The 69,200-nt window shown below is 55.0% G+C and overlaps 2 protein-coding genes across 5 annotated transcripts; both read right to left on the reverse strand.

Moving 5' to 3' along the window:
* Nucleotides 1–11,742: 11,742 nt before the first annotated feature.
* Nucleotides 11,743–32,078, reverse strand: Mab21l3 (mab-21 like 3). 4 transcript variants are annotated; one of them, XM_042692312.1, is made up of 7 exons: nt 32,010–32,078; nt 20,108–20,259; nt 15,855–15,995; nt 14,722–15,013; nt 14,464–14,642; nt 13,851–14,045; nt 11,743–12,287 (listed from the first exon to the last, which is right to left on the reverse strand). In XM_042692312.1, the coding sequence occupies exons 2-7, from the start codon at nt 20,153–20,155 to the stop codon at nt 12,030–12,032; spliced, it is 1,113 nt and encodes a 370-aa protein (XP_042548246.1). In that variant the 5' UTR covers nt 20,156–20,259; nt 32,010–32,078; the 3' UTR covers nt 11,743–12,029. The 4 variants fall into 4 exon arrangements, with proteins under 4 accessions (XP_042548246.1, XP_042548247.1, XP_042548244.1 ...); XM_042692313.1 differs by having other exon boundaries at nt 20,108–20,255; nt 32,010–32,060; XM_042692310.1 differs by lacking the exon at nt 32,010–32,078 and adding an exon at nt 20,797–20,955 and having other exon boundaries at nt 20,108–20,255.
* Nucleotides 32,079–35,232: 3,154 nt separating this feature from the next.
* Nucleotides 35,233–56,559, reverse strand: Slc22a15 (solute carrier family 22 member 15). Its single transcript, XM_042692360.1, has 12 exons — nt 56,453–56,559; nt 50,563–50,769; nt 44,672–44,804; nt 43,730–43,894; nt 42,682–42,811; nt 41,559–41,774; nt 40,737–40,877; nt 39,559–39,644; nt 38,115–38,235; nt 37,091–37,163; nt 36,430–36,612; nt 35,233–35,569 (listed from the first exon to the last, which is right to left on the reverse strand). Exons 1-12 carry the CDS (start codon nt 56,537–56,539, stop codon nt 35,480–35,482), a joined length of 1,632 nt encoding a protein of 543 aa, XP_042548294.1. The 5' UTR covers nt 56,540–56,559; the 3' UTR covers nt 35,233–35,479.
* Nucleotides 56,560–69,200: the final 12,641 nt, after the last annotated feature.

Genomic DNA, 69,200 nt, shown 5'->3' on the forward strand with positions numbered 1-69,200 from the left:
TCTGTCCCGTTCCTTCCCCACCCCAGGCTCTTGGCAGCCCCAGGGCTTGAACTCAGGGCTTGCAACAGCAAGGCAAGTGCTCTGCGGCTTGAGCCACAGGCCCAGCTGCAGATCCTCTCGCTCTGGACAAGGGGACCCCCCTCCCAGCTGACCCTCTGATGTCCCCCTAGAAAGCTCCGTGAGCTGCGTGTGGGAGCCTCCGCCTGTAATCCAGCCACTCTCGAGACGGAGATCTGAAGATTTGTGGTTCAAAGCCAGCCAGGGTAGAAAAGCCCAGGAGACTCCCATCTCCAATTAACCAGCAGAAAGCTAGAAGTGGAGGGGTGGCTCAAGTGGTGGAGCACCAGCCTTGAGCCAAAAGAGCTGAGCAAGAATGCGAGGCCTTGAGGTCCAGCCCCAGTACCACCCAGTACCACCCTGTACCACCCAGTACCACCCAGTACTACCCAGTATGATCTAGTACCATGCATGTGTGCACACACAGAGCCCCCAGTGTCCCTGAGCACCCCAAGATGGAGCTGGGGACAAGATGCCAGCCAGGGAATCTTCTATCAACTCCTATCTCTTAAAGATTGGATTTGGGCAGGGAACAGCCAGAAACTGGACCTTAGATCAGAAACAGAAGGTTCAGGAACACGTTGGACAGCAGTGGTGTGACTGGTACCAGCTTAAAACAAGTCACGCCAAAAAGGTGACTTCCAAACCCCCTAGGTAGAAACGTTGGCAGATGGGTCATTACCTCCCTGCTGTGTCCCTGGTGGATGTGAAGAGCCAGCTGGGAGGGTTTGGTGGGAGGAAGCTCATCAACACCTGAATTCAAAATAGCAGTTCCATGCTGCTTGCAACCCAAGCCCAAAGCTGAGAAAATGGCCTGGGGTCACCAGGAGTGGAAAGTAGCAGTGGAATTCACAGTGGTAGATGTCCAGATAACTAAGCAATTATAACCGGTTTCCTTTCCTGGCTGTGAGCTGGGGGGAGTTAGACATTTTTTTAATAGCTATAGACTTAGAGTCTTTGTAGTCTACCAAAGCCTAAAACTCAGAGACAAATGTATATTTGTTATTGAACATCCAAATTCAGGTACAGCTAGGCACCTGTGGCTCGAATCTGTAATCCTAGCTACACAGGATGGAAGGAAGGAGGGAGGGAAGGGAGGGGAAGAAGGAAGGAAGGGTGGAAGGAGAGGAGGTACAAGAGAGGGAGGGAGGGAGGGAGGGAGGGAGGGAGGGAGGGAAGGAGAGAAGGAGGGAGGGAGGGAGGGAAGGAAGGAAGGAAGGAAGGGAAAGAAGTAGGGGAAGGAAAGGGAAGAGCTCAAGCATGCTGGGATTCCAGAGAGGTTTTTACGGACTTTATGGGTCTTTGAACACTGGGCCTTTCAGCCCTAAGCTGTCAAGTCATAAGTCTCTCCCTTTCTCTCCCTCCCTCTTCTCACGTGCACACACACGCACACACACATGCATGAGTGCACAGAAGAACCCTCGGTCTCGAGCGTGGTGTTTCCTGCCAGCGACCCCAGCGGGCTGTGTGATGGTGCAGCCCCGGCCCTCCTCCCTGCTGATGCATCCCTCCAGGGACCCCAGACAGCACACACAGCCCGCCCCGATTCCCGATCGCGAAACCAGGAACACGGGTGGCGCTCATGCGTGTGCATCTACTCAAGCCGTGTCCAGAACCCTGTGTCCACGGTCCAGCTCCCAGGCCGCACTGGCACTGGTGTTTAGCACCCAGTCCAAGGCTGGGTCTTTCTGGTCAAGCCGATGGGAGTGGTGGAGAAGGTTCTAGAAGGCATGGGGCTTACACAACCAGAGCTTTGTCAGCTCCCGATTCCTGAGGTGGGAATATTTATTCTGGGAGCGGATTTTATGTCCTCCCGTCGCCAGCTAATGTATACCTCCCCCAGCGCGGGGAAATTTTTAGTGCGGGTATAATAAGGAACTTTCCAGATCACAGCCTCTTTCTTTTCTTTTTCGGAATGTATTTCTTATGTAAATGCCGCATCAGAGAAATCTCTGCGCCCTCCTTCCGTCCCCCCCCCCAACCTGCAACACGGAAACTGGAGGGACACCTTGAAGCTCTCCGGGTCTGTCTTCTCCTCTCTTCCATTTTTATCTCGGCTCCCCACACTTTGGGGCTTTTTTAAAATCTTGATTCCTCAACTCAAGTGTATTTTAAACTCGGCCGTCAAACTGGAACGGCTGAGGAGACGCCGGTCTGGAGGTGCATTGAGTGTGCCAGGCCCTTGCCCTGGGCCCGAGTCCAGGGGTACAGGGCTGGAGAGGGGAGGGGACCACAGGGGGAGGGGAGGGGCACAGAAGGGGGAAGGGGCGGGACATTTTAAGAGGTCCCCCCAGACCCAGCACTTCTGGCTTGTTACTGGGTAGTTGGAGATGAGGATTGCTTGGATTTTGTTTTCTTTTTTTCCTGCCAGGGCTGATTTTGAACCGTGATCCTCAGATCTCTGCCTCCCCCGAGTAGCTAGGATCACAGGCTGTACCACCAGCCGGCGGGGGAGACCCCCCCCTCCCCGCAGGGTTTGAACTCAGGGTCATGTCTTGCTAAGCAGGTGTTTTACCTTTGAGTCACACCTTCAGGCCTTTTTCTAGTGGTTTTATTATTGTTATTTTGGTGATACTAGGGATTGAACCCAAGACCTTACACTCACCAGGCAGGAGCTCTACCACTTAAATCACTCCACCTGCCCCTTTTGGGGTTGATGATTCTCAAGACCAAGTCCCAGGTAAAGCCCAAGCCAGCCTGAGCTGTTCGATGTTCCTGCCTGTGCTTCCTCTCATTTTGCCAAGGATGACAGGTGTGTACTCTCATGCCCGCCACTGGTTGAGATGGGGTCTCTTGCAGTTGCTTTGCTTGGATTGTGCTCAAACCTCACACCCTGATCTCAGCTTCCTGAAGAGCTGGATGACAGGTTCCAGCTACTGTGAGTTACACTTTTTATTTTTTATTTAAAGAAAGACCCTGGGGCTGAGAAGGTGGCTCAGTGGTAGAGTGCTTGTCTAGCTTGCATGAAGCCCTGGATTCGATTCCTCAGTACCACATACACAGAAAAAGCCAGAAGTGGTGCTGTGGCTCAAGTGGTAGAGTGCTAGCCTTGAGCATAAAGAGGCTCAGGGACAGTGCCCATGCCCTGAGTTCAAGCTCCAGGATTGGCAGGCAGGCAGGCAGGCAAGGCAGGCAGGCAGGCAGGCAGGCAGGCAGGCAGGAAGGAAGGAAGGAAGGAAGGAGATGCTACATCCTTCCTGGGTTTAGGCCTGGGTGGTGATCAGCTGTTTCAGGGTTCCCAATTCAGCCAAGGTAACAGCCCAGGGCACTTTGTCCAGCTCTCAGTTCAGAAGGTTTAGCTTGGCTGGCCTCCAACTTGCATCCTCCCAACCCCTGTCTCCCAAGCAGTTCAGATTGCAGGTGTGACTTCAGGTGTCACACAGGCATGACTGCAGGTGTGACTTCAGGTGTGATGCAAGCGTGGCTTCCAGTGTGATGCAGGTGTGACTGTAGGTGTGACTGCAGGTGTGATGCAAGTGTGGCTTCCAGTGTGATGCAGGTGTGATGCAGGCGTGGCTTCCGGTGTGATGCAGGTGTGATGCAGGTGTGGCTTCCGGTGTGATGCAGGTGTGGCTTCCAGTGTGATGAAGGTGTGACTGCAGGTGTGACTGCAGGTGTGATGCAGGCGTGGCTTCCAGTGTGATGCAGGTGTGACTTCAGGTGTGACTGCAGGTGTGACTACAGGTGTGATGCAGGTGTGGCTTCCGGTGTGATGCAGGTGTGATGCAGGTGTGGCTTCCAGTGTGATGCAGGCGTGGCTTCCAGTGTGATGCAGGTGTGACTGCAGGTGTGATGCAGGCGTGGCTTCCAGTGTGATGCAGGTGTGACTTCAGGTGTGACTGCAGGTGTGACTGCAGGTGTGATGCAAGCGTGGCTTCCGGTGTGATGCAGGTATGACTTCAGGTGTGATGCAGGCGTGGCTTCCAGTGTGATGCAGGTGTGATGCAGGTGTGACTGCAAGTGTGACTTCAGGTGTGATGCAGGCTTGGCTTCCAGTGTGATGCAGGTGTGACTTCAGGTGTGATGCAGGCGTGGCTTCCAGTGTGATGCAGGTGTGACTGCAGGTGTGACTTCAGGTGTGATGCAGGCGTGGCTTCAGGTGTGATGCAGGTGTGACTTCAGGTGTGATGCAGGCGTGGCTTCCAGTGTGATGCAGGTGTGACTGTAGGTGTGACTGCAGGTGTGATGCAGGTGTGACTGTAGGTGTGACTTCAGGTGTGATGCAGGCGTGACTTCCGGTGTGATGCAGGTGTGACTTCAGGTGTGATGCAGGCGTGGCTTCCAGTGTGATGCAGGTGTGACTGCAGGTGTGACTTCAGGTGTGATGCAGGCGTGGCTTCCGGTGTGATGCAGGTGTGACTTCAGGTGTGATGCAGGCGTGGCTTCCAGTGTGATGCAGGTGTGATGCAGGCGTGGCTTCCGGTGTGATGCAGGTGTGACTGCAGGTGTGACTGCAGGTGTGATGCAGGCGTGGCTTCCAGTGTGATGCAGGTGTGATGCAGGTGTGACTGCAGGTGTGATGCAGGTGTGACTGCAGGTGTGATGCAAGCGTGGCTTCCGGTGTGACTGCAGGTGTGATACAGGTGTGACTTCAGGTGTGATGCAGGTGTGGCTTCCAGTGTGATGCAGGTGTGATGCAGGCATGGTTTCTGGTGTGATGCAGGTGTGACTGCAGGTGTGACTGCAGGTGTGACTGCAGGTGTGATACAGGTGTGACTTCAGGTGTGATGCAGGTGTGGCTTCCAGTGTGATGCAGGTGTGATGCAGGCATGGTTTCTGGTGTGATGCAGGTGTGACTGCAGGTGTGACTGCTGGTGTGATGCAGGCGTGGCTTCCGGTGTGGTGCAGGTGTGACTGCAGGTGTGATGCAGGCGTGGCTTCCAGTGTGATGCAGGTGTGATGCAGGTGTGACTGCAGGTGTGATGCAAGCGTGGCTTCCGGTGTGATGCAGGTGTGACTAGGTGTGGCTGCAGGCATGACTGCTGTTGTGACACAGGTGTGACTTCAGGTGTGGCTCACAGCACTTCTCGAGCCACATGTCCCCTGCGCCGCAGGCTGCTGTCCCAGCCGGGAGCTTGCCCCACTGCAGAGCCGAGCAGAGAGAGCACCAGGCCAGAAGGCTACCGTGTGCGGCTGGAGGATACGGGCACGGAGCCAGACTGACCGGGTTCAAACCCCTGCTCTGCCTAGTTCCTTCCCCCTAGGCCTCAGTTTCCATCCATGTGGGGTGAGAACAGGATCCTGCCCTAGGGCAGGGCGGGAGAGGGCTGGGAATGGCCACAGCCGCCATCTGCACCGGACCCCACGGCTGTGGAGGGAGAGGCACCGGGCAGGGCTGTTGGCACCCAGTTTCTGCCAGGGCACAGCGTGCTCTGCCAGGCCACTGCGCCTCGGGGAATGGTGATAATATCCACATAAGCTATCAAGCCTAATGGCTCTGCAGCAGCCAGCACTCTGCAAGCACAGAGGCGGTGTCCACAAGCTCTGGCCTGGCTGCTGCCACAGTGCCTGGGGCTGGAGCCTGGCCATGGGTGTCCTGGGGATGCCGGGAGGAGCTGGCGACCCCTCCCAGCCCCGTGCCCTTTTGTTATTTATTAATTGTTGTTTAACACTGATACTAGAGCTTGAACGCAGGGCCTCTATCCTTGCCTGGTCTTCCCTCTCTACCCCTTGAGCCACAGCTCCACATCCAGCTTTTTCTTGGCTTACTGGTGATAAGAGTCTCTTGGATTCCTCTGTTCCAGCTAGCTTCACATTGTGATCCTCAGCTCTCAGCCTCCTGAGTGGCTGGGACTACAGGGGTGAGCCCCCAGCGCCTGCCTTGACACCTTTCCTAGGCCACCAATGGCCAGGGAGTGGCAGGAGGCTTGGGGCTACCTCGGCACACCCTGACCCCCCATGCCCATTCACACTGGCGATGGGCTCCAACATGTGCATCTGGGAGCTCAGAGCAGCCCCACAGAGGGTCCTGGACTCAGCTCCTCTCTCCTGGCTCATCCCTGCCACCGAACTGCACTTCATTCCCTCAGGCAGCCAGTAACGAGGATGAAACTGTCCTCCCCCACTGTGCACACCAACCACGCAATCCAAACCCTTGAGGACACATTGTATGGGGGGGTGTACATGTGTGCATGTGTGTATAGTGTATGTGTTTGCTGTGTGTACACACACGTGTGTGAATGGAAAAGGGTGTCTGTGGCAAGGAAGGCTTGATCGCCGTTGCCCACCAGTGGCTCATAAGCCCAGGAAGCTCGTGAGACTCAGAGCTGAGGCTGGGCGGGGCACTGCCTCCAGGGACGCCTTTCCCCTCCATGAAGCTGGGCAGGGCCGTCCTGTGCAGCCTGTCTTTTCCTCGGAGTAGCCTGGTTAACGAAGACCCTTCCTGATCTCCAATGTCCCATACAAACACAACCCCCTTAGGGTAGCTTATATGAGATCTGGGTCTTCCTAAAAATTCCTTCTGCTTCAGAATCATCCCCTGTAGAGCAAAGTAGCTCTCTGAGTGAGCAAACAGACCCGCTCACTAGCATTTGGAGAGTGGATGCAAAGATTCCAAGATTAATTTTAATTTCCTAGCTTTATTTGGAAATTCAATGACAGAATTCTTTACTGTTTGTTTTTTTTTTTGACAGTACCAGAGCTTGAACTCAGGGCCTGGCATTTGCCAGGCCAGAGCTTAACCTTGGGAGCTGCACCTCAGTCAGCATTGCTTCAGTTACTTTCCAGATAGGCTCTTGAGCTTTTGACTAGGACTGGCCTTGGACGGTGATCCTCCTACTTCTGCTTTCCTATACAGTTGAGAGTAAAGGTATAAACTGTTACACTCAGCTTATTTATTTATTTATTGTTGGTTGTGGGGCTCGAACTCTGAGCCTGGGCACTGTCCCTCAGGTCTTCAGCTCAAGGCTACAGCTCTACCTCTTGAGCCATAGTGCCACTTCCTGTCTTCTGAGTGGTTCATTGGAGATAAGGGTCTCATGGACTTTTTTTTTTTGTCAGTCATGGGGCCTGAACTCTGGGCCTGGACGCTGTCCCTCAGCTCTTCAGCTGTAGACTAGTGTTCTACACTTGAGCCTCAGCCCCACTTCCAGCTTTTTCTGCTTATGTGGTGCTGAGAAATCGAACCGAGGGCCTCATGCATGCAAGCCCCTCTCATGTACTTTTCTTGCTTGGGCTGTCTTTGAACTTCCACCCTCAGATCTCAGCCTCCTGAGTGGCTAGGATTACAGGTATGAGCACCTGTGCGAGGCTAGAAGCTATTTAAAACTGGCACCTCCTTCTTAAATCACAACATATGCACAGCACTTATTCAGGAAAAACCAGATCAGGTGAGAACAGAATCAATGGGTGTCAAATGCGGGGTGGGGGGGTGGTGGTGGGAGGGAGGCGGGGAGGGGGGGGGAGGTGTCACTGGTGTCTCTAATACCTGCCCTGCGAGATGGTGGGAATTCAGCGATGGCATGTTGGTGGCTGCGTGTCAGGCCCGAGAGCTTCGTGGAATGCCACGTGGATGCGTCCAGCCAGTTGATCCTCAGGATGCCAGTGTGGTCCCCGATGCTTCTCATGGCTGAACCCTAAATAGTTTGGAGTCACGCTGGGGTCTCCTAGGGCTGACTGTGGACCACCAACTGCCCACCATGGTCCTTAAAGGCTGGAGCTCCTCCGCCATCTTCATGGGGAGGGAGGGGACAGGGCTGAGGGGGCGGGGCTGGATTCTTCCCTGAAGCCAATCAAACGGCTCCTATCCTGCCGGGCCTGGGCTGAAGCTCTCCACCAGAGGCCAGGGCAGAAAGCAGGCCTTCCACCCCGCTCAGTTCTTCTTGGCCCCAGGGGAGAATTATTCCCAATCCAAACTCCAGGACTTTGAAGAAAAGCAAACAAATCCAGAGCGAGACCCAGAGGCCATGGCCTGGGAGCGGGAATGATTAACGGGCTCTCAGGGCTTTTATAGGGGTCAAAGGTCTACCTAGAAAAACTGAGCTCAGGGCAGATTTGCAGAGGTCTGGCTCTCCTTTGAGCTCCACCCGTGTCAGTGCGGGGGGGTCAAGGGTGGGAGTGGCGGTACGTGTCCAGCCTGCCCGGGCTGCCCTCCCCATCCTGTGAGCCTGTCCCCGCTCCCCCACACTGAAGTTCCTCAAGATGATCGCTCTGCTCAGACCAGCCACTGACCTCGGGCTGCTTCCCCGTGACCGCCAAATGCCCACGGGTGAAACGGATCTGCGCAGAATCACTGGGGGAGCAGAGCACCTCATATGGGCCCAGCTAGGGGGGGTAAAGCACCCCAAGTGTGCCGGGCACCTGGCAGGTACCTGTCCACCTTGGCGTCTGTCCTGGGCGTTCTCTGTCCCCACCCTCTCTCCCATGGCTGGGCGGGGGCTGCCCACGCCCCGTGGACTTTAGCCAGGCTGTCCCCGGCCTCTGGCCCCGAGAAGGAGGCTGGCACCACACCCGGTCTAGGTGCCCAGCTGTGTGCACCCGGACTCAGTTCCCGCTCTACGGAGCAGAGGGGCGCCCCCAAGGGCAGGGACTGGGGCTCAGGAGCCTCTCTGGGATCTGGGGGGGGTGGACGTGAGGGTCCCCGGAAGGCCAGGCCGGGCGCTCCAGCTGTTCCCTGGCACTGGCCATGCCCCTGCTGCTAGCCCATGCGCAGTGCAGCCCCCTCACTCCCCCAGGCTGTGGTCAGACTCAGAAATGGCGGAGGAGCTCCAGCCTTCAAGGACCATGGTGGGCAGCTGGTGGTCCACGGTCAGCCCTAGGAGACCCTAGCACGGCCCCAAACTAGGGTTCAGCCATGAGAAGCACTGGCATCCTGAGGACCAACTGGCTGGATGCACCCACGTGGCATTCCACAAAGCCCTGTCGTCGGCTGGACACTGCCCCTGTGCTGGGAAGACCAGGACGGGCCAGAAGGGCTGGGCTGGAATTGCTTGGCTGTGCGTAACTCAGCACTCAGCACTGAATCCTCCCAGGAGATTCCCGAGGTGTGGAGTCTGAGGACCTAAGCTGGACGCTCACAGCAGGGGCCACCTGAGCTCAGTGCTCATGGGAGAAAATGACGGGGCAAGCCCTGTGGCAGGAAGGGAGGCATCGCCGGCGCCTTTCCACGCTGTTTTAAACAGCGTGTGACATGTCCACCCATGGCATGGGCCCCCTGTGCCGTGACACGCTTACCTGCACCGTGCCCAGTCCTGTAGCCACTGGGACCCATTGGGGCCGTGCTTGCTCGTGGGCTGTGGGCTGGGGAGCCCTGCTCCCCCTGCAGCGCGGGGAGCTCCTTCCTCCTCAGGATTCCTCAGCTCATTGAGACCCCCAGTTTTAAGCCGGGTACCAGTGCTCACACCCATCATCCCAGCTACTCAGGAGGCTGAAATCCAAGGATCACAGTTCCAAACCAGCTGGAGCAGGAAAGTCTAGGAGACTGATCTCCAATCAACTGTCATGAGCTGGAAGTGGAGCTGTGGCTCAGGTGGTAAGGCACCCGCCCGGAGAGGAAAGACTAAGGAAGATCACCAGGCCCCGACTTCAAGCCCAGTATCCTCACACGCAAACATTAATTCTCATTGGCTTGAAGGAGAAGATACTCTATTTTCTCTGTTTTGGAGGCTGCACGGGGGGGGGGGGGCGCGGGGGGGTAAGAGGGGGGTCAGCCCCTCCTCACCGGCCTCCAGGGTGACCATCCGCATTGTCTGCACTGTAGGTGCTGGCGTTAATGCAGGGCTGTGGACCAGCGCAAAGGGCCGCGGTGGGTAGCTGACCTGCAAACATGGCCTGGACGCCTGCAGGCCACGCAGAGAGGAGAGTGTGACTCCAGGCTGCCCCCGACCCCTGCCGGGCTCTGCTTCCGTGGCCACAGGCTGGGCCGCGGGTAAGGCCTGCTGAGCTCTGGGAAGGGAGCCGCATCTGGCTCTCTCCTGTGGGCACCGCCTGCCCTCTGCTGGCCAGAAAAGGGAACTGTGGGCAGCCACGCCACCGCCGCCGCCTCCTCCTCATCCTGTGTCCACAGCAGGATGGGGAGAACCCTCTAGAAGGCTGAGCAGGGCCGGCTGCTCCCTCAGCACACAGATCCTACATGGACTCTACCAGCTCTGTGTGCATGTGTGTACATGCTACCAGGGCTTGAACTCAGGACTTCCCACTCTCACTGGGCTTTTTCACACACGCCTGCCATTTGCGTACACCTGTGTGTCTGGCTTTTGCTGGTTCATTGGAGATGGGAGTCTCAGGGACTTCCCTGCCCAGGCTGGCTTTGAACCTCAGTCCTCAGACCTCAGCCTCCTGAGCAGCTGGGATGACAGGCGCAAGCGGCCAGCAGCGGCTGATTCTCGCCTGTTGCCACACGGTGCGGTGTAGCTGTGTTTACATCATAAACACCATCAGCATTCTCCTTCCTGATGGGTGAGTAGCGTTTGTGTGTGAGCGTCTCACTCATCTGTTGTGGCCTGTTCTCACACCTTGGCCGTGGTGACCAGTGTGTCCACGTCTCCACTGTGTGTGTGACAGTAATGCGTGGACAGGCGCCGAGGGCAGGCTGTGGGTCCGTGTTGGGGTCCACAGGCTTCCCATGCCTCCCCAGCAGCCCCACGGCCCCTGTGGTCTTGCTGTGAGTCAGCTGCGCTCCCCGGCGTGGCCGCTGCTCGCGGGTGGGACGGGTCCCCGCTGTCTGACCTGTGCCTCCTCCGTGGCCGTGGCCATGGGGAAGGGAGGCCGAGCGCCTCTCCATCCTCATTTCTTTTTCTGAAAAGGCTTTGTTTGGCTCACTTTCCCACTCAGCGCTTGGGCCGTGGGTTCTTTGGGGTTTAGTTTTGGTGCGTGTCTTCTCTCTCGTGGAAGCTCGAGCTGAAATGGGAACAGACCGTGGCCACGCACACCAGGCCCCACGCATGCGCACTGACAACAGGGCTGCTGTGTGTGTGTGGGGGGGGGGCAGGTGCCAGGAAGCAGCACGCGCTGAGCTCACGCCCGACACGCTGGAGCCCCCCATGCACAACTGAAAGGCAAGATTTTAAAAAAATGAAACAAAATAGAAAGCCCTGAACAAAATTAAAAAGCATATTTAAAAGAAAAAGACAACGCAAATGCAAAAAGACAAACAGCAAAATGCGCCGCGCCGACGACACGGTCTGGGAATGAGGATGATGCAGCAGGCGACGGCCGAGGACCGGGCTGCTCACTGAGCTTTGTCTTCAGCCACTTCCCAGGGCCACTAGGCCAATCCGGCCTTTCCATCCGGCACCCCGGAAGGAACGGCCATTCCAGCCCCGCTGTGAAGCTTCGAGAAACCATCAGTTCAGTCTTTAACACATGGCTTTGTGCTGGATGCCAGCAGCTCACGCCTGTCATCCCAGCTCCTCCAGAGGCTGAGTCTGAAGGTCAAGGTTCGAAGCCAGCCTGGACAGCAAAGTCCCTGAGACTCTTATCTCCACTAAACTACTCTGGAAAAGCTGGAAGCGGCTCTGTGGCTCAAGTGGTAGAGCACCAGCCCTGAGGAAAAGAAACTCAGTGCCCAAGCCCTGAGTTCAAGCCCCAGGATTGGCACTCTCTATCTCTCTGATGTGTTCCCCATTTCCTGTCCTCCTTCCAGTGGGGGGTCTCACCCTGTCCATCTTGGCTGGATGCCCAGTGTCTCCTGAGCATCAGCGAATGAATGAATAAATGAACAATCGAGGAAGGAAGGCACAATGAGTGAGCAGCACCAAGATCATTTCACACAAGGTCATAGCAAGGAGCTTTGGGTGTTCAGGTTCTTTGCCAACACCAGGGCTTGAACCCAGGACCTTGAGTTTGCTTTGTTCCCTTGTGTGCTCTGAAGGAGCTCTACCATGTGAGCCACACCTCCACCCTTGCTTCTTGCTGCTTACTTCGGATATGAAGCTCAAGGACTTGGCCCAGGTCCAGGGGGCCAGACAGAGAAACAGAGTCAGAACGGCCCCCGGGCTGGCCGGGGGTCCCCCAGGCCCCGCGTGGCAGTGCGGTCAGGTGGGGGGCGGCTGGTCGCCCCCGGGCAGGCGGAGGTCGGGGTTCTTCAGGAAGAACGCCAGCTTCTGGGCCACGCCGTGGAGCTCGTGGGGGCGGGTGGACTGCAGGAGGTTGCTGTGGGGCACGAAGTAGTGCCTGAGGAGGCGCTGGCTCACGCACTTGTGCAGCTTCCGTACCAGGCGCAGGAGCGCCGGCCCCGGCTCCCGCCAGGCCCTGGGCTGCGGGTGCTTCTCACAGGTCCAGAGGAGCACGGTCTGCGGAGGGAGGAGGGAGGAGGGGGCGAGGGGAGGAGAAGGGGAGTGGAGAGGAAGGGGAGGACGGAGAGTAGGGAAGGGGGGAGGAGGAGGTGAGGGGAAAGGAAGGGGAGAAGGGGAGGAGGAAGGAGAGGAAGGGGAGGAGGGGAGCAGAAGGGGAGGAGAGGAGAAGGGGAGGAGGGGGAGGAAGGAGAGGAAGGGTATAGGGGGAGGAGGGGAAGAGGGAGAGGAGGGGTGTCACCTTGGCACCCCCCCCCCCAGCATCAGGCTGGCAGAGGCTCAGCTCCCCTCCCTCCTCCCCTCCCCGAGTCCACAGGGCCCCGCTTCCAAGGACTCTGTGAGGTGCAGCCACCTCTCCCTCCACGCCCCCCCCCCCCCAAGAGCTTTTATTTTTTTGTGCTGGTCAAGGGGCCTGAACTCTGGGCCTGGGTGCTGTCCCTCAGCTCTTCAGCTCAAGGCAAGTGCTCTACCACTTGAGCCACAGCGCCACTTCCGGTTTTCTGGTGGTTTATTGTAGATGAGGGTCTCAGGGCCTTTCCTGCCCAGGCTGGCTTTGAACCGCGATCCTCAGCTCTCAGCCTCCTGAGTAGTTGGGATGACAGGCGTGAGCCACCAGATTCCCCCCCATCCTCTTCCTTTGGGCCACTGGCTTGGGAACAGCCCCCCAACCCCCAGCGGGCCCCAGCTTTTTCCCAGTGCTGCCTGCAGCCCCTTCCCCCACCTGTTGATCTCTGGAGTTTTCTGGATGTTCTCACTCTGTGGCCATCCCCAGCGCAAGGTCCTCATTCTCACCGCCAAGCCTGCCCTCCACCCACCTCACCTCCCCTGACCTGCACTGTCCGCTTAACATGTCTGGGCCTCTCCCCACAAACCGCCCTGTGTCTGTCAACCTCCCCTCCACCCCCCCCCCCCCCACTGCTTCCCCGTGGGCCGGCCACAGCCCGTCCCGCCCCACAGCGGCCCTTCCCTAAAGATCAATCTCCTTTCCTGCCTGCCCAAGCCCCTTCCAGTCCATTCACTAGAGATCCACGGACTGTGAGCTCTGCTCCCTGCGTCCCTTTCCAGTTGCCAGCAAAGTTCTGGAATCTGCTACGTGCCACCAGCTGAGGATCGGATAGAGAAAAGCTGGCCCAGGTACACGGTGGAATACTACTCAGCAGTCAAGAAGAATGAAAGCAGGCTGGGAAGGTGGCTCAGTGGTAGAGGGCTTGCCTCGCATGCATGAGGCCCTGGGTTCGATTCCTCAGCACCACATACGCAGAAAAGGCTGGAAGAAGAATGAAAAAGCCTGCCACATGCGCAGGTACAGGTGGAACTAGAAGACTTGAGTTGAGAGAGAAGCCAGGCAAGGAGACAGTGCGGTTACTGGCTGAGATCTCAAAGCGCACATAACAGAGGCTCAATTAAACACGGCAGACTCACGACACCCCTGAAACGGTGCCCAGGGCCAGGCACAGAGCGCAGCATGGTGGTCTCTGCTGTGACCCAGGCCCTGGGCGGCCTAGTGCACCCGCAGCACGGCCCACCCCGCCTCCCCGAGGCCCGGCCTCCCCGCGCGGTCACCTCCAGGTGCTGGGCGGTGATGAGTGGCCTCGGCCCAGGACACCACACGTCCTCTGTCAGCTGCTTCAGCAGCCGCAGGCAGCGGCGACGGCAGCCCCCGTCCTCGTCCATCTGCACCAGCAGCGCCCGCTCGGCCTGCACGAAGCTCAGCTGCCAGTGGTAGCTGCCGCCGGCCACCAAGCTGAACCCAAACGACTGCGGGGACCAAGGTGACAAGACTGTGGGGTGGGGTGGGGCAGCTAGCTGGACACGGGGGCGGGGGGAGACAGAGGAGGCCGGGAACAGGGGACCATGGGCCGGGGCAGCTAGCTGGACATGGCGGGAAGGGGGGAGGGAGAGGAACAGAGGAGGCCAGGGACAGGAGACCGTGGGCCGGGGTAGCTAGCTGGACACGGGGTGGTGGCGGGGAGACAGAGGAGGCCAGGAACAGGGGACCGTGGGCTGGGGCAGCTAGTTGGGACATATGGGGGATGGAGGAGGCCTGGGGACTGGACAGCTCTCTTCTCTGGGCCTTGGCCTGTGGGGTCCCCAAGGGAAGGTTTGGGGAGGCAGGCCATCATTCGGATGACCTCTGGGCTGGTCCCCCTCTTTGAGTGACCCCTCTTCACGGTACCTTCACGCACTGCACCGTCTCCGGGGGCGGCCAGCGCCTCAGACACCGGGGCCACCGCGCCTTCCCCGGCCAGGTGCCAGGCACGTCCACGGTGGGGGCCAGCTCCACGTCCACCGGGCCCGAGCCTGTCTCCACCACCACCCAGATGGTGGTGCGGTCCTCCAGGAGGCTGGCCTGGCCTGCAGGCAGGGCATGGTGAGAGGGGCGGCCACGGGGCTGCGGGACAGCCCTGGGCTTGGGGACACCCCGCTCCCTCACCGGCCAGGCCGCAGGCGGCGATGGCGCGCTCCAGCAGCGTCCGGAACACCTGCAGGACCTTGGCGGGCACCAGGTCACCCTCGGTGCTCACGTCTGGCCCGTGCCACAGCCCCAGAGGCCTGGTGAACTGCTCCAGCTCCAGCCACTGCGCCAGGCCCTCGGGCGCCCGCAGCGGGCAGCGCAGCCGTGTGCCCTGCAGCGAGTAGTAGCGCCAGCGCTGCGCCCGCGCTTCCCGGTAGCCGGCCAGGCCTCGCATCGGCACGGTGACCAGGAGCTGGCGGGGTGCCAGGACCTGGGGCAGGAGAAGAGAGGGAGGTGGCCGCGCCTGGCCAGTGGAGGCCGTACAGGCCCGGGGGTGGCCGATCGTCCCACAGGGCGGCGGAACTGACCACACAGCTCAGCCGGGCTGAGTGGACAGAAAAGCGCCCTTTGGCTGCAGGATAATGGGGTCACTGCAGTGAATCACTCGCTGAGGTCTGGGGTTTGTGAACCCAGAGGTGAAATGAGTGGAAGGAATTTGAATCTCTGGACAAGGATGTAGGTTTGGGGGAGCCGGGGCGGGGAGCCAGGTGCTGGGGGCGCCACCTGCCATCCCAGCTACTCAGGAGGCTGAGATCTGAGGATCGCAATTCAAAGCCAGCCCGGGCAGGAAAGTCCAACAACTATGCAGCAAATAGCTGGAAGTGGCGCTATGGCTCAAGTGGTAGAGCACCGGCTTTGAGCGAAATAGCTCCAGGACAGCACCCAGGTCCTGAGTTCAAGCTCCAGGACCAGCACACAAAAAAACACGTGCAGAAAGATGACCCTGGCTTCCTTCTCTGCCTGACACCCACGAATCCCCTGCCACTCACTTCCCCATGGAGCTCCAGGCCCTGGCCTGTCCGTGACCTGCTCAGTCAGTGCAGAGCGGAGGGCATGCATGTCCCTCTGCCAGGGTTTGAACTCAGGCCGGCTTGCTTGCTTACAGGGCGCTGACGGGGCTGGCCCTCTTGCCCTTGGGCCGGGCCTCCAGTGTCCTGATAGGGGGTGCCTGCCACTCGCGGGGTCCCCCTGAGGTGTCGGGTGATAGGGGGTGCCTGCCACTCGCGGGGTCCCCCTGAGGTGTCGGGGCATGGGAGGAGGCGCGGGCTGACCTTGATGTGTCCGTGGTACGTGTCTGAGCATGGCACGGCTTGGAACCGGGCGTCCTGGTGGCTGATTTCTGTGGTCAGACAGTGGACGACCTTCTGCACCTCTTCTACCGTCTGGGAGATGAGCTGGCGCCTCAGCTCCACCTAGGGATGGGGGGCCGAGCCGTGCAGTCATTGCTGTGTGAGCCCAAGGCCTGACCGCGGGGTGCCTGACCCAGACTCAGAGCGAAATCCACCCTATCTGACTGTGGCTGGATGGTTTTTGTTCTGTGTTTTGGGCTGGTCCTGGGGCTTGAACCCAGGCTCTCAAGTTCTTGCTTGTGTTTGTTTTGCTCAAAGCTGGCCACGCCTCCACTTCTGGCTTTTTGCTGGTTAACTGGAGAATAAGAGTTTCTTCCCAGGCTGGCTTTGTCCCACCGTCCTCAGCTCTCAGCCCCCTGAGCAGCTGGGATTGCAGGCGTGCTGTATACTGATGGTTAGTGATTCAATACTGGGTCACAGGACCCCAGTAAACAAGACTGAGATCCTGCTCCTTCCCTGGGAAATGCGAGGCGTGTGTGTGTGTGTGTGTGTGTGTGTGTGTGTGTAACACCTGCTTTGATGAAGGTTAATACATTTGAACAACTGTAATGGCTAGCGGAGTGAGGGCCCCTGTGGACGTGTGTGCTGACCGCACCAGGGTCCCCAGGGCGGCCCCTGCAGCGGGAGCCTGAGGGAGAGGAAGGAAGGGCAGGCAGAATTATCTAGAAAGGAAGGAGAGCAGCTGGTCAGCGGTCAGCATGGTTCTGCGGACCCTGACACCAGGAGGTGCGAGGGGGGCCAAGCCCACGCTGGCTGCCCTTTGAGACACCTGGGAACGCCCCAACTCGGCGCGAGTCAAGTCAAGCCCAAGTCAAACATGCCCTGCTTCTTCCCAGGCGCCGGTGGCTCACGCCCGTCATCCCAGCTACTCAGGAGGCTGAGATCTGAGGACTGTGGTTCAAAGCCAGCCTGGGAAGAAAAGTCTAGGAGACTCTTAACCTCCAGTGAACCATCAGAAAGCCAGAAGTAGGGCTGTGGCTCAAGTGAGGAAAGAAGCTAAGAGTCAGCACCTGGGCCCTGAGTTCAAGCCCCAGTACCGGTGTGCATGTGTGCACGCTCACACACACACACACACACACACACACACACACACACACAGTTTGGCAAATATAATCAAACCACAAGGTTCCAGCAGACTCTTGCGAAATGCCCCGTGGACCTGGTCTAGACCGCAAGAGCTCAGAGGGCCTTCCCAGGCAGGCAGAGTCCTGCAAGGGCAGACAGCAAGCAGGACTTCCCGGCAGGCAGAGTCGTGCAAGGACCGAAGCCTGGGCCAGAAACTTTCAGGAGTGCGCCAGAGATAGGAAAGAAAAGCAGGGTGCAGGTATAGGGTGCAGGGAAGGGATGGGGTATGGGTCACAGAGGTATCCTGCTGGTTTTGGGGGGCAACTGTTGGGTTAGCTCCCCAAGGCACTGTGGCACAGTGGGAAGGCCCTATACAGGGACCCATGAGGCTGGAGGACCCACAGGGCTCAGTTCTGGAACATTCTCCAGCATCTCTCTGGCCTCTGGGTAGGAGCCGGGCTCTGAGGCAGCTCTGCAGGGGAGGGTAGGCCATTTCCTGGCTGGTTGCATTTTCCATCCTGACAGGAGCACTGAAGTCTGAGCAGGTTTAAGGCCTGGGCTTCTGACTGGGTATAACGGGAGCAGAGTGAGCTGGTGGGGAGATGTGGGATGGGGGATCGGGATGGGAGATGGGGGATAGGGTGGGGATGGGTAGGTGAGGGGATGGTGTGGGAGATGGGGAGGTGGAAGATGGGGGATGGGTTGATGAGGGGATAGGAGATGGGGGATGGAGTGATGAGGGGATGGGGGATGGGGGGTGGGGTGATGAGGGGATGGGGGCTGGGATGGGGGATGGGGGAGATGGCTGCTCTACCACAAGCAGAGCCCCTCCATGCCAGTCTCTGAGTCTCTTCATTGTCGGTCAAAGCCCGGGACCATGACAGAAGGGCTGCAGCCTCGAGAACGCCCTACCCTCCTCATGGAGTTTCTTTCCAAGAAGGAGAAGCTTAGACGTGGGTTTCAGGGCGGAGGGAGACGCAGGAGGCAGACGCAGCTCCGTCCGTGCATGGAGGACGGCCACAGCAGCCAAGCCGCCCCTCCCACCTCCGCTGAGGACACCAGCGAGCGAAGGCGCGGCGCGCTCTTCCCAGCGTCCATGCGGGGATGGACGGACAGGTGTCACTGTGACACTGGAGCGTGGGGTCGGCCGCCACAGCCACCTGCTGCCCTGAGCCAGATCATTCGGCCACGGAGCAGCCAGAGTGTGCCACCCCCAGGCACCAATAGGTGTCTATGCACACACACACACACACACACACACACACACACACACACACACACACACACACACACACACACACACTCCTGGTGACCTCCCTTGCCAACCACAGCCTCTTGTTGCCCCAGCAACCATCCAGGGCTATTCATAGCTCACGTCTGTGAACCACTTCCTGTTTTAAGTATCAATGATTGGGTTCCAGATTGATCCTTATCATCTTGGCTGGCTGTGACTCACTACCGGTGGCTGGAGGCCACGCCCAGGGCCGCGGGCTGTTTGTCCACCCCACTGACCGCTGAGAATTTCCTTCCAGAAAACAGGAAGTGAGTGAGGTCCCACCTTTGGGAATTGCCTGAACCCCATCATCCCCAGCTCTGCCCCCAGGGGCTGGCAGTGGAGAGAGGGACAGAGGTTGGAGTTCTACGGCAGATTCAGGGGTCAGCGCTCCCCCCCAATCCTCACCCCCCCCCTTGGCTAATTCTCCACGAGCCCAAAGAGTGGGTGCCCATGGGTGTCTGCCATGCTGCTGTGACAGAGCCGAGTCTTTGGGGGCTGAGCTCGTCTGCCCCCGAAGTCCTTTCCCTAGCTACAGGTGAGAAACTGAGGCTCAGAAAGTGTAGGTTACTAAGTTACCCCAGACGCAGGACCACCCTGCTGCCCAGTCACGAGAGTGAGGGCCCAGCCCCTCCCGGGCGTGGCCCCTGCCCTCCCCCCGAGTCATGAGAGCCCACACCCCCATACTCGTCCCTGCAGAGCAAGCATCCCTCCTTTCTCCTGCAGTCATGGCTCAGGCCCAGCGTCCCGGCCCGGCCCAGGGTTCAGTAGCACCATGGCGTTCTGTGTCTGCAGAGAGGCCAGTGGAGGAGATGGCCATGCCATGCGGCCCTAGCACACTCCAGCCAGGGTACCTTACTTCTAGGATCTACGAGCTAGTCCAACAGCACCTGACTCCCCTAGATAAAAGAAGGTCCTAAGCACACCTCCAACCTTCCAGCTGTTTCCATGCTCATTTTCCTTTCTCTCCCATGAACCCTGCAGAGTAGCTATACTGGGGCTTGAACTCATGGCCTCACATTCTTGGCTGGCATTTTTACTCAAGGCTGGTATTCTACTGCTTAACTCACAGCTCCACCTCTGGCTTTTTGCTTTTTTTTTTTTTTAACCTCATTAGAGATAAGAGTCTTATGGATGTTCCTGTCCTGGCTGGCTTTGAGCCACAATCCTAAGCTCTTAGCCTCCTGAGTAGCTGGGATGGCAGGCGTGATGCCAGGAGTTCTGAGGTCATCGATTCCAGTCCACCGGAAGCACCCATTTTTTCCTCTCAGTCTGTCGTGAAGCTTGAACTCAGGGCCTGGGCACTGTCCCTGAGCTCTTTTGCTCAAGCCTGGTGCTCTACCACCGTGAGCCATGGCACAACTTCTGGTTTTGTGGTGGTTCATTGGAGATGAGAGTCTGGTGGGCTTTCCTGCCCAGGCTGGCTTTGAATTGTGATCCTCAGATCTCAGCCTCCTGAGCAGCTAGGATGACAGGTGTGAGCCACCAGCTCCCAGCTCCAGTGTCTCCGCTTTTAAAAAGGTCTGTCTTAACTTCACTTGCTCCTTTTCCCCCCATGGCTCTATGAATCTCCTGGTATTCCCACCCCATTTTACAGAGAAGCAAACTGAGGCTCAGGCTGGTTTGGTGGCTTGCTGGGGACACACACACGCGATGCTACAGTAGGGATCTGTGTCCACACCTCGCACGGCCCGCCCTACCTCGCCCAGGAAACCCAGCTGCCGGCTGTCCAGCTGTCCAGGCCCCAGGCTTGCCCCGTGTGCTCCAGGTTGCAGGGGGCGTGGTCCGCCCTGTTCTAGGCAGGGAGGTCCAGAGCTGTGGCCATGGCGTGGCTTACCTTGTCCAGCAGGGCACTTTCCAGGTCTTCTCCGGGGAGAGATCTCATGGCTTCCCGGTAGATCTGGAGCCTGGCAGCCACTTCTCGGAGGACTGCGCCGTGGGACCTCTCAGCCCTGCTCCAGCCGTGCTGCCCGCGTGGAGCCACTCTAGCTGTTAAGTTGTGAAGAATTCACACAACAATTCAAAGGGACAGCTGGCCAAAGGGCTCATCTGCCCTAGCACTAGCGGATCTTGTTCTCTCGTGGGCTGGGGGTAGGGGTGGGGGGGTGCTCCAAGTCCCAGTCCCCATCTAGATCCTCTCCAGTTCCATTGGACAGCAGGCCCCTCCTCTCCTTCCCTCTCCCCTCCCTCCTGGGCCTGTTCACCGTAAACAGCCCTCACCCCAAGACTTTACCATAAACAAATAGGAAATGGCTAAGTGGGCAGCAGCCACGGGCAGCAGCCGGTGCCCAATCAGCCCGGGGCTTGAGAGTTGGCATTAGCAAAAGCACACACCCAGGTACACACACAGTACACCTGTGCACAGAGACAGACAGACAGAAAGAGGCTGAGATGGGGGAAAGACAGAGATAGACAAAGACAGAGAGAGAGACAGAGAGAAGTGTGCCCACGTGTACACACACACACACACACACACACACACACACACACACCGAGGAATGGCTGGGCAGGGACCCGCCCGCTCACCTTCTGCCCTGTAGATGTAAATTCCCTCTTCCCATTGAAAGCTGGCATTCAAAACCCAGAGCTGCCAACACACTCTGAGTGTGGAGGAGACGCTCGGCCAGGTTTTGCTGGTAACTCTCCCTCACGTCAGCCAACAATTCAGGCAGTACTGCCCCATGTCGGCCGGCTCCCCTGGGTGGCTACTACAGGAATGCCCAGCAGGGCCAGAGCCCAGCCACCCCATGCAGCTCCACCCAGCACCACCCCCCCCCCAAGCTTGGGATTTGCATATGGTCCCAGACAGCACCCAGAGGAAGCCCGGGAGCCACTGACGGCCAGCGGTGCTCCACCCACCATAGCCCAGACACCAGTCCTGTCCAGGATCCCAGCACCTGCAGAATGGCCCCGGCTTTCCCAGTGCCCCCCTCTTCTGGCTTACAGGAGCAAATCATTCTATCTCTTTATTCAGACATTTTACCTTATCTTTAAGTAGTTGCCCAGGAAGATTTCCATTTAGAGGGTCAGTTCCTGGGTACCACACCCCGGGCCCAAGCCACGCCTCTCCGCCCTGCCAGTGGCCCGGTTGTTTTCACTTACTGAAATGAGAACTTGCCTGCCCTTGCTCCCTCTCCCCCCCCTCCCTGCACTTCCCTCCAACACAGGCTTGGGCTTGTGCACAGCTCTGTGCGTGTGTTTTCACGCACATTCCTAGTGTAGGCCTCGCTTCCCCAGTGAGAGGAAATGGTGCTGTTTCTCTGGCCTGATTTCCGTTACTTAGCATCATTCTGTGTGCGGTGTCTTTACCACATCTCTGCTTTGCATCGGCGCACCCCCTGCTTTTTATATCAAATGCTCCAGAACAGGAAGATTCCAGAATCTTCTTCCCTTGGCTTCTCTTACGTCAGTCTTCCCGCTGACGCGCCATCTTGGTTTTTTGCAGGTTGGCGCAGGAGTGGCGGGTCTGGAGGAGCTCCGCTGACCTCTCTGCTTGACTTTTCCCGTGTCCGTGGGTCTCTGCTTCCAAACCACGGAGGCAGGGCCCAGGCTGGGCATGCTGTTTTCTGGGTCACTATAAAGACCACGGCCACGTGGGGCCTTCCATTGGGTGTGCTGTTTCCCACGCCGGTGCTGCGCGAGCATTCCCAAGGGAGAAGAACGCAGCCAGTGTCCCCCCCACACACACCCCCTTCCTGTGCAGCCCACAGTGAGGAGCGGGAATGGGCAGACCACTGTGCCAGCCTCCGTGCCTAGGCTGGTGCCGGTGGCTCACACCTGTCACCCCAGCCCCTGAAAAGGCTGAGATCCGAGGATCACATGTTAAGGCCAGCCTGGGCACAAAAGGCCTGGAGACTTTATCTCCAAAAGTACCAGCAAAAAGCAGGGCTGGGGCTGGGAAGGTGGCTCAGTGGTAGAGCGCTTGCCTTGAGCTGAAGAGCTGAGGGACAGCGCCCAGGCCCAGAATTCAGGCCCCATGACCGGACCCCAAAAAACCAAACAAACAAAAAGCAGGGCTGGAAGCCTGGCTCGAGGGGTAGAGTGCCAGCTGAGCAAGTTCCAGATGCTGGGTTCAAACCCTAATATTGCCCCAAAGAAAAACAAATAAGGGCTGGGAAGGTGGCTCAGTGGTGGAGTGCTTGTCTTGCAATCATGAGGCCCTGGGTTCAATTCCTCAGCACCACATAAGCAAAAAGAAAAAAGCCAGAAGTGGCGCTGTGGCTCAAATGGTAGAGCGCTGGCATTGAGCTGAAGAGCTGAGGGACAGTGCCCAGGCCCAGAGTTCAGGCCCCACAACTGGACCCCCCCCCCCAAAAAAAAAAGAAAAGAAAAAAGAAAAACAAATAAAAAGGCTGGGAAGGTGGCTCAGTGGTAGAGCGCTTGTCTTGCAAGCATGAGGCCCTGGGTTCAATTCCTCAGCACCACATAAGCAAAAAGAATAAAGCCAGAAGTGGCACTGTGGCTCAAGTGGTAGAGTGCTGGCATTGAGCTGAAGAGCTGAGGGACAGTGCCCAGGCCCAGAGTTCAGGCCCCACGACTGGACCCAAAAAAAAAAAAAGAAAGAAAAGAGAAAAGAAAAACAAATAAAAAGGCTGGGAAGGTGGCTCAGTGGTAGAGTGCTTGCCTTGCATGCATGAGGACCTGGGTTCAATTCCTCAGCACCACATAAGCATAAAAAGCCAGAAGTGGCGCTGTGGCTCAAGTGGTAGAGCGCTAGCCTTGAGCTGAAGAGCTGAGGGACAGCCCCCAGACCCAGAGTTCAGGCTCCACGACCGGACGCCCCCACCCCCCAAAAAAGAAAAACAAATAAAAATCGTGTGGTGATTTGGGCAGAGGAAGGGAGGGGCAGAGCTCTGCCTCTGCCTGCCACACGTCCCCCCCCCCCCCCCCCCCCCCCCCCCCGCTGCAGCCCGCCAGGAGCCACCCAGTACTTTCGAACAAGGGCCAGCAACCAGTAAAACCTCCCTCCTGACATTACCCAACGCCACTGCACTGCCAAAGCACATAGTGCAAGGTATTCTCATCTCTCTCTCCAGTAAAAGAAAAACGTCCCTCCTCTCTTCCCCTCCTCTCCTCTCTTCCCCTCCTCCCCTCCGCCCGCACCACCGTGGCCACCTCTATTCTCTTGTTCCAGTGCTGGGGCTTGATCTCAGTAATGTGTATTCTCCCTGAGCTTTTCTGCTCAAGGCTGGTGCTCTACCACTTGAACCACAGCGCCACTTTGGGCTCTTTTTGGAGGCCAGTTAGAAATAAGTCTCACAGATGTTCCTGCTGGAGCTGGCTTAGAACTGTGATCCTCAGATCTCAGCCTCCATAGTGGCTGGGATGACAGGTGTATGCCACAGGCACCTGGCCAACCTACTTCAGATGACACTGTTTCGGGAAACAGATTTGGCTTTAATCATTGTTTTACCGCAAGGCTAGCAGGTGACTATGAAACTGCTCACCCCGGTTTCAGAGCTGTGTAGGGCAGGAGGTTACAGGAAGCAGCCGATGGGGGGGGGGGCATGGGGACCTCCCGCCAGGGCGTGCGCTCAGGACCATGACAAGACAAACAATGCCAGGCGGAACAAGAGAGAAATTCCCGTAATAGACGCATGCAAATACAGCCAGAGGGGCTCTGGCAGAGTTTGCCCGCCCAAGGGACTGAAGGAGAGCCGGACACGGGCTGTGTGGGGGTCCCAACTACTCCCAGAAGTGTGTGCTGGGGGAGATGGGGAGGAGGCCCTGAGGAGGGCCTGACTGCCAAGGGGGGAAGGTGGGGTGCCCCAGACAGACGTAACTGGGGCCGTGTCTAGCTCAGCATAAGCGGTCAGACATGCAATCGGCTGACGAGTCGCAGCACGCCGCTGACGCGGCCGCAGAGTCGCTGTCTCTGCACTGCAGCCTGGCGGCTGAGTGCTAGCTGAGCACCGCAGGTACAGAGATGCCCGGCTGTGGTATTCATAATAGTGCCGTTGGTAGTGGGGATAACGGGGCTGTCTATCAATAGAGGAATAACTTAATAATAACATGTGATTATTTGTGTCACGCAGTTCTTTCGAAGAAAGATTTGGGCCTAGAGCCGGTGGCTCACACCTGTCATCCCAGCTACTCAGGAGGCTGGGAGCTGATGAGCCAGGTTCAAAGCCAGCCTGGGCAGGAACATCTAGGAGATGTTTTTGCTAGTCAGCAAAAAGCTGGAAGTCGAGGTGTGGCTAAGGGGTAGAGCACCAGCCTTGGAAGAAAAACCAAGGAGAGTGGGAGTCCCTGAGAGCAAGCCCCCAGTGCTGGCCAAAAGAACTCCATAGATAGCTGTATCCACATCTAGAGATCTGTGATATACAAAAATGCCATGGAGGGCAGCATTTATGTATGCATTTATTACATACAAATACTTTATCTATGTATTTCTGACCATATATTCACATATCAAACATGTTTTTATGCAGTATTGGAGATCAAACCCAGAAAGTTACACACACGCAGCTGCTCTACCATGGAACTAACCCACAGCCCACCACAGAGTTTATGTATTGATGAATTATACACAAAGCATGCTTACATGTAATTTACTATATATACTTATATACATACTTATGTATGTATAATATATCTACTGATAGATCTACCACGTGTTATATATAATGTGGGGGAAGTATAAGAATTTGCACACAAGGGGCTGGGAAGGTGGCTCAGTGGTAGAGTGCTTGCCTTGCATGCATGAGGTTCTGGGTTCAATTCCTCAGCACCACATAAACAGAAAAAAAGCCGGAAGTGGCGCTGTGGCTCAAGTGGTACAGCGCTAGCCTTGAGCTGAAGAGCTGAAGGATAGCGCCCAGGCCCAGAGTTCAGGCCCCATGACTGGACCCCCTCTCCCCCCCAAAAAAGAATTTGTACACTCGGCTACAAACTATCAAAAATAAGAGTATGTAGATGGACCATATGCTGAGAGCTATTCACCATAAAAAAAAATCCAGCCTATATCCAGGATGGCTGTCTGAAGGCCCATTGCAGCTGACGTTAAGATGTCTTCCAGTGTTGGGAGCATTTCCTATTCTATATCCTTTGGGAAAACCTCTCTTGCCTGAACTTTCCATTTCCCTGAGGGCTTTGACGCCCACAGCGCCCTCTGCCGGATGAACGTGGCTTTGGCCCTGGTCAGCCTCAGCTTTGTGTTTAGATCACGCAGGGCCTGATTATTCTGAGATCATCAGAATTTGGCCTCACGATGGTCTGTCCATCCTGTCACACTGTCCTTGGCTTTATTTTTTTTCCTTTTTTTTTTGGCTGATCCTGGGGCTTGAACTCAGGGCCTGGGCACTGTCCCTAAGCTCTTGCTTAAGGCTAACTACTACTTGAGCCACAGCACACTTCCAGTTTTTCCTGTGATTAATTGGAGATACAAATCTCATCGGAGTTTCTTGCCCAGGCTGGCTTTGAACTGGGATCCTCAGATCTCAGCCTCCTAAGTAGCTAGGATTACAGGTGTGAGTCACTGGCACCCGGCTTGCCCTCAGCTCTGAGAACAGGGTTCACAGGTTGGGAAGTTGTGTGTAGCTCTCTGGCCAACAGTCAAGCAGAGGTCAGTGAGTTCTGGAGGAAGACCAGGACACGGGCATGTCCTCTGTTCATTCTAACTGCTTGGGAGGCTGAAGGTCAGCCTGTGCCGAAAAGCTCTTATGACCTTATCTCAACCCACAGCAGGGTGCATTGGTACATGGCTGCCATTCAAAGCCACATGGGAGCTGAGATCGGGGGGATCACAGTTCCAGGGCAGGCAGAAAAGATCTCACAAGACTCCATCCCCATGGAGGGAAGCCAGCTGTGGGATCACACATCTATAATCTAGAAATTATGGTGAGTCTGAAGCTGGCAGCTCAGGAACATGCTGGGAAGCAAGGCCCTACCCCCCAAATAACCAGAGGAGCACAGGGCTGGGGATGAGACCCCAGTGGTATCCCCCCAGCCTCCCAAGTGTGGGGCCCCTGAGTTCAAACCATCTACCCCCAAAAAAGGGAGGAATAAGGCATGCTGGTGCTCATATGCTGGTATGCCTGTAATCCCAGACCAAGGGAGGAGAGTCGGAAATTCAAGGCTAGCTTGGGGTTGCATAGTGAGAAAAGCAAGAAGGAAGGCAATGAGGAAGAGGAGGAGGCAGAGGAAGTTGAAGAAGAGGGGGAAGAGGAAGAAGAGGTGGAGGAGGAGGAAGAGCAGTTAGAACAGGAGGAGGAGGGCCAGGCTGGCGTGTGTGAAGGAATAGGATAAAAAGTGCGTCCACCAACAAAAAAGGTCTTGGAGAAACCAGCCCTGCAGCTCAGGCCAGCCCTGCAGCCCGCAACCTTGCACCTGCAGCCCGTGACCTTGGCCTCGGTGTGTCACCAGGCTGCAATGTTTCCTGCAGTCCTGGCAGGCGAGCTGGCCTGGGCTCCCAGGGTGACCAAGCCATCTTAGAGGGTCCGGATCCCGGGCTTGAGGACCAGCAGCTTCTGTTTCGGCGTGGCTCCATCCAGCCACAACCCTACCATCCATCAGTCAATCAACCGTCCGGGAGAGGGCAGCCACCTCCTCGAGACATGTTTCTGCCATTCTCCCATCCCTTGGGCTTGAGGACAACTCTGTGAGTGTGTGTGTGTGTGTGTGTGTGTGTGTGTGTGTGTGTGTGTGTGTGATGGGTCTTGAACTCTGGGTCTGGGTGCTGTCTCTCAGCTCTTCAGCTCAAGGCGAGTGCTCTACCACTTGAGTCACAGCATCACTTCTGGTTTTCTGGTGGTTTATTGGAGATAAGAGTCTCATGGACTTTCCCACCCAGGCTGGCTTTGAACTGCTATCTTCAGATCTCAGCCTCCTGAGTAGCTAGGATGACAGGTGTGAGCCGCTGGTGGCCAGCTTTGAGTTCAGCTGGCCCAGGGTTTTGGCCCTGTGATCACAGAGCTGTCTCAGCACGGTCACCTGTTGCTCTCCACGACTGCCCTTCCTCAGGCCTGGCGGGTTCTGTCTGTGGTTCAGATATGGGGTGAGTGGCTGGCCAGGGGTCTTCTGGAGGAGGTGGGGTGGGGTCTGTAAGAGGAGGGTCCTACTGGGAGGTGCAAGAACCTGGGAGAACTGTTCTTGGAGTCATCCTGCGGCTTCCTGAGTTAGCCCTGAGGAGTGAGCTGGGCTCTAGCCCACATTGGCTTCCTGTCTTGCCTCTGTCTGTCTCAGTTGCTCTCTGAGGCGATCAGCTGAAGACCAGGCCCCTGGTGGTGGTGGGGAGGGGAGACCTACACCATAGACTTGGAGAACAACAAGCTAAAGAACCTCTGTCCTCTACAAGTCCTCCAGCCTCAGGCGTTTTGGTGGGGAAGGAAAAGGGCCCGTAGACAACAACATTGACATTAAGAATCTGAGGTGAAAACTTCCTTCTCCTTTTCCTCCTCAGGCCCCAGGGAAAACTAGAGAGTAGATAAAGACACTAATGAGAGTAAGGGAGGCTGCTTCCCCAGGGAGATAAAAATCTCCCCTAGAGACTGTCTGCTGGGAGCCTCAGACTCCACACCTCAGTCAGCCAAGGAGTTTCCAGGTACTAATGGCCTGGGGGTGCTAATCACCGCTAACTCCCACTGGCTAACTCCCCAGGAAAGTTTTTCCTCCACTCCCCAGGCAGTGGAGGCTGCAGCTCTCAACTCCACCCTCCCAGCACTAATGTAAATCTTGGCTGAAACTTCAAACACAAACATACTAAAGCTGGTGCTGGTGGCTAAGCCTGAAATCCCAGCTACTCAGGAGGTTGAGATCTGAGGATCACGGTTCAAAGCCAGCCTCAGCAATAAAGTCTCTGGGAGTCTTATCTCCAGTTAACGGAGGAAAAAGTCAGAAGTGGAGCTGTGGCTTACGTGGTAGAGTGCCAGCCTTGAGCAATAAAAGCTAAGGAGAATACCCAGGCCCCAAGTTCGGGCCCAACTACTGCCACACGGGAGCACAGGATTGCGTGTTACACTGTTACATGCACGTGCACACATGCACACAATCAAAACTGGGAAAATAAAACCTGGCCTTTTGGCAGGTTCTCACTCCCCACTCAGTAAAAGTGATGGAGAGCAGAGGCCTGATAAACCTCTCTCCCTCTCCACGTTTCCTACAGAGCGGGGCCTGAGTGGGGAAGCCACATTTACCTATACTCACATCCACACTTCGCAAAAGACTTCCTCAACTTACTATAAAAACACTAAGCTTTCTCTCCATATCAAGTCTATGCCTTGGCCCTCCCCCTCCATGGGTCTCAGATGGTGAAGTTCAGAGGCCCTCTGCAAACAACGCCCCTGAGCAAAGTCCCCGTTCCCAACCGCGGGGGGCTGGGCCAGCACAGCCTCCTCCCTGGGTGTTCTCCTCCCTGCGTGGCCTCAGAGCGCCACCCCGGCCTTCCTGGTGAATTCCTGTCCCCTCCTCCCTCTGGGTTGACAACCTCTGGCCCTGGTCTCTAAGACCCACCCTCCAACGTGCGGCATCATCCCTGACCAATCCCTGAAGGAGACACAAATGGCCCGAGACCACAGGCCTCGCGGAAGGCGCGGCACACAGCCACACAAAGACCCCACATTGGCAATAGGGGCAACCATACCTGCAGCCCTGCATGCCCAAGCTACGTGACTTCTAGAAGCTGCCACACCTGCAGCCCTGGGTGCCTGAGCTACGTGACTTCTAGAAGCTTCTACAACCAGAATATCTACTCTAACCATTCCAGGCTCACAGAGGTGATGCAGTGAGAGAAAAACCAAGGCAAGGCTGCCATCGCCAAGGCATTGCAGGAGCCCTTCCCTCCCCCCATCCCCCCAGGCGCACGGGTCTCTCAGACATCATGGGACCGCGCCCTGGGAGGACCCACCTCACCAGGTATGACAGGTGCAGGACAGGTGCAGAGTGCAGGCACCTGTGACTCCTCCCAGTGACCCCTCCCGAGCTCCCCATAAGCAGAGCTAGCATTCAGCAGGAGAGCCACAGGCAAACAGTGAAAGGGCGTGAGCCTAGACCCTTAACTGCAGTGTGATAATAAGCATGGCTGACACATATTGCGTCTGGAATACAACGCTTGTGAGTCGTACAGGCCAGTGGAGGAAGCAGGAAGAGAGGTGTAGAAAGAGAGGGCCATCCGGGGAGAGGACATAGTTCACAAGGACTCAGCCAGCAACACCAGGGGCCAGGGACCAAAACAACCCACAGAAGTCCCCGATCCTTAAATGTCATGAGAAAATGAAATAATGAAAAAAAAAAACAAAACAAAACAGAATCTACTCTGTGTGTGTGTGTGTGTGTGTGTGTGTGTGTGTGTGTGTGTGTGCCGGTACTGGGTCTTGAACTCGGGACCTTGTGTTCTGGCTAGGCTTTCTCACTCAAGGCTGACACTCTACCACTTGAGACACAGCTCCATGTGCAGCTTTTTGGTGCTTCATTAGAGACAAGAGTCGCATGGATTTGTCTGCTCACGTTGGCTTTGAACCCCCATCCTTAGATCTCAGCCTCCTGAGTAGCTAGGATTGGGATCCCAGGCATGAGCTACAAAGTGCCTGGTATCAGAATCAATTTTCTGTTTCTTTCAGAAATCAGGAAAGAGGTAACGCTTCCTGGGGGGCGCTTCCTGGAGAAACACAGGAGCGTGGCTCTGGCTCTGTGATGTCTGAAATGATCTGAGAAAAGCCGCACCCAGGCCCTGGCTGGAGGAAGAGACTGGGCTGCAGCCCCCACAGCCTCCAGGTGGGAGGGGCAGTCACTGGCCAGGCCGGGTGGGTCTGCACCTGACTCATTCCTGCCTGATAAAAAACAGCTTTGCCCCCAGGGGAAGTTTTCTAAGCAATTACCATCATTTGTTTGAATTGGGGCTGCAAGAACAACTGAACAATGGGGGAAATAAACATTAACCAGAAAGCTTTCTGGGAAAGGGAAGGGAATGAGAGGGCCCCAGGGCCTTTGAAAAAAACTCCCCTCAAGGGCTGGGAAGGTGGCTCAGTGGTAGAGCACTTATCTATCTTGCATGCATGAGGCCCTGGGTCAATTCCTCTGCACTGCATAAGTGGCACTGTGGCTCAAGTGGTAGAGCGCTAGCCTTGAGCTGAAGAGCTGAGGGACAGCGCCCAGGCCCAGAGTTCAGGCCCCACAACTGGACCCCCCCCCCAAAAAAAAATACACACTCAAGACACGTAAAAATAAACCCCAATGGTTCAGGCCTATAATCCTCACTACTCTAGAGGCTGAGATCCAGAGGATCAAGGTTCAAAGCCAGCCATGCCAGACAGGAGATGTGGCTCAAGTGGTAGAGCACCAGCTGAGCAGAGGTAGAACACGAGACACCGAGTTCATCATTGGTATCACACACACACACACACACACAAGCTCTTTAAAATAACAGTAAACCATGGCTTAGTTGTAGAGTATTTGCCTAGCATGCATGAAGCCCTGGGTTCAATTCCTCAGTACCACATACACAGAAAAAACTGGAAGTGGCACAACAGGCAGGTGGACTTTACATACGCATGCGTGCTTACTTTAGATGTGAAAAACAATCACGGCACCGTACTACATGAAGAAAATAAGGAAGCCAAAGAAACCGTAGAACATATGGAAACACATAATACCTTTTTATGATTAAAAAGAGCATAAGCAACCCCCTCAGGGCAGGGCTCCATCCTGTAAGCCTAGACACCTGGCAGGTAGAGATAAGGGCACTATGGTTGGAGATTGGCCCAGGCAAAAAATTCAAGACTCCATCTCAATAGTGGCTGGGAATGGTAGTGTCTCCCTGGCATCTCAGCTATAGTGGAAAACGAAATAGGAAGATCTTGTACAGGCCAGCATTGGAAGAAAGCAGGGCCTGTGTCCCCAAAATAGTCCCCGTGGAACTTTCTGGGAGTAGCGCAAGGGGTGGAGCGAAGGCCTAGCAAGCTCTAGGCCCTGAGTTCAAACCCTGGTACCTACAAAAAAGACCTTCGCTGACACACATTGGGTAATGAGGGACGGGGAGCCTCCTCTCCCATCTCAGGGGCAGAACAGGACACGGGTGTTTCTGGGCATTTCTGTAGATGCTAGCCAGAGAGACTGAGTTAGAGCAAAACCACGCACAGCACCTGGGCTGGAGAAAAAGAAGTCACACTCATCTTGGTTTGGAGCTAGCAAATAGGCTCAGCAAGGTTGGTAGATACAAGATTAAAAAAAAAAAAATCAACGTATAAAGCCGAGTGCCGACTAGGTGCTGGTGGCTCACGTCTGTCATCCTAGCTACTCAGGAGGCTGAGATCTGAGGATCACAGTTCAAAGCTGCCTGGGCAGAAAGAACTTACATCTCCAATTAATCAGCCAAGAGCCAGAAGTGGAGTGAGCTGTGGTACACTGCTAGCCTTGAGCAAAAATAAAACAAAACAAAACAAAGTGGGGTGTGTGTGAGGGAGAATGAGAGAACAGTACACTAATCACAAAACACGACACTCCAGGTGAACGGAGCTGTAGCCGCCGGGCAGCGTGGACAGCAGGACAGGACACGGGACACCAATGAACCAGGGCTGGCGGAAGCAATTCTGTCCCTAGAGCAGGAGGCGGGAGCAGCGGCCTCCAGCGTGGTGGAAGGGACTGGCAGGCCGGCCGGCGGTGGGCAGCTCATTCCGGCCCGGTGCACTCACAGCCTGGGCCGCAGCCCATGTGCAGCCACAGCGTCGCGCCACGCAGCCTGCCCCCCCCCCCCAGCTCCCAAGTGTAACACACGCACGCACACACACGCAGACACATACACTTACTGCAACAAGGGCAGAGGATCGGCTGTCCCAGGAGCACAAGAAGTGGGTTTTTTTTTTTGCTTTTTGTTGTTGTTGTTGTTTTTAAGTAAAAGCCTCTGCCCTCCCCCCCAGGCCCCAGTCTCCTCCCTCACCCAGATTCCTCCAGCTGTGGGCGGGAGCTGGCCCCTGGGGGAGGGCTGCTTACATTCCTGCACAACCCTGAGATCTGCCCGGACGAAGTGCAGAGACAAAGGAGCCCAGAAAAGCCCCCCGCCCTGGGCTGCATGAAGTGGACCGAAGGCAGCATTTTCCTGAGACATTTCCCGTCCACTCCATTTCTAGATGGAAAGTACATAGTAGAAGAGGTTTGTCGAATCTTTGTTGAAATAAAACCATTCTTTTGTGTGCTTGTGTATGTATGTGTGTGTGTGTGGGCTTGGGACTAAGCACAGATCACCACCACTGAACTTTGCCCAGCACTTTCTTGTTTTGGGGGACAGTCCTGCTGTGCTGCCCAGGCTGACCTTTGTCTCCAGGGTGCCAGCAATCCTCCTGCCTCTCCAGTACCTGAGACTGCAGGAGACTATAGGAGCCTGCCACTGTGTCAGACCAAAATAAACGATGAGATGCACGTGCATGGAACTTGCTTAAACAATGTGCAAAATCTCTGTCAGATCCTGCGGGAGTGACCAGTTGGGATCACACCAACGCCCCAGCGATGGAGGCACTCCACACACAGGGACATTCCCCCCCCCCTCCCCTCCCCCCCCCCCCCCCCCCGTGCACCCAGTGCCCAACAATATTGAGCATCAAGTACAGAAGTCTGCCCAGCACCCGTGCGTGGCTCACACCATGATCCCAGCTACTCCCAGGATCATGGTTCAAAGCCAGCTCACGCAGGAAAGTCTATGAGACTCTTATCTCTAATTAATGAGCAAACAGTTGGAAGTGGAGCTGTGGCTCAAGCAGTAGAGCACCAGCCTTGGTTGAAAAAGCCAACTGAGAGCATGACGGCTTGAGTTCAAGCCCCAGTATTGGTTCATGTCCACGTGCATGTGTACACATAAGTTGTGTGCGTGCACACACACACACACACACACACACACACACACACACACACACACGGTTGGAGGGGCTCAGTGCTCCAGGAAAGAGGAAATGTATCATCTCTGTACACACAGCTCCCAGGATAGAAGGCACGCGGTCCTCAGATCCGCTGATTAAACACACGTGATCCTTCCCTGAAACCGCGGAGAAGCCAGCTGGGGAAGCGGGGACCATCCATGCTGACGCGGCCTGCAGTGAGCGTGGGTGTCCTGAAGCTTTGAAAAGTTTTAAAAAGAAAGAAGACACACATCCCCCACTTTTCTTTCCTTTTTTTTTTTTTGGGTCCGGTCGTGGGGCCTGAACTCTGGGCCTGGGCGCTGTCCCTCAGCTGTTCAGCTCAAGGCTAGCGCTCTACCACTTGAGCCACAGCGCCACTTCTGGCTTTTTTCTTTTTGCTTATGTGGTGCTGAGGAATCGAACCCAGGGCCTCATACATGTAAGGCAAGCGCTCTACCACTGAGCCACCTTCCCAGCCCCTCCCCCGCTGTTCTTTTAGTTCTTCTCCCTGTCATCCAGGCAGGCCTTGGCCAGCTGACCACACTCCCATTCCATTCCCGGACGAGAACCACACCCTCCCCAGGACCAGGAGGCCTGGGAGTGGCAGACAAGGCCCACCCACACTCCAGCCACACCTGTCCATCAAGCCCTTCCCTCCCCAGCAGCTAGAACTGCACAGTCTTTAAATACTTGACCTGAGCGCTGGTCTCCACCTGTGCCCAGAGGCGGCTGGATGATTTCTGGGCTGAAGAGGTTTTAGAGCTCACCTGTTATCCATACTCTCCCTCTGGGAGGCATCCTGATACAGACATGCCGACCTTCGGCTGGTCAGCTGTCCTTTTAGGTTTTATTCCCAGTTGTTTTCAAGTAATGGCCTTGCTTTCCCTGACAGACTAACTCTGGCCCTTAGTGGAACTCACTTGGGCAGGTCAGGTGTGGACTGGGAAACGCACCCACCGAGCAGCCAAGCACTCGTCTTCAAAGCCTCCAGCCAGACGGACAGGCTTTTTTTGAACTTATATGTTATTTCATATGGTATCCTTACTGGTGTGTGCGCGTGTACGTGCTGCCACTGGGGCTTGAACTCAGGGCTGTGCACACTTACATAGCTTTTTCTCAAGGCTGGCACTCAACTGCTTGAGCCACAGTTCCACATCTGTTTTCTCGACTAGTCAGATGGATATGAGCCCCTTGGATTTGTCTGCTCGGGCTGGCTTTGAACTGTGATCCTCAGATCTCAGCCTCCTGAGTAGCTGGGATGACAGGTGTGAGCCACGGTGCTGGGATCAGGTGAATGAATGATTCTAAGAGCCATGCTCAGCTCAACACTGACACAAATTCCTCCAGAGCCTCACTCACTAACACACACACACACTCACCCTCCCACACTCATGACCCATGCTCACACCCCCACTCACCGAGACTCATATACCACTCACATGTGCACACACCTCCACACCCCCACTCACACGCACTCACACACTGGGGTCTCAGTAGGTCCTGCGCTCTGACCATCTGCAGGATTACTGTTGATGACCCCTTTGGTTTGCTTTGTTTGATTTCGAGGAGAACACACGAGACCTTGGGAAAGACCACAGTTCCCTCTGGAATTGTAACTGTCACGTGGCACAGGAAGGCAGATTTCTGTAAGCAGGAGCCGAAGGCGGGTCTGGCGGGTCTCGAGGGGGAGGGCAGCTCTCCCACCCATGCCCTCCCTCACTCAGTGTGTGAATGTGTTCCCAGACAGACAGCTGACACCGAGGGCTCCTGTCTGGACATCCATTTATTCAAAAGTTGAACAAGCTGCGAGCGGGCGGCTGGCACCTGTGAGCCTGGCTGAAGACGGCAGTTCAAAGCCAGCACCGGCAGCAAAGTCCATGAGACTTATCTCCAATTAACCAGAAAAAAAAAAACCCAGAAGTGGAGGTGTGGCTCAAGAGGTAGGGCGTCAGCCTTGAGGGAAAAAGCCCAAGGGTAGTGTCTAGGCCCTGAGTTCAAGTCCCAGGCCTGATGTGCACGCAAGTCCCAGGCCTGATGTGCGCGCATGTACACACACAGAGCTCCTATGGTCCTCCTCCAACATGGGGCTCCAGCTGTATCATGTCTGGAGGAAGACGGGCGCCCCCTGGACACCCCTTCCCCCGGCCCCGGCCGCTGTGGGGAGCGAGCCCCTGGGCTGGAGGTGGCCATGCTGAGCTGAGCTTGAATTCGAGACGAGAGAGGTGCTGTGCGGAAACACGTGATGCTCTGTGACATCCTCCCCCCACCTCCCTTGGCCTGGGAGGCATTGCTCCATGCCAGGCATCTGTCCATGTCCCTCTGCAGCTCTCCCCGGAGAACCACGGTGACCTTCCTCCTCCTCCGCTTGAGAAGGCCCGGGGCTGGCTTCATCTGAGCATCTGAGTCTCTTCATCAGCATCACAGAGCTCTTCCTCTTCCTCGCTCTGCCTCCCTCCCTCGCTGTCCTTCCTCGAAGGCTGAAAGCAAGGTGCCGGTCACCAGTGACTGGGCCACATCCCTGGTCCTCAGGGAGGACCTGTTGGGGCGCCCTCTGCTGACGGGTGGCAGAGGACACAGCGCCCCAACAAGGTGCCCAAAGTGCTCTAAGAAACATTCATTTCTCATGTAGCAGGGGTTGATGCTCACACCTGTCATCCCAGCTACTCAGGAGGCTGAGATGTGAGGATCACAGTTCAAAGCCAGCCTGGACACATAAATCAGAGAACCTCTTATTTCCAAGGAACCAGCAAAAAGCCAGAAGTGGGTGTGTGGTTCAGGTAGTAGGGTACTGTAAGGTCCGCTCCGGGATGGCGAGCAGACTCCACCCTCCTCACAGCAAAGTCTCCACCCAGTACCTGCGTTACCTAGGCAACTGGGACACCTGGAAGAGGTCACATCTGCATCTGCTGAGGTCACATCTGGATTCGATGTGGCCACACCTTTCTCCGCCCATACCCTAGATAAGGCCTAGCCCAGGCCCAGACACCCTTTTTCCCAGCTCTCTTTCCCAGGCCTTTCCCCACCGCGTGAAGGGTCAAGATGGCCTGGTGCCAGCCAGAACGATGAATAAACCTATTCCTTACCTGAATACCACGTGTGTGGTGTGATTCTTACTTGGCTACCTCTTTTTAAAAACCTAACAGGTACCAGCATTGGCACAGAGGGGGGTGGGGGAGAAGGAGAGAAACTCATGATTCCTCAACCATCTTCATAGTTTTTGCAAAGCGAGTGCTGTTAGATGCCACTTTTTTCTATTCTATGTGACCCAAATATTCTATTGATCTCAACAACTCTCATTATCCAAGTGGAAGTTGGGTGCAGCGAAGGCGCCCCATACCTGAGAAGGGTCCAGGGTCTGTAAGGACAGCGCTTCGTCCCCGAGCCGCCTGTAGGAGTGGAGGTCAGCGAAGGTCTCCGGCAGGGGGCTGTGGAGGGTTTCCGGCAACAGCAGGGTCAGGAGGCCGGAGGTCAGGCCCAAGGCTCCGAACACCACAAAGGGCAGGAAAGGCTGCACCAGCCTCTGTGGGGGCAGGGAACCAAACACAAGCAAACCGTGACCGGAGCGGCTGGGACGGAGGGCCAGCTGCACTTGCTGTCCTGCTCCCCAACTTTTCCCGGGGTGCAGAGATGGGACTTGATAAAGCAACATCAGCGCAGAGCTGTGCACTGATGGCTCACGTCTGGAATCCCAGCTACTCAGGAGGTGGAGAACCAGCCCGGGAAGGAAAGTCTGAGACTCTTACCTCCACATAACCAGCAAAAAGCTCAGAGTGGAGCTGTGGCTCAAGTGGCAGAGCACCAGCCTTGAGCAAAAAGGCTCAGGGACGGTGCCCAGACCTTGAGTTCAAGCCCCATGAGTGGAGAAAAGCAGCCCGTCCGTCCACCCCATTGGAGCCTGTTGGAGAACTGGCTCGTTCTTGTGCCCGCCCTGCGTGCCCTCTCCCAGGCGTGGCTGCTGAGGGCAGAGAGGGGGAGTGCCAAGCGGGGCGTGGACTGACCAGTGAGGGGACGAAGGGGGCCATCATCCCGCCGACCCGGGAAAACATGGAGCACGCGCCCAGCCCGGCGTTCCTGGGGAAGGAAACACAAGCAGGCCAATGAAGGGCATTCAGATGCTGGTGCAGGCCCGGGGTGCACAGAACCACACCGCCTACTGGAACCTTCTATGGCTGACCAGTGATGGTGATTTCTCTGGCCGTAGGGACGCTGCCGGGCCTGGGAGGCTGACAGTACTGGCACAGTGTTGAGGATACGGAACGGAAAATTATAACTTGCGATCTCATTCATTCACCTCAGGGCCAGTAGTGAGGCTTGAAACTGGGAGCTTCAAGCTCTGGTTTGGGTTTTTCATTCAAGGATGGCACTCTACTTCTTCTTTTTTTTTTGGGGGGGGGGGCCCGGTCGTGGGGCCTGAACTCTGGGTCTGGGCGCTGTCCCTCAGCTCTTCAGCTCAAGGCTAGCGCTCTACCACTTGAGCCACAGCGCCACTTCTGGCTTTTTTCTTTTTGCTTATGTGGTGCTGAGGAATCAAACCCAGGGCCTCACACATGCAAGGCAAGCGCTTTACCACTGAGCCACCTTCCCAGCCCATGGCACTCTACTTCTTGAGCTACAGCTCTACTTCTGGCTTTTTTGGGTGAATCATTGGAAACAGGAGTCTTCCCAGTCCTGCCCAGGTTGGCTTTGAACTGTGATCCTGGGATCTCAGCCTCCTGTGTGGCTTGCATTTCAGGTGTGGGCCCAAACCAGGCCCCAAACTACTTTTCACAACTAACATTTAGAATCTCATCTTTGTGATTACCGTGTGACACAACCTTTCACCACTCTGTGTGTGGGTGACACCTTCGGGCAAAAGACCCTCGTCTGACTCATGGTTAATCCTGGGTCAGTAACTGGTTTGGGTGGACAGCCCTTGGGGTTCGAGTGAGGGCTCAGCAGGGCGCCAGGCCTCAGCACCCTTGGGTGGAGGGCGGGGCAGTCCCACGGGGCTCTGGGCACCCATGAGGGCAGCACGCGGCTCACCTGACCACCGTGGGGTACAGCTCCGAGGTGTAGATGTAGGCGGTGTTGAAGGCGGCGCTGATGGTCAGCTTCCCCAGCAGGGCGGAGGACCGGCCGCTGGCCATGGAGAACACACCTGTGCCTGGCGAACAGGGCTGTGCAGTGAGGGCTCCCAGCAGCCTCCATGCCGCCCGGCCAGCAGGGGAGGGACAGGCCTCTCTATCCCTTTGGCCAGCAGAGGGGTAGGGACGGGGAGGGTGTAAGTGTTCCAGGACTATCGCCGCGCCTGAGGTCAGCGGCTATGGGTCAAGGTTGCTGCCCACGCCAGTTTGGCCTTGCCTCTGCCACGCACGATGCAAGTGCCACTGGTCCTAAACACCTCGATCTATTCCCTTAAACACCCCAATCCGCGGCCTCACAGACCCCCGATCTACTCACTTCAACATCCCAGTCTATTCCCTTAAACAAACACCCCAGTGTACCCACAAGCCCCTGTACAGGACTGGCTCCATGCCCACCCTCCGTCCACAGAAGCCCATCACACACATTCCTGCGCGTGCGGCTTGAACTGTGGCACTTTGGCTGGAGGCGGCCCCGGAGTTAAACAGAGCGGGAGGACGGTGGGCGGCCTCTGCTGTGTCCAAGCGTGTCTGAGCTCTTCCCCTGTGGCCACCCCACCCCTCGGCCACGCATGCCAACGCACTGCACTAGCAAGTCCCACCCCTGTTCTCTGTCCATGCCACTTCTGGTTGTGTTCCTCAGTCTGGAGGGGTTTTCCTGCTCATTTGCATGTCTGCTGGCGCGTATGTGTGTGTGAGTGCATGCATGCATGTGTATGTATGTGTACTGGACTGTAAAGTCAGGGCCTTGCACTCATGCTTAACTTTGCCCTTGAGGCTAGCACTCTGCCACTTGAGCCACAGCGCCACTTCGAGTTTTTGCTGCCTAATTGGAGAGAAAAGTCTCACAGATTTTCCTGCCTGGGCTGGCTTCAAACCACAATCCTCCAATCTCAGCCTCCTGAGTTGCTAGGGATACAGGTGTGAGCATCAGTGTCCCTCTTTAACTGTGATTCTTTGCTCTCAGTGTTGCTTTGGGGTGCTTGGGGGACGGGGCACTGGAGTGGGGTGCCACGCCGGGGCTAGTGCACCCCATCTCCCATCCAAGGCTGTAGCTGGTGGGCACCGTAGGGCACCCCTCATGAGGCAGCCCCTCCCAGCCCACCAACAGGGGGCGCACAGCGAGCTGGCCCCTCACCCCTAGAATGGTTTAGGTAAGGTGAGGGACATAGCCACTGCTCCTCCACACAACTGCCGAGGGAGGCACACTCGTACACACTCATTCACACACACATACACACGCACACATGCACGAGGGAATGGGGGGGGGGGGGCAGCAATCCTCTGTCTGTATAAACGTGCTTTGCAAACGCCTAGATTTTGCAAACGCAAGGTTGAAGGCCTACCTTTCTTCTCAGGAATGAACACCACCACGAGACAGGCCAGGCCTCCCAGGAAGAGAAATGCGGCTAATGTCCGCTTGCGACCAAACCTGAGCAAGGCAAGGGGATCTCACATTGTCCCGCCTGCTCAGCTCAGCCACCCAGAAAACCCGGCCCCGCCCTGGCTTCTGTTCTTAAGTGGCAATAGGGGCTGGTCCTGAATGGTCAGGACACGAGGAGTGAGCGCCTCTGTCTACCTTTGAAAGAGCAAGAGTAAACACGGGAACAAGAGTATATCCTAGTTGCTATTTTATTTTATTTTTTATTTATTTATTTATTGGGTCTGGTCATGGGGCTGAACTCTGGGCCTGGGCGCTGTCCCTCAGCTCTTCAGCTCAAGGCTAGCGCTCTACCACTTGAGCCACAGCGCCACTTCTGGCTTTTTTCTTTTTGCTTATGTGGTACTGAGGAATCGAACCCAGGGCCTCATGCATGCAAGGCAAGCGCTCTATCACTGAGCCACCTTTCCAGTCCCCTAGTTGCTATTTTAAATGCTTCCGACCCATACCTGAAATCCCAGCTACTAGAGATCTGAGGATCATGGTTCAAAGCCAGCCTAGGCAGAAAAGTCCATGAGACTCTGATCTCCAATTAACCAGCAAAAAGTTGGGAGTAGAGATGTGGCTCAATTGGTAGAGAGCCAGCCTTGAGCAAAATGCCAAGCAAGAGAGTGAGGCCTGAGTTCAAGACCCAATACTGGCGTGCATGTGTGTGTGTGTGCGCACACACACAAATACATATATGTATAATATGTTATATAAGTATATGTGTTTAATTGGATTTAAGTCCAACTAACTACACATATTGGGCTTGTCCAGCTGGCCTGGCTGGAGCCACAATGCTCCAGATCTGAACATCTGGACTGCTAGGATTACAGCTAAGCCACCAGTACTCAGCTTGAAAAAGGGGTTCTAGCTGCATGGGCCTGAGAGGAATTCTAACTCAAGGTGATCAGCAGTCTGTGCCTGCAGCCCAAGCCACGGTATTTGGCATCTACCTAGGACAGGGGGTGTGTGTGCGTGCACATCCTCTGTGGTGCACTTTATTTTGACACATGCTCACTGGTCTTTTGTTTGGGTACCCAGAATTGAACTTAGGGCCTGGCTCTGCCCCAGAGTCCCTTAGTCACTAGCCGCACTCACCACTTCTGGTTCATCAAGTAGATGCAGATCGGATAGGATGGGATCTCGACGAGGCCAGACAGGGCCAGGTTGAGGTAAATGCTTCCCCCAAGGTCTCCAGCACTCAGTGTGAGGCCATAGTACACCAGGCTGCACACGAACCTGTGGGCGAGTCCCGTCAGAGATCAGAAGAGCCCCGCCCCACAGCGCCATCTGCTGCCCACCAAGCTTTGTGTCCTGAGAGAAATTTCTAGTCTAGCCGGTGGGCACCGGGGCTCACGCCTGTCATCACAGCTGTTCGGGAGGCTGAGGTCTGAGGATTGCAGTCCAAAGCCAGCCCTGGCAGCAAAGTCCATGAGACTCTCATATCCGGTGAACCTCCAGAAAAGGCGCTGGGGGTGGAAGAGCCCTTGCTTAGCAAGCGCAAGGCCCTGAGTTCCGTGCCAAGCTCTGCAAAAACAACAGCAAAACCCAAGGCAACCAATCACCAAAAAAGCCAGAAGTTGGGGTGTGGCTCAAGTGTCAGAGCACCCGCCCGGAGCAAAAAAACCAGCTCAGTGGGAGCGAGAGGCCCTGAGTTCAAGCCCCAGGACTGGCACCAAAATGAAATAAAATAGATTCATGATTCAGAAAACTGTTCCTACCATGTCCCACCCCCCCAGCCCCATGGATGGAGAAAGTGGGCACGTGGGCGCCATTCATGGCTGGTCCGTGTGGAGAACCCAGGCTGGACCTGGCACCCGTGCACGTGCCACCCGACAATCACAGGTCTCGCACACCCCTCTTTTGGATTCTGACTGAGCTGGAGACAGGAGATTCCCCCTCCCACCCCCCCGCAATTACCATGCGAAGGCCAGGATGAGGGTGTGGCAGAGGAGAGGCCGGTGGCGGCACAGGTCCAGGAGGCTCCCGGTGCCCGGGCAGCTCCCGCCAGGCGCCTGGCCTAGCATCACGCGGTGCGCGGGCTGGCCATTCCTGGCGGCCAGCAGGCAGAGCGCGTCCTCCGCCTCCCGCAGGCGGCCCTGTGAGTACAGCCAGCGGGGAGACTCGGGAATGGATCTGAAAGAGATACAAGGCAGGCTGCACAGGGGAGACCATCGAGGACAGGGGCTCACCATGGCCCAAAGCCCAGCAACCTGTGAGGGGTCCTGGGACTTGAACCCAGGGCCTCATGCTTGCTAGGCAGACACTCTACCTTTTGAGCCACACCTCCAGTCCTTTTTGCCTTTGGCGTTTTTCTATGAGGGGCTCTCATGGATTCTGGGCTGGCCTGGGCTGTGATCCATCCGCTTGTTTATCCTGCTCATGAAGCCAGGACTTCAGGCACACACTACCCAGGGCAGCTGCTGACTGAGAGGAGGTCCCACACTTAGCCTCAAGTGGACCTCAAGGTGTGATCCTTCCGTCTCCGCCTCTCAAGCAGCTAGGAATATAGACGTGAGCCGCCCGAGCCAGCTCAGGAGAATGCTTTCTACTGTGTTATTTTCTGTGCATGGCCATTCCTTTGTTCTCAAAGATAGTATGAAGTCAAGTTTCAGTCCAGACCCCAATGAATCTCAGAACCTGAATAAACAGCTACTAAATTAAACAGTGATCAAATTAAAATCTCAGCACATTTATGGTGCTGAAGAAAACTACCTTGGCTGAAAACTATGTGTATGCTAAAGCTTTAAGTGATTAAAAAAAAAGAAAACTAGAGCCAGGTGTGCCCACACTTGTAGTTCTAGCTACTCAAGGGGCTGTTTTGAGGCAGGCCCAAGGCTATGAGACTCTAATTGCCAATTAACTAGCAAAAAGCCAATCTGGAGTTATGGTTCAAGTGGTAAAGCACCAGCCTTGAGCCAATAACGCTCAAGGACTGAGCCCAGACTGAGTTCAGGCCCCAGGACCAATATGAAAACAAACAAAACAACAACAAAACGAATTTCCTCATTCAAGTAAAACTGCAGGAAGAAAAATAACTTACAGAGATAAGAGCCAGACAGCTGTTCCCTGCAGGTTGAGTGTCAAGGCCAGGGTCCTCCAGGAGCGGACCAAGTACCCGAGCAGGGCGCACTGCGCAATCCCCACGGCGAAGAAGAGGCCGCCCAGGGAGCCTAGCGGGGGAGGAGGCAGACGTGTGAGCTGGCACAGCCCGCTGCGGCCCGCCTCCCACTGCAGCCCTGAGCCGGCCCAGCCCAAAAGAAAGACACACACGGACTTGAACGTGGGGCCTCAACGCTCTCACTTGACATTCTCACGGAAGGCTGGCACTCTACCACTTGAGCCACAGCTCCACTTCCGGCCTTTTGGTGGTTCACTGGCGATCAGTGCAAGAGCTGACACGGCGCTCACCACTGGCAGGAAATGCCGCACCTGACCCCGGGGGAGGGGACCTGCTCTGTGTCTGGGCACATGAAGCCACCCACCATATAAAATCACCTCCGGTCTGTACAGGGAGCCCACAGAACACCAATGCGAGGTGGGGATGCTGCGTGACCGGCACAGGCCCACGTAGCAGGCAGAAGGTTGCGAGTTCGAACCTCAGTATTGCTCAAAAAGAAAAAAAAATCCCACCCAGGCCACCTCTTGGCTTACACCTGTAACTCCGCCACACCGGAGGCCGGGCTCAGGAGGACCGGGGCCTGAGGTCGGAAGGTCAGCCCAGGCAGGAATGCTGCGGAGACCTCCATCTCAATCAGTAAGTCAGGTGTGGTGGTGCACCTCTAATGGAAGCTACCGGAGGGTACAGGCAGGAGGATTGTCCAGAGGAGGTCCAGACCAGAGTGGTTGAAACCTCAAGACCTTTCCAGAAAGACAGCTAAAACATTCAAGGCTGGAGACGTGGCTGGAGGGGTTGGTGAAGCCGTGAGTTCAAACACACGTTTCACTTTGTGTATGCAAATGATCCAAAACTGGGGAGGGGCGGGGGTGGAGGAAACCCTGAAATCTGAACAGCTCTGCCCCCCAGGTGCTCAGTAAGGACTGGGCCTGAGTGAGGGGACACTGCTCCGACAGACCCCCCCCTGCAGTACCTGCCAGCGCCCAGTAGGCGGCGCCCAAGCACTCGTTGAGCAGGACAAAGGCCACCAGCGACATCCCGCCATTCATGACGCCCACCAGGAAGCGGGTGGCAGCGAAGAACTCGTAGGAGGGCGAGAGCCCGTTCGCGATGGCAAATAAGATGTCGAGAGAGAGACCTAGAGGGGAGGATGACAGCGGTGATCCAGATGCCCCACACCCGCGGGGTGACAGGCTGAGCTCTCGGCCTTTGAAGCCAGTGGGCCGGCCTGTGCCCCGCTTCTCTGGGAAACTCCAAGGAAAAGCCAACTTGTGTCTCACGCACGGCTTCGTTATTCACAACACGGTTGGAAACAGAACCTTCTTGCTCACACGTTGCCTGCTGGCCGGACGAGGCCAGCTCTGCACAGTTTAAGTGGCATGGATCAACGCAGGGAGAACTCGGGACTGGAGGGGAAGGCAGGCCATCTTCCACTGCCCGCCTTCTAGAAGCGCAGCGTAAACTGCAACTTGCAGGGTGCAGATGGCACAGCAGCCTCCCCGATCCAAAGTGTATGACACACATCTGGGCAGGTTGCTGAACACGGGGTTCTGAAACAATGCCGCTTGCACTTTGGTCTCTTTCCTGCACTAGAAGAAAGTTCGGAACCCGGAGCTTGTGAAACTCATGACTGCTAACCTTAGTTACTCAGGAGGCTGCGATCCAGAGGATCGAGGTTCAGAGGCCGCCCAGGCACGAAAGTCCTTGAAACTCAAACAGCAAAAACGCTGACCTGAAGGAGTGGCTCTTCAGGTGTAGAGCACCACTGTGAGCCAGAAGGCTGAGCAAACACTGGGCTCTGAGTTCGAACCCTGACACTGATCAAAAACATAAAATTTAAAAAAACCATGAATTCCCCGAGAACTGTAATAGCCCCTTCCATCCTCTACCTGGGTTCCTGAATTCTCCGGATTACCTGCAAGGTAGACTTTCTTCCTCCCAAAGCGATCCGAAAGCTGACCGAAAGAGAAAACGCCCACAAACACGCCGCTGAAGAAGAGGGCGCTTGCTGCGCTGACTTTGTAAGATCTGTCCGCGATCAGAAACCACTGCAGGGATGCAGACAGAACTGTCACGGGTGGACCGTAGCAACGATGTCAAAACTAAGAGAGAATCGGTTCCGGGGGGCATCTGTGCTGCACCCCACATGTGTGGCCAGGGCTTGCTGCTCTCCAGCCTTACCATCCAAGGAGCCCGACCTTCAGAAAGGCCAGAAACTTGGGACCACAGCAAATCGTCATCGTCATCCTTATCATCATCATCATCATCGGCAGTCCTGGGGTTTGGACTCAGGACCTTACATTTACTAGGCTGGCACTCTTACCACTTCAGCCACACACTTCAAGTGCTGACTTTTTGTTGTTAATTGGAGATGAGTGTCTCAGGGATTTTCCTGCCTGGGCTGGCTTTGAACCTCGACCCTCTGCCCTAAGCCTGCTGAGTAGCTGGGCTCACAGCGGCGAAGGCAGCAGCAATGACAATGTACAATGCTTCACTGACTTGTTCTGAAATGCAATTGGCCTTGAAAGTCAAACACCTGCTTTTCTACGTGTCACACCCTTACTGTCTGTTCTGGTGTTTCTGTACTTATAAAAGTCTAGCCTGTAAATTTAGTCTTATTTATTGTGAACCTCAGTTTTTCTAGCCTGTTTATACAGCCAAGATACAAAGCTGGCTGCTTAATCAGTAAGAAAGGGCAAATCTGGCTGCTCAGTGATCAGCTATTTCCCTGATCACCACTGTGGAACTTCCCAAATCCATCCACGGGCGCCCAGCCCCCAGTGGGGGCACAGGAAGGAGCAGCCAGCAGACCTGGATGGAAAATCCCAGATCCAAATGGCACTGAGATTCCTGGTGATTTTCCTGTGGTCAGAGCTGGCAGGGTGAACGCCAAGATGTACAGGGAAGGAAGGGAAATGAGAGCTTGGATTCTTTAAAAAGTAAGGTAGAGGCAGTGAGGCGGCCAGCATCACCCAGAGACCTTCCTCATAGCTCAGGTGCTGGGGCCAGCCAGTGTCCCTGCGGCCAGACGTCACTCAGGGAGGGACCCCGGACAGAGCCTTGCTGATGCTGGTGGAAGTAATGTGCTTTCTTTTCAGTTTTTTAACATTTAAGATATTACTTGCAAGCAGACCCCAAACCTGCTCTGTGAATCAAAGGAGTTATCATTTTTTCCTTTGTGTACCGATACTGGGGCTTAACCTCAAGACTTGGGCACTGTCCCTTAACTTTTTTTTTGCTCAAGGCCTGGTGCTATACTACTAGAGCCACACCTCCACTTCTGGCTTTTTGCTGGCAGTTATGAGTCTGGTAGACTTTCCTACCCAGACTGGCTTTGAACCAGAATTCTCAGATCTCAGCCTCCAGGATTACAGGTGTGAGTCACAGGTACCAGACCTCTTATGGCTTTTTGTGAATGGTAGGCCAAATTTTGAAGCTATAGCACATAAAAGTTTAATAAAAAAAAAATAAACAAAAGATTCCTTTCTTTTCATGCACAGGAGCAGAACAGGAAGAATAGAAAGACAAATATTACCAAGTGTTTCAAGTTGACCTATCTAAATCTATTTTCCTGTTCTACCTCCCTCCTCCATGTTTACAAAATTAAGTTCATGAACTGAGCATTTTCCAAAAAAAATATTTGAGGGGCCTTGCACGCATAACACAGATACAAGAATACAATCGCTCCTCTGGAGAAAAACAGGGCTGAGAAGAAAACAGACATCTGGGGGTGGGGCCTGTGGCAGGTGCGGGGTGGGGGGGCCTGTGGCAGGTGTGGCTCTTAAAGAGGAAGAAGGTGAGGAGGGCCCTGGAGAGGTAGCCCAGCCAAGGGGGGGGGGGGGGAGAGGGAAGGGGGGGAGGAGCCTGGGGTCTAAGCTTTGATTCTCACTGAAGAGATGGCAGCCCCAGGAAAGAGGAAGCTGGCCAGGCAGGGGCCCTGGGTGAGCTGGCCAGCCCTGGATGGAGGGGGTTCTGAGAAAGAGAATAATGGCTGAACATGGACAGTAGGGGCTCTGTCCATGATCAGGGCTGATTGAGGCCCCAGGGCTTGATTAGCTCAACCACACAGGAAGTGGAGATTGGAGACCAGGCTTACAGGAAGTCACACAAAGCGTCCCTCACATCTCCCTGAATTCCTCAAGCCTTAAGGAAATGTGACAAGTCAGGCCAATCATTTTTTTTTCTGACAACGCAGAAATAGGCTAACCTGGGTTGGGAAGGTGGCTCAGTGGTATAGTGCTTGCCTTGCATGCATGAAGCCCTGGTTTGATTCCTCAGTACCACATATACAGAAAAGGCTGGAAGTGGTGCTGTGGCTCAAGTGGTAGAGTGCTAGCCTTGAGCACGGAGAGGTTCAGGGACAGCACCCATCCCCTGAGTTCAAGCCCCATGACTGGCACAAGAAAAGAAAAGAAAAAGAAAAGAAAAGAGAAGAAAAGGCTAACCTGGAAAACGAGTTTTAAAATGGACTGCACACTTAACATAATCCTAAAAACAAAATTAATAGCCAAGTAAATCAAAATATAGATACAAATGTATCACAGGCAGGCTGCCCTATCTTCTAGAGCAAGGAGATACTAATCTCCCACCAGAAGTCTCCTCCCACCAGATAATCAACCAACCATTCTCATGTATGCATTAGTCTCCTCCCACCACAGCTACACAGAAATGAAGTAATGCTGGTGAGCGTGGGTTAGGCTAGAAAGTTCCATGTCAGGCACAGTGGCAGTAACAGGGCTGTCTGCTAAGGGATGGCGGGAAGACAGCTGTGTGCTTTAACTTGAGTTCCACAGGGGTTTCGGTGTCATTTTTCTCTACTTGGTCTTCTGTTTCAAGGTTTATCTGGCCCACAACTCATTGTGCACCAGGGTTTGAACTCAGGTCTTGCACTTGTTTTTGGCTTGCTTGCTCAGTTGGCACTCTACCACAATTCCTGTCTAGTCTTTTGCTGGTTATTTGGGGGATAAAATCTGTCAGACTCATCTGCCCTGATCTGGCTCTGACACTTTATTCTAAGACCTAACAACCCTATTTTAAATTATGATACTCAGCAACCAGCCCCAGGCTTTGTTTCTTCTCTTCTTTCTTTTCCTTCCTTTCTCTCTCCCTCCTTCTTCCCCTCCCTCTCTCCCTCCCTTGCTCTTTTTTCCTTCTTTCTTGTTACTGGGGATTTCCATGACAAGACACACAAATGAGATTTGAGATCTGCAGGCCTCTCCTTGAGCCCAGAGACAATCTGACAGCTAGAATTCCTTAGTTTTTATTGTAAGCCCCTGAAAAGCATTTTCATTGGTCCATAAAATATTTCTACGGAGAGCAACACACAGGGTCAAGGCAGTACGAAAAAACCGGTGACCCACAGGCCAGGCATGGCGGCTGCATGGGTGAGTCGCCCACCTTCCCTGGCTGCCCAGCATTAAAAAGGCAGACTTGTTAGAGTCCATGCAGTCTACTTTACCAGCTCAGCCTTCCAGGAGGGGGGCAGTGCCTGCAGAGGGCTAGGGCATAGCCCACCTGGTCCTGATACAATGCACAGGAAGACAAGCCACCTGTCCCCCCAAAGTCTAGTCACCCCTTACACGTGGCCCCACCAGACTGGGCACGTGCTTGCTGGCCTTCCTCGTGGCTGCAAGCAGTACTTTGGGCAAAGTAAGTCATAAGATGCTGGCCTCCAAAACTCAGCCTCCCAGCATTCGAGTACGGTGGGACTTTGTTTTTGTTGTTTTTTTTTTTTTTTTGTCGGTCATGGGGCTTGAACTCTGGGCCTGGGCGCTGTCCCTCAGCTCTTCAGCTCAAGCTGAGCGCTCTACCACTTGAGCTACAGCGCCACTTCCTACGGTGGGACTTTGGAACCACACAAACAGTAGCTTCCTCCTGGGTGCCCGGATTCACCACCGAGGACCCGGCCCACCGCAGAGACAGCACGGGCTCTGTGGTGGACAATCTTGAACTATACCTCAAGCCTCCCTTGACCTGCCTTTCCCAGAAAGAAATTATTTCCCGCTTGGTAGAGGAAGATCTCAGCCAAGGAGAAAATCGGGTAATCGGAGATGCCTCTTGACGCGGGAGCACTTGGGCAGGGTATTTTGGGAACAGTTTCATGGTGATTAACGAACTTGACTCATTTCAGTGTAGCTGTCACTCTGAATTACCAGCTAATGGGTGAGGTGTATGGACAGAACAACAAGTAGTGCAGGCGTAAGGAAGCAGACATTTAAATAAAAATTAGCCCTAAAGCAATTAATTGCAGTGAATTACCCAAGCACTTTCAATACACGGCCTTTTGACCCTAGAGATGGGGGTGGGGGGGAACACACTGACTTTAAACTAACAGTCAATTTCAACTCTACTGTACCTACAATGCTATTAAATATTTCAACCTTACACTTTTTTTTGGCTGGAAACACTAACGAAGCACGGTAATTGTGTGCTGCTGTGATATTTGGTACTGTCTAATGAGTTGGAGCTCAGGGAATAATTTGAATACAGAAGGCAATAACTGACTACCGAAATTCCGCTCAATGATGATTAGCTCATTTTAGAATATCTAGAATCCTCAAGATTAGGAGATTTTTTTTTTGGCACTAAATACCAAGTGAATCACATCACTTTTCATTCATCCTTCCCCAAACTCCACTAAAAATGTTCCTCAAGGTCTGAAGCAAGGGCCATAGCTGCCAACAAGACATTTCAAATGTGGGGTTTTAACACTGTGTCTTCAACTGTGGGCTCTGCAGATACTATTTTCAGGGAATAAATGTGATCAAAGTACTTTATACACATGTATAAAAAAGAGAATAATGAAACAATAAAATAGCCAGGTACCAGTGACTCACATCTCAGGAAGCTGAGATCTGAGGATCCTGGTTCAAAGCCAGCCCAGGAAAGTCCCTGAGATTCTTATCTTTAGTTAACCAGGAACAACCCAGAAGTGGAGCTGTGACTCAAATGGTAGAGTGCTAGCCTTGAGCAAAAAGGCTAAGGGACACGCCCAGGCCCTGACTTCAAGTCCAGTACTGGCATACACATATAAACATATATGTACTCGTTCACACACTTACATGTACCCACTGCACCTGTGAGCCAGGCCCGCTTACCTCAGAGGTGCACATACATGCACACACATGTATGCATATTTACACATGCACACTGGGTGCACCTGTTAGCCAGGCCCACTTACCCAGGAGGTGTGCACACATGCATGCAAACACATGTATGCATACGCACACACAGCACATCCGTGGGCCACGCCTGCTTACTTTAGAGTGATTACACCTGCATGTACACACACACACACACACACACACACACACACACGAATACTTGGCGCACCCGCAGGCCAGCCCCACTTACCCTGGAGGTGCGCACACTTGCATGCACACATATGTATGCACACGCACACACGCATACTCGGTACACCCGTGAGCCAGGCCCACCTGCCCTGGAGGTACGCACACATGCACACTTGGCAAACCTGCGGGCCAGGCCTGCCTACCTTAAAAGCGTGCATACCTGCACGTGCACAAACACACACTCGGTGTACCCGTGAGCCAGGCCATCTTACCCTGGAGGTGTGCACACCTGCATGCATACACATGTATGCACAGGCACACATGCACATTCAGTGCACCTGTGAGCCAGGCCTGCTTAGAGTGCTTACACTTGCACACACACACACGCACACTCAGCACACCCACGGCCAGGCCCACTTACCCCAGAGGTATGCACGCCTTCATGCACATCCATGTATGCACATGTGCACACACACACACACACCTGGCGCACCCGTGGGCCGGGCTCACTTACCTCAGAGACAATGGAGGTGAAACTATTGCTGAACCGCACGTGCTTCCGCAGCTCGCTGATGTGGGCCATCGGGACCCAGCTCCGGAAGGCCTCGGCCTGGGACCGGTTGCTCCATGTCTGGTTGGGCAGCGGCCCAGCCAGGTCCCAGCGGTAGGGGGGCGTGGCCCCCACCAGCGCCATGAGGATGGCCTCAGAGGCCACGTAGAGCTGAAGGAGCAAACACAGGACCGGATGTTAGCTGCAGGATAGACTGAGCCAGCAGGTCCCCATGGGGAACATGCCCACCTGAGGGACACACCCAGAAGCAAGGTGTACCCACCCTCTGGACACACCCACCCAGGGGACACTCCCATAATCGAGGTGTGCCCACCCCTGGGGAACACGCCCACGGGGGAGGTGTTCCTTGCTTCTGTGTGAACTGTAGAAATGGGCAGAAACACATTCACAACCTTGTTTGATTAGGGTGGGGGAGCATCCTGTGCTTTGGAGTGGATATTTTAAAATATGCCCGAAAACGCAAAAGATGTAAATAAATTCAACACCCAGGTGTCATTATTTCTTTTTGTCGGTGGTGGGGCTTGAACTCTGGGCCTGGGCGCTGTTCCTCAGCTCTTCGGCTCAAGGCTGTCGCTCTACCACTTGAACCACAGCACCGCTTCCAGTTTTCTGCTGGTTTATTGGAGATAAGAGTCTCACGGACTTTCTTGTCCAAGCTGGCTTCAAACCGGGCTGGCTTCAAACCGTGATCCTCAGATCTCAGCCTCTAGATTAGCTAGGATGACAGGCGTGAGCCCCAGGCGCACAGCCCAGGTATAATTACTTTACAACTTTGGTTACGTTTAGTTTTCTTTTACTCTAATCACAATTGTCCTCCAACAACAAAAAAAATAGTGTTGCCCAATCATTCAAGAAATAATTACTGAACATAGCGGCTCACGCCTGTACTCCTAGCTACTCAGGAGGCTGAGGTCTGAGGATGGAGGTTCAAAGCCAGGTCAGACAGAAACCAGAAATGGGATTGTGGCTCAAGTGGTAGAGAGCCAGCCTTGAGCAAAACAGCTTAGGGACAGCACCCAGGCCTTGAGTTCAAGGTCTGGTGCCAGCACATGCACACACTTGTGCACACACTTATGCACACACAAAGAAATCATCCCTATTAACTTTGAACTTGCTGTCCTAAAGCACCTTTCAACATAGTAAACCCCGACGTGTGGCTTTCTCCGGGCACGTGGCACTGAGCCCATCAGATGGGCAAGCACGACTGTGGAGAGGTGCCAGACTCCTCCAGCACTCCTCCTCACACCAAGTGAGCCACAGGACCCGACCAGCTGAGGGAAACCCAGAGAGCCGGAGGCTGGGTCACTGACGGCCAGTGGATGACGCGAGTCCTGTCCCGGATGAACAGGATGAACAACAGCTGTGTGGCTCGGTGCCTGGTGCCTCGCAGCCTGGCTCCACAGTGGCGCCCTCAGGGCAGGGTTTGCCTTCCCTCAGGGCTGCCCACCCTATTTGCCATCAGTCGAGCCTCTCTGGGGACACTCCCGTCACAACAGCCAAGCGGTGTGCTTCTTGGCCCGTCTGCATACCATTCAGGACATTTTAGAAGAGGTCATCAGCTCATAAAATTAACCATCTCAGCCATGACAAGAGCAGAGAGATGATACACCTGAAGGTACTGTAATGGCGAAGCCCTCTCCTGCCTTCACCAACTGCCCCCTCCCCGGCCCGACCAGTCTGCTGAGAATTAATTGATGGTGTAAAGAAATGAAAATCAGGGCTGGGAAGGTGGCTCAGTGGTAGAGCGCTTGCCTTGCATGCTCAAGGCCCTGGGTTCGATTCCTCAGCACCACATAAGCAAAAAAAAAAAAAAAAAGCTGGAAGTGGTGCTGTGGCTCAAGTGGTAGAGCACTAGCCTTGAGCTGAAGAGCTGAGGGACAGCGCCCAAGCCCAGAGTTCAGACCCCACAACCGGACCACAAAAAAAAAAAAAAGAAAAGAAAGAAAATTAGGGCCAAGGGAAGCTCTGGAGAGGCTCCCTCTGCCCGCCGCCTGCCATGAAGCACGGCCAACCAGCCAGGCCTTTCTGAACGTGGAGCTCTTTTCCTCTGCCAAGAAGGCTGGCACCTGCCCCAGCCCCTAACAGGTAACTTCCCAGGCTTGCTTCCTCTCCAAGGCCCCAGATGTTCTCGCCGTCTCTGCTGGCCACAAAGCTCCTTCTAGAGTTTTCTGGACTTTCCTGCATATATAGCTATTCGTTTGACTAGTTGTTGGAGTTCCAAAGTAAACAACCCAGGTCCCCCACCCTCTGCAAAGTGCAGGAGGGAGGAAAACGGGGAGGAAGGAAGGAAAGAAGGAAGGAAGGGAGGGAGAAATGTTGGTTGGCTGAAGCAGGTGGCAGTCCCCTTCACTCCGGCTGAGCCCTCGCACTTATCTGCTTTGCTCTAGGGCAGGAACTAAGGAGGACATCCTCCCAAGCCTCCTCTCCACCACGTGAGCCATGGAGGAAGGAGTTCCAGAATGAAGAGTTGGAGCTGATGGCTACCTGTAGCCACCACTGGAACCTGGGTAATCGGCGGCACACACATCAGGCCTAAAATCCCCAGGATCGCCAGGCACCTATGGCCCACGCCTGTAATCCTAACTACTCAAGAAAGTGAGTAGTTTCCAGCTCGGGCTGGAAAATCCATGAAGCACCAAAAAGCCAAAGCGGAGCTATGGTTCAAGCGGTAGAGCGCCAGCCCTGAGTGGAAAAGCCAAGCGAGTCCCTGAGTTCAAGCCTGAGTACTGGCACACAAAACTAAAGCAAAACTACCCTTCATTCTCCTCATAAGCTCCACCAGGGACGTCCGGGTAAGCCATTATCTCCTCTGGTTCACCTCCAGGGAGGGCAGACCAGCGTCTCAGATGGCTGAGTCTTTTTTATCCCCACCCTGTTTCAATACAATTATAATTAGAAAAGTGAATGAATGCACTAGGGAGATTAAATTTTTTTTTAAGTTTCCGACAGAGAAGGTTTGGAAAGTAATTGTATCTGAACCCCATTACAGAGCTTTCATAGGACATCTCAGGAAACCAAAGAACCTCCACAAATAATCTCACCACATTCTGAGGTTGTGAAGTCATCGCCCTGAGCCATGTTTATTTTGTAAGTAGGAAAGATGAGATAGAGAGTCACTAAGTGGACCCTACAATGTCATGCAATAGTAACAGCAAAATCCCACAGCACACACTGCCTAACCGTGGCGCTGGGGCTCTTCCCAGGGAGAAATCAAAGATGGGGCTGGTGGCTCCCACCTGTAGTCCTAGCCATGCAGGAGGCTGAGATCTGAGGATCGCGGTTCAAATCTGCTAGACTCTTATCTCCAATGAACCAGCTGAACTGTGGTTCAAGTGGTAGAGCGCAACATCCTTGAGCAAAAAGCTAAGCCAGATCATGAGGCCTTAAGTTCAAACCCCAGTACTGGTGGTACCCATGCAAAAAAATTTCCTATGGTCCTGTTAACTAAACCACGTCCACGCTTTCTGCACCAGCCCACTCAGCCCCCCAAACTCAACTTCCCCACTGCAAAGTGTAGAGGCCTATGAATCTGCACCTGCATGTGTGAAGCCAGCTCGCATCTCCTTTCCCTAAGACTGGCCACCGCTGGCTCTCTACTTCGTTTGCATGCAGCAAACCTCTGGGAGAGCCCAGTGGGCGGCTCTTCTGCCCCAGGAAGCCCCATAGGACTGGAACACAGGACTTCTGACTGCAGTTGGCAGGTTCTGATCTGCCAGTCTTGGGTCGCGACCTCTCAAGCTCCCTGTGACCCTGCCCCTTGCCCTGCCCCTTCTTAGGCCCAGAGGAGCTCAGGTGCAGGTGCTGAGTCTGTGGCTCTCCTCCCAGTCAGCATAGTGTCCCACTTCAGCTCTCCACGGGAACCGATTTGGTTTGCCAGTATTGCTTTTCTGCTCTGTCTTTCCTCTCTGGCTCTGTTTTCTGAAAGTGTGATGTGTATTCACGGGGCTGCAGGTCTTGGTGACAAGAGTCTGTCTGCAGTCGCTGGCCTTCTAGTAAAGACTCCCTATTCAACTCTCAAAGTGTGGCTTCTGTTTTCTCACCACAGAAAACTTCCTCCCATGGAAGTCAGCGCTGTAATAAAGGGTTTTCCTTGGCTGGGGGGAGATCAGGCCTGAACTTGGGTTCCCCAGTTTCCACCCCACCCTCCTGCTCTTCCAGCCCCAAACCTCACCAATCACCATTCAGGAGAGGTCTACGGGGAACTGGAGACTGGCGTGGGTCCCCTGCTCAGCGACCCTGAAAGAGGCTGGCTCTCCCTGCAAGGCCCCATACAGGTATGGGGCAGCTCCACCAGCTTCCCAGCCTCACCCACACCCACAGGTGACCCCTCACTCAAGGCCAGCAGCACTGTGCCCTAGACCAGCGAGGGACACGGGCATGGGGCTCGGCCTGCAGTCTGGCAAACCGTGAAGCTGTAAATAGAAGCAAACAATGAAGTTTGCCACCTATGAACCAGCACTCTGGCGGGCTCAGTACCAAACACCACTTAGGGCAGACTTGTTCTGAGTGGGTGGACACTGGTGGACTCCTGGCTAGTCAGCTAGGAAGAGGATGAAGGTTGAGAAGTGGAGGGTGGGGGCAGAGAGGCAGGCATGCAAATACTGGTGCTGGTACTGAGACTTGAACTCGGAGCCTCACACTTTCCCTTGGCTCCTCCCACTCAAGCCTGGCTCTCTACCCTTTGAACTACACTGCTACTTTCAGCCCTTTGCCAGTTAAGTGGAGGTAAGAGTCTCACAGAATTTTCAGGCTTCACACCAGAGTAGCTAGGATTACAGGCACAAACTATACTGGCTGCCAGCCTCAAAACAAACAAAAAAACATTCTTCCCATTCACTTTGTTAACTCGTTCGTTAGTTGAAACTATTCTTTATAAAGATCAAGTATCATGAGAATAATTCTTTTCTCTGAATTAAATACTCTCCTAGGCTTTAACTGCCTGTTAGGCCAAGGCCAAGGCCGAGGGCTGGGTGTGAGCAGCTGTGGGCTGGACATGCTCTGCTTCCTCTAAAGCAGTGAAGGCAGTAAACTAATGCCTATGCGGGCTGCCCTCCCCCCAGCCCTCCCCTACCACATCCCACCCGCTCAGGGTGAAGGCTAGCCGGGGAATGGCCGTGGAATGCCCGGGACTTCTGGGGAAGAGCTTGGCCTTAGGTCCTGGATATTGGGAGGAAGGAGGAATGCCACGCGAAGCTACCGTGACCTTTTGCATGTGGAATGTTTTTCTTCCCCGCGGGCTGGACGCGGGCCCGGCGTGGTAGGAGAGGGCTGTGAGTTTTGTCTTTGTGTTCTGAGGGTTCCCCCTTCGGTGGTGGTGGTTGTTTTGAGCTGCATTCTAATTCGGCAGCTCAGGCTAGCCCGGAACTCCCGTCCTCCGGCCTGGGTCTCCAGAGTGCTAGGACTACAGAGAGGTGCACTGAGGCGTGAAGGCCGAGCAATACTGCGCACAGCACTGCTCGTTTGCTCCTTCGGAAAGTGTGCACTGTGCACAGCACTGTGGGGGATCCTGGGGCTCAACGACTCAACAGCACTTAAGCTAGAGTCCGAGGCCTGGGGAGTTGGGGGAGCCCCGCAGAGCCGGCCGTGGCGCGGCAGGGGCGGGGGGTGGAGGCGGAGCCGGTTCCCTGCGGTACCCGGGGCGGCGCGGGACGGAGCCCGACCCCGCCGCGCCGGGGACCCAGATCGGCTCGGGACGAGACCTTGGCGCGTGGGGGTGGAGGCAGAGCGAGGCGCCAGTCCGCAGAGCCGGGGTTCGGGGTCAGGCCCGGGGTCGAGGTCGGGGTCAGGATCGAGGTCCGGGATCGGGGTTGGGGTCAGGCCGGGTCGGGCTCACCTGCAGCAGCGCGGCCAGCAGGAAGCACAGGTAGCGCTGGTAGGCGCCCATCGCGCCCGCCGCCCCGAGCGCCCGCTCCACCTCCATGGCCGCCCGGGCGGCCGCTTCCTGCCGCGCGCCGGGGCCGCCGCACCGGGAAGAGGAAGCGGGCGCGGCGGGCGCGGCCCGGGGCGGGTCCGGGGCTACGCCTGGGGAGGCGTGGAGATCTAGAACCTTCGGAGAAAGCGGCCGCCCTTCCCTCGCCGCCCACCCGTCTCGGTCCAGGGCCTGCGCGCGCTGGTTCGCCGGGGCCGGCCTGCGGCCCGGGGAGTGCGGGGCCGGGGAGTGCGGGGCCCGGGAGTGCGGGCCCGGGGAGTGCGGGCCCGGGGAGTGCGGGCCCGGGGAGTGCGGGGCCCGGGGAGTGCGGGGCCGGGGAGTGCGGGGCCGGGGAGTGCGGGGCCCGGGGAGTGCGGGGCCCGGGGAGTGCGGGGCCCGGGGAGTGCGGGGCCGGGGAGTGCGCGGGGCCGGGGAGTGCGCGGGGCCGGGGAGTGCGCGGGGCCGGGGAGTGCGGGGCCCGGGGAGTGGGGGGAGTGCGGGGCCCGGGGAGTGGGGGGGAGTGCGGGGCCCGGGGAGTGGGGGGAGTGCGGGGCCCGGGAGTGCGGGGCCGGGGAGTGCGGGGCCCGAGAGTGCGCGGGGCCGGGGAGTGCGGGCCCGGGGAGTGCGGGCCCGGGGAGTGCAGGCCGGGGAGTGCGGGCCCGGGGAGTACAAGGCCGGGGAGTGCGGGCCCGGGGAGTGGGGGGAGTGCGGGGCCCGGGAGTGCGGGGCCGGGGAGTGCGGGGCCCGAGAGTGCGCGGGGCCGGGGAGTGCGGGCCCGGGGAGTGCGGGCCCGGGGAGTGCAGGCCGGGGAGTGCGGGCCCGGGGAGTACAAGGCCGGGGAGTGCGGGCCCGGGGAGTGCAAGGCCGGGGAGTGCGGGGCCGGGGAGTGCGGGCCCGGGGAGTGCGGGCCCGGGGAGTGCGGGGCCGGGGAGTGTGGGGCCCGGGGAGTGCAGGCCGGGGAGTGTGGGGCCCGGGGAGTGCGGGGCAGAGGAGTGCGGGGCCGGGGAGTGCGGGGCCGGGGAGTGCGGGGCCGGGGAGTGTAAGGCCGGGGAGTGCGGGGCCGGGGAGTGTAAGGCCGGGGAGTGCGGGGCCGGGGAGTGTAAGGCCGGGGAGTGCGGGGCCGGGGAGTGTAAGGCCGGGGAGTGCGGGGCCGGGGAGTGTAAGGCCGGGGAGTGCGGGGCCGGGGAGTGTAAGGCCGGGGAGTGTGGGGCCCGGGGAGTGCGGGGCCGGGGAGTGTAAGGCCGGGGAGTGCGGGCCTCCGGGTTTCTGAGTCCTCACTGCATCTCAGCAGGCTGAGGTCTGAGGATCGCGGTTCAAAGCCAGCCCGGGCAGCAAAGTCCGTGAGACTCTGATCTCCACTGAACCGCCAAAAAACCGGAAGTGGCGCCGTGGGTCAAGCTGTAGAGCGCGGGGGCAGCGCCCAGGCCCAGAGTTCAAGTCCCGTGACCGAGAGAAAAAAGCAAGAGCGGCGGACACCCCCCCACCCCCGCTGAGCCGTCGTTTAGTCCGTCAAGTCCTGCGGGCTGGGGATGGGGGGGCGCAGTGCGCATGCTCAGTTACCACCTCGAAGGATCTGTGTAGGGGGCCTCGGTGTTCAGTCCCCCCCCTCGTGGTGCGCGGTCCCCCAGTTGTGCATTCCCCCCCCCCGTGTGCATGGAGAATGCCCCAGGTGTGCATTCCCCCCTCCCCCGTGGTGTGCAGTCACCCCCCACCCGTGGGGTTCCCCCCCATGGTGTGCATTCCCCCCTGGTGTGCATTTCCCCTCCCCCATGGTGTGCAGTTCCCCCCTGGTGTGCATTTCCCCTCCCCCCCTGGTGTGCATTTCCCCCCCCCATGGTGTGCATTCCCCCAAGGTGTGCAGCCCCCCCCATGGTATGCAGTCATGTGTATCCCCCCCTCTTACACAGATGCACAAATTCACAAAGAGAATTTGCATGACTTTCAGAACCAAATTAATCCTTCATTTGCTGGCGTGCAGCTCTTGGAGCCAGACGCTCACATTGCATTTTAAACAATGTAAACCCGTCTTCTTTATCAGCCTCCATCAGCCTGAGATGAGTCTGTTCACAGCCTCCTTGAGACATGCGCTCAAGTCTGAGCACTGGAAAGCTGGTCATTTCTAGTACTTTCCATCAGCTGCCAGGGCCAGTGGGCATCTTTACCTTTTCCTTCATGCTAGGATCTTTCTGAATCAAATAGAAGTTATAGCTCTCTCTCCCCCCCCCCCCCCCTACTAAGCGTTCAGGAAGGAGTACTCTCAATATGCACACCCCAATGCATTTTGAATGGCATATTAAAAAACCACCAAGTCTAGCTCATCATGATATTTACAATAATAAGCTCGCCCTGATAATCTTAGCTACGTGGGAGGCAGAGGACAGGAGAGGTGAGATTGCAGACCAGCCCAGACAGGAATGTCTAAAGGAAGGCTGGAGGGTGCTCCCCCTGTGGTCCAGGGATGGAAAGTCTGAAATAGGCAGATCGTAGTCCAGACTCACTGTGGTAGAACTTAAAATCCTCTCTCAAAAATGACCTTCAAGGGGCTGGGAAGTTGGCTCAGTGGTAGAGCGCTTGCCTTGCATGCATGAGGCCCTGGGTTCGATTCCTCAGCACCACATAAGCAAAAAGAAAAAAGCCGGAAGTGGCGCTGTGGCTCAAGTGGTAGAGCGCTAGCCTTGAGCTGAAGAGCTGAGGGACAGCGCCCAGGCCCAGAGTTCAGGCCCCACGACCGACCAAAAAAAAAAAAATGACCTTCAAGCTGGGTGCTGGTGGCTCACACCTGTAATCCTAGTTACTTAGGAGGCTGAGATCTGAAGATCATGGTTTAAAGTCAGCCCAGGAAGAAAAGTTTGTTTTTTTGTTTTTTTCCAGTCATGGGGTTTGAACTCAGGGCCTGGGCACTGCCCCTGAGCTTTTTTTTTTTTTTTTTTTTTGCTCAAGGCTAGCACTTTACCACTTTGAGCCATGGTGCCACTTTTAGTTTTCTGGTAGTTCACTGGAGATAAGTCTCCCAATTCTCAGATCTCAGCCTCCTGGGTAGCTGGTGTTACAGGCGTGAGCCGCCAGCCTCTCTCACTAACAACATTCTCCTATCATATTTGTACTGGGATTCCTTCGTAAAGAGGGTAAATGTGTCCCTAGGTCCATCGTGAGCTAGGGGTTTGGCTGTATGCTCACAGCATCTTCCCTGCCTCTAAAGTCAGGAGCTCCAGGTGGGTGAGAGTTTTCCTGTGCTGGGTTTAAAACCAGAGAATGGAATCCTCTTTCTAGAGGGCTGCTGCACTTGAGGCCTGAAAACCTGGGCTGCCCGGGTGACACCCTACCATGGAGTCCATTGGGCTGAGAAGTCTAGCCCAGGGCTCATGACAGCCACAGAGCCTCAGGCCCACGCATGTGCACTCTGCCTCCTTGTGCCCCTCTCTCTGCACTGCAGACAGGGCACACTTCCTTTGGAGGTTCTGTGTGTTGGTGCATGTGTGTGCATGTGTGCACATGCCAGTCCTGGGGTTTAGCAGACAGTGCCTTGCAGGTATTGTGTGTGTGCATGTGTGCGTGTATATATGCGTGTGTATGCATGGCAGTCTTGGGGCTTGAACTCAGGGACTCACGCCCTCACTTCTGCTCAACACTGGTGCTCTACTACTTGACCCAACAGCTCCATTTCTGGGTTTTTGCTGTCATTGGAGATAAGAATCTCATGGACTTGTCTGCCCAAGTTGGCTTTGAATTGTGGTCCTCAGATCTTAGCCTCCTGAGTAGCCAGTATGACAGCCACCCACACCTGGCTTAAATTGTTTTTATAGGGAAGTATACACACACACACACAAGCACACATCCAATCTGCTTTTGGAGTCTGAATTTATAAAAGCTCTCAATTCTGTCTACATCCACAGAGGGGAGTCAGAGCTCACAAAAGCCCTTCTGTCTCCCGTATCTATGTCTGGCCTGCCCGGCCGCCTGTCTCTCTCTTCCTCCCGCTTCTCTGCAGTAGTCCAGTCACCAGGGAAGACTGAGCAGGGAAGGGAGGAAGCCAGTGCTAGGAGGGATGGGAGGCCCATGGTCCACATTTTGTTTCCTGGGGAATCCAGGAGGCCAGCCATCTCCAGGCTCAGCACCTGAGCTCCCACATCCCTCCCTCCTCCTCTCCCTTCTCTTCTACCCTCCCTTTCCCTTTCCTCTCCACCCCTCCCTTCCCCTCCTCCCCTATAGGCCTGCCCGGCTCCTCCCTCTTCTCTCCTGGCTCTCACACTAGCTTTCCCAGTGTGTTTTAATCAGCTGACACCAGCTCCCTTTTCGCAGCTGCTGATGTGGACAGGTGCTGTGGAAGGGCTGTCTTTCCACATGGGCCCAGCAGGCCGGTTCCCATGCAGGACCCCCAGGCCGGTGGCCAGCTAGGGCCTGTGTGAGGTGTGGGGACTCTGTGGGAAACACAGGAGGAACATGCACAGGATGAGTGGGTGAAGGGCAGGGCTGGACAGCACAGTTGAGATGACTTCATCGCCCGGAGGCACAGGTCAAGTCTGAGCTTCTGCGAGCAGCAAGTATTCCCTCCTGTTGCAGGGCCAGGCTTCTGAGGAGGCTCAGCGTGGGTGGGCAGCCCCTTCTTCTACACCTAGACATGACCACGTCTCCGTGAGACTTCCAGAATGGAATCCTCTGGGTGGGCTCCAGGAGAGACGCTTTTCATGTCAACTTCAAGGGTGGCAGATGAGTACTTTAGCGGCTTTGTGGAGTATCGTCTGGTGCTTTCACTTCTGCTGACACGAGCTCTGTATGGAGCCCAGGCCTTTGCAGCGGGTGGCCTGGGTGTCCACACCGCGCGTGACTGATGTCCTCGATAAAAACCACAGATGGACAGGCGCCAATGGCTCACACTTGTGATTCCAGCTACTCAGGAGGCTGAGATCTGAGGATTGCAGTTCAAAGCCAGCCCAGGCAGGAAAGTCCCTGAGACTTGTATCTCCAATGAACCACCAAAATGCTAGAAGTGGAGTTGTGGTTCAAGTGGTAGAGTGCTGGCCTTCCGTGAAAAAGCTAAGGGCCAGCACCCAGACCCTGAGCTCAAAGCCCCATGCGGATATCACACTTTTGGCTCCCTTCATCCGTGGTGGGGCATCAGAACTGCCTCTGTGCTTGGCTGTGGTGAGCAGTGCAGGATAGGATAAGCAATACACCCCGATGTGCACCTCTTCTGATGAACACCCAGGACCTGCGTCCTGGTAACCGTTCAGTTTCCCCAGGAGCCTCCATTCAGACTTCCATAGCTGTTGCAGTAGTTTACATTCCCACCCATGGTGTGTGTAAATCCCCCCCACCCTTCAGCCCTCGCCAGCATTGCTGTTTGTGTTCTTGAAACACAAATATAGTTCTGGAAACTATGGTAAGTGAAGTAAGCCAGGCCCCGAGGGACAAAGGGCACATGTTTCCGCTCATGTGTGGATCTTAGCCTCCAAATCCAACCTCCCCTAGAAACACACACAGGGCAGAGGTTTAGTGGATGGAAGTATGGCATATGTAAGCGTGAAACACCATGAAGTGAACCTTTAGAACTGTCAACAGTAGTTAAACAGAATGAATATTAGGAAGCTGAAACAAGGTTGTATTGATCCATCCATCCATCCATTCCTTCACCCATGCTCCATCCATCCATGCATTCTCTGGTTATTTAGGTTTCTTTGAGTACCTACTGTATGCTAAGCCCGTGCTGTCAGGAGTTAAAGGCCTGGGATGCAGATCTCCTGCAGCCTGTGTTAAACACTTGTCACCTTTGCCTAGACTGGCTGGCTCTCATTGTCACCTATCTTAGTATTGACCAAGTTCCCCAGGGGTTTCACATGCTTTTGTTCTTAGATCTTGCCTTTAAGGTGGCTGAGCAAACAGGAAAGACATCTGTCTGTCTGTCTGTCTGCCCAGTGTGCGCAGTGCTTCCCAGGGCTTCTCTTAACATCCCAGCTTTGCCCTTAGCTCACCTCTCCACAGAAGGCCTCCGCACTCACAGGTACTATATTTGGCTGTTAGGTGCTTAATAATTAATTGTGTATGTTGACAATTTCTTCTCCTTATTAATTCTAGCTGGTATCTAGTTCACTTACAAGATTATGGTTTTTAAATGCCCATGTAGTCCCCTCCAAAAAAAAAAGAACAAACCCAGATGGATATTAAACTTGGTATATACTTTAAATGTATCCACTTGACAATGTTGTAAAATAAATGTTTTAAAGCAGAAATATCAAGGGTTTTTCATCATCACCACCAGTCGGAAGTGCTTGCTCTGGGAGCAAAGTCCCAGGATGGACTGGGGAAGGTCAAACCAGAGGTCACACAGTTCACCAGGGTCCAACAGCATCTGGACAAAGGCCGGCTCTGGTGCGGCCCGGGCATGTCTCCTGACCCGGGTACCTGTGTCCAGTCACTGTAGGCTAGTTAATACCCATCTACCTTGATCGGGAACCCCCTGAAGTGCTAGGGTCTTGGTTTGTTGTTTGTTTGCATGCTGGGAATTGAACCCAGGCCTTGAGCACGAGAGGCCTTCTCTGTACAGCTGATTCCGCTCTGCCTTTGAGAGCTAGGTTCTCAGGGTTCAGAGAGCCAGGCTTTTTGCAAGTCTGAAGAACAACCTACATTCTGACTTCATAGTTCCTTACTAAAAACAGAAAAGTAGATCTATGTTAGTAAATAAAGCTAGGGTTAAACATGAAGTCTCACTGGTAAACGTGCCTGAAGGTCAGTGCCCAACTCTAATAAATAGATATATGTTAAATATTTCTTATCTATGAAAAATACATTTATCAAGTGTGGTTAAAGGAGACAGATGCTGCGATATGACCTGTGCCAACCTGGAATGGAACTGAGATGACCTGTACCAACCCTGGAACCGGAACTGAGATGACCTGGGCCAATCCTGGAATGGAACTGAGATGACCTGGGCCAACCCTGGAACCGGAACTGAGATGACCTGGGCCAGTCCTGGAACCGGAACTGAGATGACCTGGGCCAATCCTGGAATGGAACTGAGATGACCTGGGCCAATCCTGGAACCGGAGCTGAGATGACCTGGGCCAATACTGGAACCAGAACTGAGATGACCTGTACCAACCCTGGAACCGGAACTGAGATGACCTGGGCCAACCTGGAATGGAACTGAGATGACCTGGGCCAACCCTGGAACCGGAACTGGTGCTCTCACTGTCACCCTTAAGGTGTTGTTTGTTGTTGTTATTGTTGCTTTTACTCCAAGCTAGTGCTCTACCAATTTAGCCATAGCTCCACTTCTGGTTTTTGCTAGTTCATTGGCACTCGGTTCCCCCCCCCTCTCCCTCCCCCGCCCCCCCCCCCCCCCCCCCCCCGCTGGCTTTGAAACCCTGATCCTCAGGTCTCAGCATCCTGAGGAGCAAGGATGACAGGTGCGAGCCACCAGTACCTGGCTTGGAATGTTTCATCACTGCCAGTGGCGGCCAGTCCGTCTGTCCTCCTCTCACCCAAACAGGAAGGACACACAAATAACTGGGCTGAAATGACGGATGGCAGAGATGACACAGGACCTGGAAGGGTCCTAAGGGAAGCGGAGGGGACGCAGAGGGGACAGGGAGGGAACAGGAACGGTCAGGACCTGCAGGGACACGTGTGGCGTGGGCCCCACCCCATTCTGCTCACACAGGCTTCCACACAGAAGACAGCAAAGTCCTCAAACAGGCAGCACAGTTTTAATTAGTTGAGTATGGAGACTAATTAATATGCAAATGAGGAGCTTACCAGTATTAATCATCTGTTTTACTAGGCTGCGTTTCACTAAAGAGTTTCTAACGAGTTTGCAAATTAAGTTTCTTTGACACTAAAAAATCAGCTAAGCGTCTGTCTGAGTGTCCTCCCTTCTAATTCAAGGGCAGAGAAAGGGGATTTTTCTCTGTTTATTTGTGTTTTGGATGAAACACAGCAATGTTAAAAACCAATTCCCTCCCTGGCAAGCACAGAGTGAGCCCCTTCCAGGCGTGACTGAAATCATTTCAGCGAGAGACCAGGATGCGCTGTAGCGGAAACACACTGTAATTTAAAGACATGCCACCTAGAAAGTCCGTAGCCAGCACTGTCAGAACCCAGAGGGCCTGTGGCTCAGGCCGGTACCTCTAGCTTCTCAGGAGGCTGAGACCTTGGCAGAAAAGTCCTGGAAAGTCTTTTCTCCAATGAAACAGGATAAAGCTGGGCTGGAGACACGGCTCAAGTAAGAGAGTGAGAAGCCTGAGCAATAATGTGAGACCTGGAGTTCAAGAGCCAGGACTGGATTTTTAAACTCCATCTTGGGGCCTTCAACTCACGCTTGTGGTTTTTGCTTTCTTGGAAACGTTGGAGATTGGTTGGCATCTGGGATGGATGGAAGGATGGGGTGGGATGTCTGGCTCTCCTCATCTCTCCCAACCCCACACCTCTTCACGCATGTATAGTGAGTATTACCATGGTATCTATCCACCCTGCCCCTCTGCACCATCAGCTCTGACTCTCCCTTCCCCTCCCCATCCTGACCACACATCTTCCCCTTCCTGGCATTCACTTCCTTAAGCAGAAAGTTACACTGGATTCCTGCTCTGCCTATAAGTTTTCATATATTTTAGATCTAACTTCCATGAGTGAGAAAATCAAAACAGAATGAACATGTGCCCCTTATCTCTCTGAGCCTTACTTCACTTAATATCATTTTCAGTTATTAGGTTAACATAGTAATCTTTTTCTTTGGACAGTTATGGAGCTTGAACTCAGGGCCTAGGCGCTGTCCCTGAGCTTGTTTTTTTGCTCAAGGCTGGTGCTGTACCACTCAAGCCACAGGTTCATTACTGGTTTTAGCTGCTTAATTGAGGATAAGAATCCCACAGGCTTTCCTGCCCAGGCTGGCTTCAAACTGAGATACTCCCATCTCAGCCTCCTGACCAGTTAGGATAACAGGTGTGCCACTAGCCACCAGCACTCAGCTTGTTTTTTGTTTTTATGCTTCAGTACTGGGGCCTGAACTTAGGGCCTGGGGTGCTGTCCCTAAGTTTTTTCACTTAGTGCTGATGCTCTACTACTTGAGCCACAGTTCCACTTCCAGCTTTTTTGCTGGTTCATTGGAGATAAGAGTTTTTTGTATTTGTCTGCCTGGGCTGTCTTAGAACCTCGATCTTCAGATCTCTGCCTTCTGATTAGCTAGGATTGCAGGCGTGAGCCTCCGGTGCCCGGTTTCTGAAGCCTTGCATCTTTTTTGGCTACGGCCTTAGTTACATTTCACGGCTGGATAGAAAACCCTGCTAGGTTTGGATTCATTGAAATTCATGGCCAAAAGAAAGCAAGCCTTAATCAAAAGGATGAGATAGATGTTTGCAAAGAAATGAGGGCCAGAAAATTCATCCCAAACGAGTTTCGGCCCGGGCTTCTGTACAAGCTCATCCTGGCAGGTCTGGACGGAGGTTCTGGGAGGAGCAGGAGTGGAAAATGGAAAAGGCTGGTCTGCACCTGCCCGTCCTCCGGGGACCTGGCTGGCTCGTCCTGTGACTGACGCAGAGCTGGGCTAGGCTGCCCACTGCGCCCCCCCCCCCCCCCCAGCCCGAGGCTCCCTGGATGCTGGATGTCAAGATGTGTGCAAGCTCCATCTTTGGCTCTGGGACAACCCAGCCCAATGCCACACACATGTTCTATATACATGTCACACCAGCCACTAGCCACACATGACCTGGGCTCCTCAGTGTGCAACTGAACTTTAAATTTTAGTTCATTTTAATTAATTTTCATTCATTGATCAGTATTGGGTTTGGGGTGTGTGTGTGTGTGTGTGTGTGTGTGTGTGTGTGTGTGTGTGTGTGTGTGTGTGTGTGTCCTGGGGCTTGAACTCATGGCCTGGATGCTGTCCCTGAGCTTTTTTTTTTTTTTTCCCTCAAAGCTAGACCTCTACCACTTGAGCCGAAGCTCCACTTCTGGTTATCTGGAGATAAAAGTCTTGCAGACTTTTCTGTCCCAGTTGGCTTTGAACTATGATCCTCAGATCTCAGCCTCCTGAGTAGCTAGGATGACAGGTGTGAGCCACCAGTACCCAGCCTTAATTGTCATAATTTTGATATTAATAGAATGAATATAAATCTGAAACATTTTGTCCCAGTATTCAAGTGGTGTTGCAATAACGGAATGAAAGAGAAGCAGCCCTGAAGGGCAGGGGTGCCGTCATGCCCGCAGTGGCGGGTCACTCCACGTGGCGGGTCACTCCACGTGGCGGTCCCCACCACCATTGCCACTTTCAAACTAGAGGAATTGAGCATCTGGATGCTGGAAAGTCTGAGGAAAATGTTCTTCCCTTCTGTTGGGGTTAACAGGGAGGCCTTAAAGCCACTTTTCTTGATTTAATTTGTGGCTGATCAACTGTTCATTGCAACTTTCTTTTTCCATTTGTTTTATATCTTTGCATCCCAAACCTATACAGAGTCAAGTGAGATTAAACCTTTAGTCTTCACTGTCCTTCGGCTTGGAGGCTGTCTAAAGTACTGGCTGGTAAAGACAAAGACCATAAAAATATAATAACCTCTAGATAACTGCAGTTGGGAAAAGACAGTATCATGAATACACTGAAGTTAATTCACCACTATTCAAAAATTATGGAGTCAAGGATCGTAATAACTAATGAGTTGTAATGAAAATTACAGGCAATCAGCTGTGTGTGTGGGGGGGGGGGGGGTGTCTGTGTGTCTGTGTCTGTGTGCTGGTATTAGGGCTTGAACTCAAGGCCTGAGAGCCCTGAATTTTTTCACTCAAGGCTGGTGCTCTACCAGTTGGAGCCACAGCTCCACCTCTGGCTTTTTGCTGGTTGCTTGGAGATAAGAATCTTGTAGACTTTCCTTCTCAGACTGGCTTAAAATGCAATCTTCAGATCTCAGCCTCCTGGGTAGCTAGGGTTACAAGTGTGAGCTACCATGCCCGGCTCACACAGGCATTCTTGTGGTTAATGAAGCAGCAGTAAGAAGGAAGGCCTCTTGATTTTTCAGAAATTTACACATAAAAAAGCAAGATGAGAACTGGAGGTGGGCTGGATCAAATTGTCCGCTAATACACTCGCGCTAATGGACACACAACATTTATTCTTTTGAAAAGTTAATATTTAGGGTTATCTCTGTGGTAGTCAAGCACTGAACTTTGGTGATTATGGTTAAAACATTCTTGGGGTAACATGTTTTTTCCAGTGAATTCTGAGTGGGGGAAGGCGGCTTCTGCCATTTTAATTCTTTTGTTAATGTCTTTATGAATGCAATTAACACTTCATTCACGCTGCTTTGTTTCTGGATCCCGTTAGGATGTGGTTGATGCCAGTGTCTCTGTCCCAGGAGACAGCCTGCATCACACAACATGTCACTCAGCCATGTGGCTGAGCACTGACAAACTTAATTTGCAGAAGGGAGCATGAGCTGACACCACACGGGGGATAGTTGTCATTCCAAGGTGGCACCCACCGCCTCCCTTCCCCGGGCGTGCATGAGTGTGTGTGTGTGTGTGTGTGTGTGTGTGTGTGTGTGTGTGCGTGCGTGCGTGCGTGCACGCACCAGGAAGCCTCGGGCCAGGAGGGAAGGCAAGTCTAGACAGACAGAGTCAACGTGCTGCTCTGGACGCACATCGGACCCCACGTGACTCCTGGTGGTGGAGGGAGGGTGGTCTGTGGGGCGGGCAAGGAGCCCATGCTCTATTCTCTGCCATGCAGAGTTAATTTAAATAAGAGGCAATTGCTAACACTGAATAAATATGTAAGTAAGGGTGTAAGGCAGTTCTGACTACAACCTGAGATACAGACAGACAGACAGAACACCGGGAGAGTCAATCTCGACATGGCTGGGGAAGCTGTTCTGGAGAGAGAGCAGAGAGAGGGAAATTAAATAAAACCGTGCCCCCATCTTCCCATGACGAGGTCACTAGCGGGGTGGTGGACACGCAGAGGGCTTGGAGAGGCGGGCGGACCTCGCAAAGATGTGGAGATGCGGAATGAACGAAGGGGTTCCTGGCCGTGATAAATTATTTCCCCTTTATATTAAAGTCTCTGCTCCAATTGATGGCATCATTTCTATTTCAAATATCAGTGTGATATTTGCTTAAGAGCCAAAGGCACTGTGGATGAATATATCTGAATTTTACTCAGATACTGTACGGGGAGAGAGGCAGGAGGTTTGAGGGGAAATCACAAAGGAAGGATGGAAGGAAGGAAGGAGGAGAAAGTGAGGAAGGAAGGTAGGCAGTGGGGAGGGAGGAAGGGAAAAAGGGGAGGATGGAAGGCAGGGAGGAAGGGAGGAGGGAAGAAAAGAAGGAAGGAAGGGAGAAAGGGAGGAAGGGAGAATGGAAGAAAAGGAAAAAGAGAAGTGGGTGGAGGGAGGGAGGGAAGGAGGAAGGAAGGGAAGGGAAAGGAAAGGAAAGGAGGAAGGAGCGATGTATTTCGGTGGGGAAGGAGGCAAATCCCCTGGCCTCTGGGCCTGACATGAAAGCTGTGTGAATGAGTGGAGACTGGTGTTTCTTTTGTGATTCTGTCTTTCCTCGATGGTGTGGTGATCAATTGCTTTTCTGAGTTACTCCAGATATCTAGCATTTGCCTCATCAGCCATAGGCCTTCACCCCAAGGTCTCTGTTGTGTCTGTCTACTCCACGCCACTGTGTTCTACACCAACAGGCCCTGAGGGCAGCC

This window comes from Dipodomys spectabilis, unplaced genomic scaffold, assembly GCF_019054845.1.
Source record: "Dipodomys spectabilis isolate Male_0828 unplaced genomic scaffold, ASM1905484v1 ptg000148l, whole genome shotgun sequence".
Lineage (NCBI taxonomy): Eukaryota > Metazoa > Chordata > Mammalia > Rodentia > Heteromyidae > Dipodomys > Dipodomys spectabilis.

What these genes read in the sequence shown, in the direction of transcription:
- Mab21l3 (XM_042692310.1), bottom strand. Translation starts at nt 20,831, where the DNA reads ATGGGAAGAGGGAATTTACATCTACAGGGCAGAAG. An exon ending in AAAGTGCCCTGCTGGACAAG is followed by an intron (nt 15,996 to 20,107) that starts GTAAGCCACGCC and finishes CCCCATCCCTAG; the next exon opens with GTGGAGCTGAGGCGCCAGCT. An exon ending in CGTACCACGGACACATCAAG is followed by an intron (nt 15,014 to 15,854) that starts GTCAGCCCGCGC and finishes CTCCTGCCCCAG; the next exon opens with GTCCTGGCACCCCGCCAGCT.
- Slc22a15 (XM_042692360.1), bottom strand. Translation starts at nt 56,539, where the DNA reads ATGGAGGTGGAGCGGGCGCTCGGGGCGGCGGGCGCGATGGGCGCCTAC. An exon ending in CGCCTACTGGGCGCTGGCAG is followed by an intron (nt 42,812 to 43,729) that starts GTACTGCAGGGG and finishes CTCCCCCGCTAG; the next exon opens with GCTCCCTGGGCGGCCTCTTC. An exon ending in GTTCATTCCTGAGAAGAAAG is followed by an intron (nt 38,236 to 39,558) that starts GTAGGCCTTCAA and finishes CCTGTTCGCCAG; the next exon opens with GCACAGGTGTGTTCTCCATG.